Raw genomic sequence first — 60,000 nt, forward strand, 5'->3', positions numbered from 1 at the left:
GTCTTTCTTTAATACTTCATTCAGTTTCCGGGGTTTTTCTTGTTTACTCAAATGTATTTCAGAAAGAAAACGCAATTGTACATTTTATAAAGGCGGCAAAAAATAGCCTATATAAATATAGCCTATATAAAAAGCTTGGTCAGAATGATTTGATGGGGAAAGTTGACATGCTAAACTTTAAAAAAAAAAAAAAAAAAAAAAAAACATTTAGCACCGTGTTTTTTTTAAACTGTTTAAAGTTATTTAAAACAGCCTTTAGCACCATCAAAACTTGTAAAATGTAAAAATTATTTACATTAAAAAAAGTATTTCTTTTAGAATTACGAAGCATTCCATTTTTTATGATGTCATATTAAATGGAATGTTTGTACTTTTAAATGTTAATTTGTTACACAGCAGGGCTGTTTAAAATCAGCTAGTGGAGTGAAAAGGCAATTAACAACTTTCTCAAGATGCATAAAATCTTGTTTATATAAAAAAGTCTTATTGTGTCATATGGGATCCATGTTGCACTGTAGTGTATTATGTGAGCTGTGATATACGGTGTGTTTAACAGATCCGGCTGTTGCTCTTTGAGATGACATACTTCCTTATATCCCCATATACAGAATCAATCTATGGAATGTAAGGAAGTGTGTGGTCTCAGAGAGACTTCATCATCACCATCTCCTTATAACTGCAACACTGACTTAAATTATGTGTACGGATTGCAGGGAACATTATCATCCATCTTAATGAGTTAATGCACTTATTTGTTCTATAAAAAAAAAAAAAAACATTTTACATTTATAAACTATAAAAAGTAACATTTTGTAAATATATTGTATCATATAATTCTTAATTGTATGTATGTATGTATGTGTGTATATATATATATATATATATATATATATATATGAAGAACAAAAAATTATATAAAGGGGTTAATGAGTTCTATAACCATTATTTGTTCTATAATGTTTTTTTAAGCGATTTTTCTTAAAAAATAAAAATTTTTCGATATATTTTATGCAATTTTAATTGTAAAAGAAATTATATGAAATATGAAGAAATACAAATGATAAAAATAGTTAATTAGTTAAATTAGTTAACTAAAATTTATGATTTAAAATGTGTAAAATATAAAAATATATTATTCAATTATTATAAAATATGTATATTTTCTTACATATAAAGAAGTAAAACAGTTAAACTTTAGACATTGTTATATAAAAAATTATTTAAAATTTATTGATATATCATCTTAGTTTATTCTATAGAGCTTAAAACCATTTTTAAACAAAAAAAGTTGGACAACGGTGCAACATATGCAACAAAGATAAAGACATTTTACAAGAATTCTGAGCATTTTTAAAAGGGTCTCTGGTTTACAAAGCTTGACATCTGTTTTAAAGTATAAATGAAGCTTTACAAAACAAATAATCATATAAATGTGGTTTGATCAGTATGTAAAGGTTGTGTGAAAGTCAAGCACAGGTCACTGTGGAGCACATGGTGATTTATCAAGCTGAGCTCCTCCATGATGACATGAACACTGAAGCGTCTGAGTGACACAACAGCTGCTGCCATCACGAATGTTTACTCTTATAAATAACTGGACAGGTGGAGGAGAGCTAATTCTGGACGGACACACCAGAGTCAGGACATACCGGCACATCCATGGACTCGGTGTCATTGTCCAGAAGGAAGATCATGGACAGAAGTCTTCTGCTTCCTGAATCATAGATGAGATGATTCGAACTGCAAAACAAAACTATGATCTGTGATTAATCAGATGCTGAAGTGTGAATGACACTGATGAAAACCGATGCTTCTCACCTCTATAAATCTGAAGCTCAAAACCATCTGTCCTCAGAAACACGTCTTAGTTGCTGGTAAAACGGAACCAAGTCAGGTGTTTGAGAGAGGTTTGGTCCCTTTCAACCAGCTACTGCGCCGTGACTTCAGCCAGCAACACAAACACCTCATTCTCAGGAAGAATCAACAGTATGAGAGAAAAAAAACAAGTGGATTCGGATCCAAGTCAGAAATTTGTACACATCACATTACTGATATGTTACCTGCACCACAAAAAAATAAAAAAAATAAAATAAAAAAAAAACACTGTTGTTGTGCATTATCCTTCATATTCAATATCAATGATAAAATATGTGCAATGGTCTGTTATTCTGTGACGTCTCTCTCTGGAAAAGCTCAGTTCTGCTCTCTACAGGAAAGAAATGGTAAATGCTTAAACAGTTAAACAGCCAAATTTAGCTTTATGTCATTATATGTTTTCTAACATTGTTGTTTTTCATCTCAGTACTGTTTTCCAGTTTGCAGCATTGTAATAAATACACATTTATTGATTAAAAACTATAGGGAAATAAAAGATAGGATTTGTCTTTATTTTTCTCTTTATATATTATTTCTGTATGTGTGTGAATTTTAGTTGTCAAATAACTAACATTTATTTAAAATGCATTATTTCATTTCCATTTAAAATACAGTGTTTTTAAACACTTTTTTTTTACTATTACTATGTATATATATTGAATATTTTATAGATTTTTCTCCATGGTTAGAGAGTCGGACTCCCAATCGAAGGGTTGTGAGTTCGAGTCTCGGGCCGGCAGGAATTGTGGGTGGGGGAGTGCATGTAGTTAAAGTTCTCTCTCCACCCTCAATACCATTGACTTAGGTGCCCTTGAGCAAGGCATCGAACCCCCAACTGCTCCCCGGGGCGCCGCAGCATAAAATGGCTGCCCACTTCTCCGGGTGTGTGTTCACAGTGTGTGTGTGTGTTCACTGCTCTGTGTGTGTGCACTTCGGATGGGTTAAATGCAGAGCACGAATTCTGAGTATGGGTCACCATACTTGGCTGAATGTCACGTCACTTTCACTTTCACTTTCACTTTCTTGTTTTATCATTCTTTTATTTTTTTTGTTTAAATTGTATGTATGATTGTTAGTTATGTCTGTTGTTTTTTTGAATGATTATTAATTAACTTATATTTAAAGTAATTTATAGCAAATTACAATTGTGTAACTGGCCTAAAATGACAAGCTATTTTGGAGACTTTTTTCTTTACAAATGGAAAACAGAAAAGAAGGTAAAGCAGAATTATATGCTGAAATTCTAGGTGAACTCACACAAATGCGAGTGATACAATGAAACAATATACCAGCATTCCTAGAGCTAATGAAAATAGTGCACTGTAATTAAATGCTGTATAGAAATAGAATATTTATTCTTCCATTACAAATGTCTCAATGCAGCTGCTTTTAAAAGTTTAAAAACATCTTTATTATGAAACCAAAGGCCACTTCTTCAGATCAACAATTTGTGTACAAATATCAGAAAGCTAAAGAAACCCACAAAAATACAGTACATAAATAATCATATTACACCATACGGCAGGCCAAATATCACTGGATTCAGTGCTGTGCATCTAATGCATTCATTCATTCCCTGATTGCACTGAACTCTTGCTGTGTATTTCAGACTGACTGTGTCAGTTCTGTAACAGAGTGAAAACAGACGAAAGAAAACCAAAATTTGCTGAAAGTTTACTAACCCTGAGTCGTTCAAAGGTGTATGTGAGTTTGCTTTTCTTCTTAGGCCAACCAAGATGTAGATGAGTTTGTTTCTTCATCAGGTTTGGTGATATGTAGTGTTTGGTTGCTTTCAGAATGAGAGTCCAAACAGCTGATAAAAACATCACAATAATCCACAAGGGATGATGAAGAAACAAACTCATCTACATCTGGGATGGCCTGAGGACGAGTAACTCTTCAGCAAATGTTTATTTTAGGTGAACTATTCTTTCAATATCCAATATGCATCAAAGTGACTTGTGTACAAAATGTTCAAATGTTTGTTTTGAATGTGATCTGTTCATTATAAAGAGAACATGAGCATGTGGTCCTCACTTTCTTCCTCATGAACTGCGGGGTGGGGAAGCAAAACAGGATCTTTCCCACTGAATGTGTGAGAAAACGAAACCTTCACACGTTTTCATGATTAGTTTTCCTAAGAGAAAATGTCACAGTAGGCATCACACTTTAATCTAAATAAAACTGAAGGAAATATTTTAAAGTCCAGCAAAACACACACACACACACACACACATAATTGTGAATCTCATGAAAACACATCTGGGTTATTTTCACACCAAAAATAAAAGAACAACAGATGCATAAAGAAAATTAGGCTTATTTTAGGACCATTACATCTTTTTTGCACTGTGACATTATTTTCAAGGCAATCGGGTGATTTACGCCATAATGCAATGAAAAAAAAATTATTTTACTGTAATAGAGTAAAGAAAACAAAGGGATAGTACTTCCACAATTTAGCATTACAGAAATGAAAATCGTATAGTTGCGCAATAATGCCGCAATGCAAAAATATGTAAAAATCACCCTCATATTCTTCATGCAAAACATTCCCTTATTTAATAATCGTTTTGGGGTAAGCATAATGCTAGCACTTCTGAACAGTTTTCGTGAGACTCACTCATACGTGTCCCTCTAATGCCCTGGAAAAACCTCAAGTGTGCTGGGGACGGACGAGACCACGATCAGTGCAGCATTTTGCAGTGGCACCAGGAAATTCAGATACAGTAAATGAGGGAAGGAGGAGCAGCACTTCCCAGAGACAAGGCAACATCACTGTCATTGTGCATAAGTGAACATACAGTAGCAGCCAGATGTCTTCAGTGTCATCAAATCCCTCGTGAAACAGAGTAACACACAACTAGAGCTGCTGCATCGACCTGGAACAGGGCCATGTGTCGGTGTTATTGCAGTTCTTTCATTCAGCAATTTAATGAGAATCCATAACAGCAGAGAGGTGAATCTCACAAAACACGTCAGGAACATAATTCACCTCAAATTAAAAAAAAATATTAAAAAAAAATTCAGAGGTTATAAGTTGCAAAAAGAAAATGAAGTCTGGTTTTAGGATAATTTTTTTGCATTGTGATTATAATACAATTATATCATTATTATAATACAAAAAAAAATTATTATTATTTATTGTGCTCCCTTTAAATTTATGCTGATATAAATAAAAATATATATTTATTTTATAGTAATACAGTAACCACAAAAAGAACATAAAATAAATATATATATATATTTGCTGAGATTATCTGTTCCTTGTTTCTATTTTTGTTTTGAAAAATGTAACGAAAATTAAAAACAACATCAAAAATAAGTTTTATATATATATATGTGTGTGTATTTACAATGCAAAAAAATCTTAATAGTCCTAAGAAATATACTTTAATTTTTTTTTTTTTTAATTTTGTGGTGAAATATAGCCTGGACATTTTTTGCGAGACTCAGCCAGTGGTGCATAAATGTGCTCTTTCAGTTCAAGATAATGACCATAACTTGCAAACCTGTGATTCTTGGATTGAAATCATCTGCTGTAAACAGTTGGACAACATACAATCAAGTGAAATAAACCCCCCCCTCAAAAAAAACAGCACACCGGCCCTGTTGCGACTCACTGTTACCGTATGGATTCCTCTGATGATGATGAAAATAATAATAAGGCAACTCGAGATAGACATCATAGAGAGCTTTCACTACATTTCTCCTTCCTCATCCTCTTCCTCTTTCTCCGGCAGCTGCATCTTAGGCCAGCCTTCGGCGGAGTGGCCGTGCTTCTTTTGGTGGCGTTTGTAATTGTCCCAGTGGCCCGTGGTGTAGCCGCACTCCTGGCACTTGAAGGGCTTCTCGCCGGTGTGCCGCAGCATGTGGCGCTTCAGGTTCATGCTCTGGTTGCAGCTGTAGCTGCACACGCTGCACTGGAAGGGCTTGGCGCCCGAGTGGATGCGCTCATGCCGCTTGAGATTGGCCAGGTTGCCGCAAGCGTAGTCGCACACGCGGCATTTGTAGGGCTTCTCGCCCGTGTGCACGCGGTGGTGCCGCTTGAGGTTGTCGAAGTGGGCGGAAGCGTAATTGCACTGTGGGCACTTGTAGGGCTTCTCGCCGCTGTGAGTCTTCATGTGGCGGGCGAGATGGTTGGGGTACTGTGTGACGAACGGACATGATGTGCACGAGAACAGCTTGTCACCTTTCTCCGGGCTGCTCGGGGAGCTTTTGGACAACATGTCTAGTGTGCATTTGCTGCAGATCTGTGCCGTGGCGCCCTCCTCGTCCTCCAGCACCGCGCCGCACACACGGCACGTGAAGGGAAATAGCAGCTCGGGCAGAGGGTCCGACTCTTTGGCCAAACCCTCAGCGTGCAGCAGGGTGGGAGGATGGCGGTCAGTTCGTAGGGTATCGTAGCTTTGGAGGAAGTCAGGGTCGCTACTGATGTGCAGAGTCAGGTCAGACACCACAGACTCTGAAAGACAAAGGAACAAAAACAAGCTTCCTCTTTACAGCGAATCCAGTTTTAGGAAGCCAAAAGTTTCTACTTCCCTTTACTTCATGCTTCACTTCCTCTTTTAGTTTGCATCAAGTGCTTAAAGTGCAAAGTATGATATGCAAGAATAATATAAATGGTAATATGCAACAGCAAGAAAAAATTGCTTCTTTGCTTAGATTCTCAGAATCTGTATTCCTGTTAAGTGCTAATTATTAAAATAATCAAAGTCAAATAAAAGAGCTCACCTGTGAAAGAGTTGGCATTATCAATTTTACTTCTGTAATATGACACATTTGTGACTGAAACAGAATATTCAATGAGAAAACACAATTAGGTCTGTACTTTTTTATACTTCAGGGATTGACTGAATCATGAAAAAAATTTAATGCTTTTTTCATTATCTATTCTGTTTTGATTTTATTTCTATGACAAGTATTTTTGCCATGTATGCTTTTTCTATGATAGGACAGTAAAAGCAGTGAAAGGAAGTGACAGGAGAGTTGAGAAGGGAACATAATGAGCAAAGGACCACAAGCTGGTACTAAAATTCAAATTTGGGGGAAAATTTAGAAAAATGTAGACTGTTCTGATAAATTTGTGATTGCAATTTTCACTTCCGAAATATTCAATCTGTTTAAAAATATGACATATAATATCCGACAGGCAATTTTCAGTCCATTTTATGTAACTTTACAATTTCGCTTCCACATATTCAGTGGTTCAAATTCGCAAACTGCACATCTGGGATCTGAAGGAATAGCAGTAGAGTACCGATGCATGATCTGCATCTGCTGTTAGTCGCTCACCAGCAGGTGGCGCAAGCAGGTGTTGATGAAGACCAGAGCAACAGGTAGAGCAAGCCATTCATTCACAAAAACTGATTTGCAGAAATGGAGCAAGCGGTAAGTAGAACTTATGATTATCAGGGCCAGTATGTAGATGCAGAAAAGCTGATTAAGACTCAAAAGCTGTGTTTACGTTTAATTCAGCATCTTTTCGCTGTTACTACTTTCCCTGTTACTCGTAAGAAGCTCTCTTTTCCAAAGGAGATTGTAATACTATTTTACCCGACGCTGATATACATAACTAACACTACATCTAAGACATATACTGTTTTCGGTTGCTTAAGTTTCCTCAACTTCATGGCTTGTGTGACACTGAGTTGTAATACTGGGGTTTCCCTCTTACGACACTTAACTCACCTCAATGAGTGACACGAAAAAGACCTCAGATCTCAGTACACATCTATACTGATGATGCAAACTATACAGGCAAGCAGATGAGGTCAGAAGACCGCAACGCTATGCATTTTCTTTATAATCGCTTTTCTAGCGCTGTAACGTTAGTTTTTGGTTCGATATTTGCAGGACATTTGCATCCACTAAAAAAAATTATTTGGCCAAAATGTTGTGATTATATTAGGGCTGTCCTCGACTAGGGATTTTTCTGGTCGACTAGTAGTCGTTCATTTGAAGCATTAGTCGACTAATCGATCATTATAATGAGTCTTTAATTGCAATATAGCCTAATAAGCGCTCAAGTACATGCATAAAGCTTGCCACAGCGCACCGGCAGAAGTAATGATTATGAATGTGTCAGTGAAAAACAGTAAGACTGCATACTAGTGCTTTCTTTGTTTTCAGCTTCAGAGATGAAGTCGGCAACACTGACTCGTCATCTCTGCAGTAGTGATGCGCTTGTATGCATGTTTCATACGGATTACATTATCTGAGAATTTTTTTTTGAAAGTAGACATTTCACTCTCTATAAATATATTTTTAATGTCTGTAAGGCAAAGATATACACAGAGTTTCACGCTCAAGTTCACAGACTGAGACAGTAGAAAACAGATCCTGTTTGCTTTCATTATTTAACAAAAGCACGGTATTGTGCTCACACAAATACACACACAAATAAACAGTCTTTACAGATTCTAAAGATGAATTACATTTATCTGTATGACCAAACATTACGGAGTATTTTAAGAGCGAGTACACCAGCGCCTCCATCTGTCCTGCAGTGAGCGCTACTGTTCAGACACTTGAACAGTGCACATTTCTCTAGCTTAACATTAGATTGAGCAGCCATGTAAAGTTGCCAATACTTACATATTTCAGATTATAAGCCATTTTTGAGGTCGATGAATGATAGTCGAGCATTTGGATGTCCTGCCCGATGGACTGTATTACCACAGACCAGCCGTTAATGATCTGTCCGTCATGGACTGCATGACTTTTTTTTTTTTTTTCTGTGACTAAGCGACTAATAAAATTTTGGTCGACCAAGCTTCTTCCAGTTGACTAATGATTAGTCGTCTATTAGGGGGCAACCCTAAATTATACATATATATATATATATATAAAACTCTTCTAGGCTTGATTTGATAACTGCACTTAAGGCATACCATGATTTTGTTTTTTTATTTCGATTCATCATGAAACTCTAATGTGCACAAATAAATCATCCACAATAACAGCAGGAACGTGCATCAAGAAACACTATAAAGTGGATTAAACAATTACCTTCCGTTAAGGCTGTCGATTCGTCCTCCTTGTGGCTCGTCATGTGTTTATTTAAGGAGTGGCTGTTGTTGGCTCTGAAGTCACACTGGCTGCAGTTAAGGTCTTTCTCTTGCGTGTGCATGCGCTGGTGCCTCCTCAGGTTACCCAGAGAGTTGCACGCGAATGTGCAGAACTCGCATTTGTATGGCTTCTCGCCGGTGTGCGTGCGCACGTGCCGCTGCAGGTTCACCAGCTGGGCAGAGGCGTACGTGCACTGCTGGCAGCGGTACGGCTTCTCGCCGTTGTGCGTTTTCATGTGCCGCTTCAAGTGGTTGGAGTAACGTGAGCTGAAGCTGCACAGTTTGCAGGAGTACGTTTTACAAGAGCTTCCGTCAGATGTGGATCTGCCTCGGTTTGCCTTCCCTTGAGCGGTGTCTGTGGGGTGGGCCTCCTCTAGTGGACGGTCCTGCCGGTCTGCGTCTCCACCCTCGGCGCCGCACTGGAGGCAGTAGAGGCCGGCGAGGTCCAGCGCGCCGCTCAGGGGGTCGCCCAGCAGTTGGCCGCACTGCCTGCAGGAGAGGTACGGGGCAAACGTGGTGTCGGGACCCATCTCCTCCCGCTCGCTCTCCGTGTCTCGTGGGTCCTCGAAGTCGCTCTCCATGCTGAGACGGTTGTAGCTGGAGCAGTCCTCATCGCTGAAACCATACACCGGCATTCCCATGTCAGCCGTGACCGAGTCTACCGGGAGATCATAACATACTCTGTTATGCAGTACTTTTTGGTTGTTGCTGTAATTTAGGAATTTTGTTTAAATAGGTATTTGAGGTGAAAAATTTAATTGGTGTAGTAAAATTGTTTGGTTTGTTATAATGGAAGAGAAATGCTGTAAATGCTTAACGTTAGCTTTGTCAACTTGCAGTACACTTATACAGATGACCTGACATGACTAAAAGCAACAAAACCTAATTTTTAATTTAATGTGGTTTTCATTTATCACAAAATCACTGTAAAGCAATGTCTTAAGCTGGTTTCTGGGTCTATGGCAACAGCAATAGAAAGGTTTAATAAATAAAAAACAACAACAATAATAGTTATTATTATTATTTGAAAAAATAGTACATAATATTATATAACAACAACAATACTTACTGGTATTAGTATTATTATTATTACAATATAATATCATACATTACTTTTACTATCGTTATTATTAATATTAATAATTAATTATTATTTGTATTGGCATTGCTAATAATAATAATAAAATAAAATAATAATAATGTTATAACTAGCTATTGCTATTATTATTATCACTAGTGATAAAATATTATAATATATTTATTATATTAATATTATTTATAATAATAGCTTTTATTACTGTCATTATTATTGTAATTATTATTTATATAAAACAAGGCAAAAGTGTTTTTTTATTATATATTTTTTTGTTTTTTTTATTATTATTTTTATTATATAATTATTTTTATTATTTTCATAAGGAAAGTGTTTTAGTATTAGCTATTCTACAGATTATTTTAGTATTATAATAATAATATTAAGAATAATGATGATTATTATTACGACTATAAAACAAGGTTTCACAAAGTTTAATTAGTAAAAGTGTTTTTTAATAACAGTTATTCTACAACAGCTTTCATCCAATTTTTAAAGCCTATTAACATTATCTATCCATTTAATAACTAGCATAAATATTATTTTTACATTTAGACTCGGCAAATGCTTGGCTGAAGTATGGAACAGTATAGCAAAATAATTGTAAGCTGACTTAAAGTAATTCATATATCACTGACCCGAGTCCCTCTCAAAACCCACGATCCTGTAGTCATTTTCTCCAAAACCCAGTTCCTGTCCGAGGAGGAAGTCACTCTCCAGGACCAGGTTTTCCTGATTGCCGACTGCCGCCCCATCTTCAGCTCCCACTGCAAACAAACAACACAACACCACAGTCTATAATAACAACATTTAAAATCATAGTAACAATAGAAAATAATTTATTGGATTAGAAAACAAGTGGCTCATTCTCATCCTAAACTCATGCATGTTGAGTAAATATTGTGTAAAATGTTAATCATACTGTAAATTAAATAGCAGCAATATATCAGCCTCCTTGTTCTACTGACATCACCATAGGTGACTGAAAACTATCTCTTAAGATTTTAATGAATTGTATAGATATTACACATTCCAGAAGAAGCCTTAGCTGAAGCTTATCTGTAAATGATTCTCAGTCATATCCAGTAAATAGGTATGAGAGACTTATACAGTGATGAGACTGATGGTTATCAGCACTACAGCTCTGGAATGAGGAAAGAAAATATGACTGGAATGAATGAAGGAGGAAGGAACAGTGGCGAGATGCCAGATAAAGGGAGGGAGTCGAGTCAGAGATGGGCCCCGCGGCAGGAACAGGGGTCTGTCCTGAGGAAACGCAGTGAGGAAAGAATGACGACAGAAGAGGGGAAAGCCGATGTGTGTTCATTCATTGAGCTGATTCTTAAAGACAAGTAACTCAACATTAAACAAGGGCTTTGGAAACAATCATTCACTCAAACGATTTCCTTTAGATCTTATATAAAAGCTCTAGAGCAGGGCTGTCAAACTCAGTTTCTGGAGGGCCGGAGCCTTGCAGAGTTTAGATTGAACACACCCGATCCAACTAATCAAGTCCTTAGTTATTTGAGAACTTCATGGTACAGTATGTGTGTTGGAGCAGGGTTCAAATAAAACTCTGGCCCTCCAGGAACTGAGTTTGACAGCCCGATCTAGAGGAACTAAAAAGTGCTGTTTTCAAACTAAAGGAATGGTTAGACTTGTGTTTGTTCAACAAAAACCACATGATCTGCAACCTTAATTTTGACAGAAATGGACACAGACATTATTTCAACAATAAAGCACCGCAAAAAGGAAGTTAATGGGGTGAAAACACAGTGGGAAAAAAAAAAAATACAGAAACCAAGGACATGTGACTTAAAGGGATACTCCATCCCAAAATGAAAACGTTGTCATTAATCACTTACCCTCGTGTCGTTCCAAACCCATAAAAGCTTTGTTCGTCTTCAGAACACAATTTAAGATATTTTGAGACTGGATGTGCCGTTTCTACGTGTATTTAGCTTTGATTTGAAATAAAACAGCGCATCCTTGTGGTGCGGAGGACACTGAAGAGCATACACAGCATACAGTGATATGGAGAGACACAGAGGAGACTGTTGACAAAATAATTGTTGAATAAAGTCGTTATTTTTGTTTTCTTTGCTTACAAAAAGTGTTCCCGTCGCTTCATATAACCCAGATTGCACGTCTGATGGCAGATGGAGTATTCTGACGATGACTTTCATACCTTTTATGGACCTTGAGACTGTTATTTATTTGGCAGTCTATGGGACAGTCACAAGCCTCCCGGTTTTCATCCAAAATATCTTAAATTGTGTTCCGAAGACGAACAAAGCTTTTAAGGGTTTGGAACGACATGGGCTGATTACCGTATTTTCCGGACTATAAGTCACACTTTTTTTTCATAGTTTGGCTGGTCCTGCGACTTATAGTCAGGTGCGACTTATTTATCAAAATTAATTTGACATGAACCAAGAGTAATGAACCAAGAGAAAACATTAACCTCTACAGCCGCGAGAGGGCGCTCTATGCTGCTCAGTGCTCCTGTGGCATACCCCTGAATACATTAACTGAAAACAACTGAAAACTGTTAACTGAAATATTAACTTAAAGACAACTGAGAAAGACTGAATGCAAACAAAATGCCCCCCCCCAAAAGAAAATCCTATTCTGCAGATTACAAACTGTAAAATATGGTAAAATATGCAGCCGATCTGATAGGTGACAGGAGCACTGAGCAGCGTAGAGCGCCCTCTCGTGGCTGTAGACGGTAATGTTTTCTCTTGGTTCTTGGTTCTAAATAAATGCGACTTATATATGGTTTTTTCCTTGTCATGACGTATTTTTGGACTGATGCGACTTATAGTCCGAAAAATACGGTAATGACAAAATTTCCTTTTTGGGGTGGAGTATCCTTTTAACAACAAAATATATCCACTATAAAAGAGAGAAAGAGAGATACACACACACACACACAGACAATTATTTGCTATACATTTTTTTTATAAATTATTTATTATTAATAATAATTATTATTTTGACATAAGTAGTTAAAGACATCTAATGTACAGAGGTACCACACTTTGTTTTTATTCATATTAAAAAATAGTATTTATTATTGTTATTAGTAGTAGTAGAAGTAGTAGTAATAGTAATGCTTTCAACTATTTAAAATTGGATTAATGACTAATGTCATAACTGGCCATGTAAATAATGTAGTCTCAAATATGTATAAATCTATATATATTTGTGTGTGTGTGTGTATGTGTGTATATATATATATATATATATATATATATATATATATATATATGTATATATACACATACACACACACACACATACATATACAGACATAATATTTTATTAGCAAATATAGTATATATTTTTTAAAAAGTAGCTATTATTGATATTATAATTTTGACTATTCATAACTGAAATAAAGATTAGTCATAATCAGTCATGTGAATAGTCTCAAAATGAAATATACTGATATTACATCAGACATGTATTGATATTTGTCCATTTTCCTAACACTTATTTCAGTGAAATTATGAAATACTTGAAGTGCAGGAGTTTCATTGCAACACAAAATCAGAAGACACCGTCAAACCCAGTAAAACTACAGAGAGAGAACTCAGGAGATCTGCAACACCTACATCTGACAGGCTCCGGAGGGTCAGCTTTCCTAAATATTAAATATGCTGCTGATTTTCAACAGTAGAACATAAGATCATGCTGCAGGAGATCAAGAGAGGAACTAAAACAGCCAGAAATGTCTGAACGAGCTCATTTAATAACTAGAGACAGACTGAATGTGGGGATCAACATGCACTTTATACACTCTTATTAATAACAATCAACAGAAGCAAACACAATCACACTGATCTCAACAATACAACATGAAAATCAGGAGTTCATCTAAATATATATATGAGAAGATAAAGTCAAACTGTGCACTGAACTGAACTGAACTGAACTGAATTGGGGTGAGACAGAAATCCAGACTTACATTTGACAGGCTGTGGGTTCGACTGTTTTCTTCTAGGCATTTTCTCTGAATGTGTCTGTTTATAATCAGCAGTTCCCTGTTGAGCTGATCTTCATCGCCATCATCTTCCTCTTCCTCATTTTCCTCTTCCTCTCCCGAACAAAGAGTTCCTCAGATCACTCATAAACCCCGAGTTAAACACGTTTAATACCGTGTATCTCCAGAAAACATATCCAAACCACTGAAACTCCCGTTATTATTTCAGTTAGCGTGAGCTAATATTAAACTACATACGTAATTCATGGACAAAACTGCAGAAACGCTGTCAAATACGATTATATTAAGTTTACATTGGCGTCTCGAGTCTGTTATTCATCCAAAGCAATGAAAAAATTAAGATATTTTGGATATAATTTGTGTTTTCAGTCGAAGGCTAACTAGCATGACTAGCTAGCCCAAAAAGAGAAGACAAATAAAAGTCCAGTGTTTATAAGCTCTGGACAACCAGCAGCGGGAATATCAGCGTCTCTCCACGAGGAATTATTTTTCCAGGTGGATTTTTATCCCGGTAAAGTGTCTCCATGTGTTGAAGAAGTTTGCTGCTGGAGTTGTTGTGATGGGAATGTGCAGCACAGGAAGTGATTGAAAGAGTTCAGCGTGAAACAGTGAAACCGTGACCCCTACTGGACAGTCAGAGTACTGCAGCGCACTAACCTATCTATCTATCTATCTATCTATCTATCTATCTATCTATCTATCTATCTATCTATCTATCTATCTATCTATCTATCTATCTATCTATCTATCTGTCTATCTATCTATCTATCTGTCTGTCTGTCTGTCTGTCTGTCTGTCTGTCTGTCTATCTATCTATCTATCTATCTATCTATCTATCTTTCTATCTATCTATCCGTCTGTCTGTCTGTCTGTCTGTCTGTCTGTCTGTCTGTATCTATCTATCTATCTATCTATCTATCTATCTATCTATCTTTCTATCTATCTATCTATCTATCTATCTATCTATCTATCTATCTATCTATCTGTCTGTCTGTCTATCTATCTATCTATCTATCTATCTATCTATCTATCTATCTATCTATCTATCCGTCCGTCTATCTGTCTGTCTGTCTGTCTATCTATCTATCTATCTATCTATCTATCTGAATAAACACTTCTTAAACACTTAAAATGTCAAAAAAAAGACTTTATGGATTATGTACATTTATCTAATTTTTTTCTTTAAGTTATAATATAATATAACATTTCTGCCTCTCTAAAAGAATTAACAGGCAAAGTTCATGGTTTTCCATTTTCTATTTATTGAAAATTGGGATAAACAAAATGAAAACATTATTTTTAATTATTCTATCATTTCTTAAACACTTAAAAGTTTAAAAATGTCCTCATGGATTATATTATATATTGTAGGTTAGTCATATGTACTGTATATGTCCATATATATATATATATATATATATATACAAAGATACATTTTTTATATAATTTCCTTAACACTTTAATAAAAAAAATCTCCTCATGGATTATATATTTTAATCATACAATGATATATATAATATAAAATTATTCCTCTGGCTCTCAATAAATGAGGGAATAAATAAATAAATAAATAGACAAAGCTCATGGTTTTTTATTTTCCATTTATTGGAAAGCAGAATTGAGAACAAAAATATTAACAAACTTCCCTTCTAAGTTTTGCAATGAAATTTAGTTTATAAACTACATTCTTTATCTATTGCCCAAAACTACAGCTATGTGTAGCTGATTTACTATATACTGTATATAACATAATCAAAACTTCTCAATTAGAGTATTTTATCTGAACTATGCACATTACAGTACCAGGGTAGACATATGCTTTTACTAACTCTTTAATTTACAAGCTCAAAATAGAAACTTTAACTAGTCTGGCTTAGAAATGCACACACAAATCCATTTCTTATGAACACGGACACTCCTGCACTGGATCTGCTGTAAACCTCACCGCTGAACACTCAATCGACTCTACAAGGGTGTGAAACATTTAATAACAGTGTTAATACTTAATAAAAACATAAAAGAAGCCAATGATCTACTGTTCACTGCGGTTAGAAGTTAATAATGCATATTATAAGGCCACGTCTGTGGCTGATGATGAATTTATTGTCATGATTTACACGTATTAATGAGAAATGCCACATTTGTAATTATTACAATTATTAGCCCTCTTTCAATGCAACACATTCTCTCTCTCTCTCTCTCTCTCTCTCTCTCACACACACACACACACACACACACACACACCATCATCAAACATCCGGCTGCCGGTGTTTTCACAATCATATCCTTAGCACCGATAGCTCCTCCAGTTAATAATACAGTTGATGTATTAGTCAAAGAAGTACAGTATGTTCATTGTCCAGGGCATTGTTGTTTATTGGAGTATACTGTACTACTGAATACCCGTATACTACCTTACAATTCCCGATGTGGCTGAGAGCTTTACGTTACTATTGCCTTTAACGCTTGAATATCAGAAGATGAGCTGATATCTGCTGACAGGTCTGACAGACCAGGATCCGCGGTGATGCTGTGGTTAAACCTTGATGATGCTGATAGAGGATGATGTCCTTTGGAACTACACAAGAGTAAAAATAGTCAGAGTTAAGAATGAAAGAAGAGAACAACAATAAGGTTCCATTTGTTAAGATTAGTCAACTGCACTAGTTAACATGAACTAACAATAAAAAATCTTTTTAAAGCAAGTTTTGGTAACACTATTTTAAGGTTCCATGTATTAACATTAGTAACAGTAGTTAACATGCACTAACTAACTAAGAATGATTAATGTTTAAATTTACTAATATATAATATCAAAATCAAAATTTGTATTTGTTAATATTCTTTAAAATAAAAAGTGCTATATGTTAATATTATTTAAGGTACCTGAGCTTACGAGAATGAGCTAACAACAAACCATAATATTTGTTTTATTGCAACACTATGTAAAGTTTGGCGCTCTAGCGGTTAATAAACAGAACTGCACGCATCCCACGGAAGAACATTCTAACCGGAGCTACTTCTCCAAGTTTATGTCTATGGCGATTCACGCAGGTATGTGTTACTCCGCGGCGGTGACGAGCCAAACAGGCTACAATAGTCCAAAAATAATCACTTAGTATAAATGTACCATAGTGATTTGGGATAAGACAAAACGGCGGTTTGGTAGATGAATTTATGATGTACTCGCTCATTATATACATTTAGCAAATTTTGAACAGAGTAAAAGTTGCTCTAACTTTATTTACATTCATTAATGTTAACAAAGATTAATAAATACTGTAACAAATAATAGTAAACGTTAGTTAATGCATTAACTAATGGGACACAATTGTAAAAGATACTATACAGTATATTTAGAATACGGAACCTACTGCATTTTTAAAATCACGTGGTATACAATAATTTATACCACAATACAATATGCAATATGCAGACATAAAATACAGTCTGTTTCTACACCAACAAAGTTGCCATATATTCACAGAAAATCAAATATTTTAGATTGTGTATAATGGAGAATGAGAATGTATATTGTGGAAGTTATAGACTTCATTATTTGACCCTACACTTCCAAAGTGACAAATCAACCAAAAGTAATATGATTTTTTTTTTCTTTCAACATCTCTGACTTATTTGATCAGACTACTAAGAGTGGAAACATTTACATAAATCTGAATTAAAATGCAACACAATTTTATTTGATATATATTCACTAAATGCATAAAAAGCATGTTCACATGCTGATTAAAAGCATATGTGATCAGTGGTGAAGGTCTCACCTTGCTGCCCAGCAGGCCTCCGTGATGATAGTCCGGGGTGCTCTGGCCGGACAGCGGCTTGCTCTTCTCTTTACTGTGGCTGTTGGAGTCGTTGTCTTTGATGATATCGTACTGCTTACAGAAGAGCACGATCACAGCTGCAGCGAGACAGAGATCAGCTTGATTACGGGACGCAGATCAGATACGTTTCATTAAAACAACACACTATCTTACATCTAGACATCTCAACTGAGTTTGAAAGGAGAAAGTTTTATTAAGGTCATTGTAAAATCAGCAAGGTAGGCCTAGTATTCTGCAAAGTGAGGAAAATATTTCAACAATGCCAAAATGTAACATTTGAATGCAGATCCGAGAAGTTTACAGCTCTGATAAATGGAAACCTTGCCTACTGTATCTTTTGTAAGATATCTAAATTATCAGCATGATCAAAAATATGCTGAAAAACCTGTCCCTTACATGCCTTCTGTCATCATATTGATAGCTTATCCTTTTTTTAGCACGTATACTTGTAAAAACATCCTCCTTCAGATCATGGTTTACATGGCTTTTTGCAGTGTAAGGTTTACCTGATGATCCTTACATATTTTATCATACACACACATAGCTCCTTATTCTCTGATGTGCGACTCCTGTAACTCATACTCAAAAAACTTCAATGCAAACTTTTTATATATACTGTATATTTTGTCTAAAGTTTCTAAAAAAAAAAAATTCTGACTATTATTTTATATGTCAGGCTTTACAGGAGGAAGGACAAGTCAAAATTGTTTCCTTTGGTAATCAATATCATGAATATCATTGCAGCCACATTATTTCTTGTTCGTCATAATTATGTGTAACTACATCCAACGCAACATGCTTTACCTGCCCACATTAGTAGTACAGTCATAATGATCAGTATCTCTCCAGTCTGCAGGTGTCTGGAAATGTCTAAACCCTCAACCGCAGGGTCATCTGATCAGGTGAACAAGACAACACGCGTTAGAGGATTGAAGAGAATTAATAATGATGTTTCTTATTAAAAACTCACTAAACAGATCATGTCTGTTAGCTTTGAGCTGCACAAAACTTCTTGTTTAATAGGAAATAAATCAAAACACTAATCACTGATGTACTTTACACGCTATCAGAACTTCATCTTACTTTTAGGCCATATAAATATCAGCAGCTGAACCAAATTTTTGCTGAATTTGGGTTTGCTGAGCCACCAAAGTTTTGGATTTCATGAGTTTTCGGTGGTCAGATCATTTAATTGACTTCTTAAACTATGGAAGCCTGTTTCTGCCACAGAAAAAAAAAATAATAATAATTGTGACAATTATTATTATTATTATTATTATTATTATTATCATTGCAATTCTGAGTTTATATCTCAGAATTCAGACTTTTCTCTTGCGGTTCTGTACAAAAACAAGTCAGAATTATTAGATAAAAAGTTGCAATTACCTTTGCTGTTTGTTATTCTGTGGCAGAAGCAAACAAACAAACAAACAAAAAACAACTGTTAAATGTAAAATCAGAATTCGGAGAAAAAAGTCAGAATTGCAAGGTAGAAAAATTCAGAATTGTGACAAACTTGGAACTGTGAGAATTAGAATTGTGAGGAATTAAGTCTGAATTTTGATATATAAATACAGAATTGCAAGAATAAAAAGTCAGAATTGAGAGACAAAAAGTCGCAATTACCTTCTTTATTCCGTGACAGAAATGGGCTTCCATGTTAAAGTGGTATTTCACAATAAAAATGTCAAATGTACTTTATTAAATGAATGATACTGGACTAATGCTGTACATGATCCAATAAAAATAAAAATAAATAAATAAATAAATAAATAAAACAGACACGTTTACCCTGATCCATCATGGAGGATTGAAAACGTTCAGACTTTTTAAGCGTCCTGAAGTGAATCTTTTTGCTGGCCAGACTCTCTCCATAGAGTCCCACAGACTGGACCTGGATAATATAATCCATGTTTTCATCCAGATCCCAAAGTATACAAGCTTGACTGGTCGTGTTCACCTCACGAATGAAACGCTGCATCAACCCGTCCTGACGCTAAAACACACACACATTCATGCACATGAAGATTCATCAGAGGGTAAATTTATTGCAGATATTAAATGTCAGACTTCTTCTATTATAATAACGTCCCAGGGCTGCATCTCATTGTAATAACTTTGACCTGCTGTGAGATGGCAAAGCCAATTACGGTCTCTCCCTCCGGAATATTCCAGGACACGGTGGCCGAATCCGGCCGCAGGTGAGTAACAGAGATATTGACAGGAGCAGCAGGGCGGTCTGTGAAGCACAAATCACCAGCGTGAAACATTTATTAGCACAACCCCCAATGCACTCAAACATATACAACTGAAATAAAGATTGAACTATACAATAAAAAACTCCATAAACGTCACGTTTGAAAAGATTAAACCATGTTACTGTTGCATGCAGAAGGACAATGTTTGTGAGGTATTTTTAGATGCTTTAATTCTTTTTCTGTCTTCATTTCCCCAAGACATCCAAGGGCCAACCTGACATCCTCTCAAAGAACAACTACAATAATGCAGTTCATAAATATGCAACACTTCTGTATTTAGCTGATTCATTCTGCTGGGATATTATGCAAATTAAGTCTAATTTTATTTCTTTTCTTTAATAGGATCAGCATGACTCAGTTGGTCAAAATTAGTGGTAAACTCTTCTGTGCCAAATTTCTGACTTTATGCGCCAGTGTGAAAAATCAGTTTGACAGAAAAGGGCTTTTGGTTTTTAACCAACACCCAACAACATATTCTTAATATAAAAGTAATTCTTTAAACCAGGGGTGTTAAACTCAATTCCTGGAGGGTCGGAGCACTGCATAGTTTTGTTCCAACCCTACTTCAACACATATACCATGTAGCTTTCAAATAAGCCTGAAAGACTTGATTAGTTGGATCAGGTGTGTTTAATTAGGGTTGAATCTAAACTCTGCAGTGCTCCGGCCCTCCAGGACTTGAGTTTGACACCCCTGCTTTAAACGGTCTAGAGAGGATAAAGAGAAATGCATTAAGGCACTTTTAACCATGCTTTTTTATGAATCTGTTCAGAAGGAATTTAAAGACATTATAAACACTACAGTTTGGCCTTCTGCTACAATATAATTGTAAATCTGCTTTCAAATCATCTGTATTGTTAAACACTATAGAAATACATTTGACATGAACTAACAATTATACAACATAGCTGAAAATCATATCAATATAAAAATCACACGCAGTATATACACATACTGTGTATATATACATATATATATATATATATATATATATATATATATATATATATATATATATATACACACACACACACACACACACACACACACACACACACACACACACACACACACACACACACACACAGGACATGCTTGGAACTGGATCCCTGTTAACCAACTGCTTTTATGCACATTCAGCACTGACATCTTTATTTTTTAAAAGTATGCTTTCTAAACCAAAGCTCATATTGGCATATCTTACTTCAAGAGGTAGATAAAATACAATACAGCTACTAAGATGACTGACCTATGCACAAAACAATCTACACCAACCTTCTCTTTGCTAATACTGCATGCATAGCAAAATGATTTGCTGATAAAGTGCTGATAACCAACAGAAAGGTTAACATCTTGTGAATATGCACATTAGCACATTTTTCTTTGAAATAATGTTGTTTTTTTTATTAAAAAGAAGTGCATATTGAAAACGTGCAAATATAGTCTTAGATTAAAAATAAAAAACAGTTATGTACAGTAAGTATGGTTCAAAATGTCAGCAGTACCCTAAACCCAATTTATGTGTCCATTTCAAAGCTAAACACCCCCTTGTAAATAATTTAGTCTGAAAGGAGAGCACAAATGCTGGCCTGGCAGGACAATTGAGCCAGTGTTTTAGGATCAAACACATTCACAGAGCTCAGCAGGAAAGCAAACATTGCGTCAGAAGGATGAGTAACGGCACACATCCTTTATTCCTGGTATTTGCCAACAAAAGAGAAATTCAGCTCTCTGTAACAAGCCAAGGTCAATGCTAAATGAACATACAGTACATTGTGTATGGTTTCTGATAAAATTGGCTTATTAAGAATAAGTGCACTGAGAGAGATTCCAGTCTTTCAATAAACTGTAGAGTTCGATGTAATTACAGGTTTGACAGTAGTTTAAATTACTTTAAGTGCATTGAAGGGTGTGCAAAAAATGCATAAATCTTCCATACATGACAGTAATGAATTAGTTTTAAGTAACATAGTAGTTTGAGACCATATTTCCGTTTTGCATAAATAATACATCATTTTTACCCATTGCACTAGCACTTAAATGTCATGATTTGACATGCTCCAGCTCAAGTCATACCCTCAGCACTATCTATTGGGCCATTAAATCAAAGACAAGACTAACGGAGTAAAAGCAATTTCCTTAATGTGTTCCTCCGCTGGATGGCTCCCGGGGAGCTTGTCGAAACACAACACTGAAAGCATTATATAACACAGCCTTCTCTTATGCTTGACTGTAGTCATGGTGACCAACAAGTATAAAAAGATACACGCTGCATTTGATCTTTTTTCTAAGTCAAACTGTATGACATAGAAAAACATAAGTTGACTTACTCGCCCCTGCAGAGCAGATGTGGCATCCGAACAGAGACAGAACGAGGCTCATAAAAGTGACTAGGTGAATCATATCTTCCTGAGGAGTTAATCCAGATGTGCGACGCCGATTTCCACGGAAAAGTATTACATGATTATCAAGAACGCATTTGTATGCAACACGTATACATTGTGATCACGAAGATGATAAACAATCTAAGCCAGCGTCATCCTCAGCATCCTCGCAGTCTGATGTCCAATGCGCCTCAATCTGTTTCCATCCGAATCCGCAAAGAGCGAGAAGACGCTTCCTTTCTCGGTGATCTTTAATGATTTGAGAGCTACAGAAAGCACACCGTCCTCTCATCAATACTACAAAGGAACGTCAGCCTCGCCACCAGTTACATCCGCGCGACTAATGTAACGCGTAAACGCGTAACTTCCATAGAGCATCCGAAACGCCGCAGATTTCACAGATTCGACTTTTCCGGATCAATAGCTCGCGAGCAAAACGTTTTTAGTACACGAATTATGCCTCTTTTCACTCGTAGTGATGTAGTAAACGAGCTACAAGCGAGTTTGCCTGAAAACAAGCTTTCCTCCGCTCTGTACAGAATACGTTGATCTCAATTGCGCTGGCGTCTGAGAGACAAGTCTGAACGGACCGTCTGCAAAGTGCGACATTGATAAAAAGGTTGCTAATAAAATACTCAATAACTTCACAGTAACACACTGTAGTGTCACCAAATTCAGTTCACACATCACTGCTCTCCTGCTGGTTATACTACAACTTTCATTTTGAAAGTAATTGCTTTTGCAATTTTTTTATGATTTTTTTATTTTTTTTATTATGAAAAATAGTTAATAACTTCACAATATAATAGTTAATAACTTTACTGTAACACACGTACTTCCACCAAATTCAGTTCACACATCACTGCTCTCCTGCTGGTTATACTACAACTTTGATTTTAAAAGGAATTGCTTTGACAGATTTTTTTATGATTTTTTTTATTATGAACAATAGTTAATAACTTTACTGTAACACACTGTACTTTCACCAAATTCTATTCACACATCACTGCTCTCCTGCTGGTTAAACTACAGCACTCGTTTTGAAAGTAATTGCTTTGGCACATTTTTATGATTTTTATAATGAAAAATTGTTAATAACTTCGTTATTGAACATAATAGTTAATAACTTTACTGTAACACACTGTACTTTCACCAAATTCTGTTCACACATCACTGCTCTCCTGCTGGTTATACTACAACTTTCATTTCGAAAGTAATTGCTTTGACATAATTTTATGATTTTTTATTATGAAAAATAGTTAAGAACTTTACTGTAACACACTGTAATTACTTAAAATAGTTTTAACAGATTAAATCACGACTGCATTTCTACCACACTTCACCAGCCAACCAGAGAAGCAACTTTCATCTCTACGTGCAATGATGCAGGTAGAGATTAACTGAAACTGCTCCTGGGTACTACTACAGTTACAGTTACGTCTATTTTAAATACACAGGTGCATCTCAATAGATTAGAATGTCATGGAAAAGTTCATTTATTTCAGTAATTCAACTCAAATTGTGAAACTTGTGAATTAAATAAATTCAGTGCACACAGACTGAAGTAGTTTAAGTCTTTGGTTCTTTTAATTGTGATGATTTGGCTAACATTTAACAATAACCCACCAATTCTCTATCTCAACAAATTAAAATATGGTGACATGCCAATCAGCTAATCAACTCAAAAAACCTGCAAAGGTTTCCTGAGCCTTCAAAATGGTCTCTTAGTTTGGTTCACTAGGCTACACAATCATGGGGAAGACTGCTGATCTGACAGTTGTCCAGAAGACAATCATTGACACCCTTCACAAGTAGGGTAAGCCACAAACATTCAGTGCCAAAGAAGCTGGCTGTTCACAGAGTGCTGTATCCAAGCATGTTAACAGAAAGTTGAGTGGAAGGAAAAAGTGTGTGGAAGAAAAAGGATGCACAACCAACCGAGAGAACCGCAGCCTTATGAGGATTGTCAAGCAAAATCAATTCAAGAATTTGAGTAAACTTCACAAGGAATGGACTGAGGCTGGGGTCAAGGCATCAATGGCCACCACACACAGACGTGTCAAGGAATTTGGCTACAGTTGTCGTATTCCTCTTGTTAAGCCACTCCTGAACCACAGACAATGTCAGAGGCATCTTACCTGGGCTAAGGAGAAGAAGAACTGGACTGTTGCCCAGTGGTCCAAAGTTCTCTTTTCAGATGAGAGCAAGTTTTGTATTTCATTTGGAAACCAAGGTCCTAGAGTCTGGAGGAAGGGTGGAGAAGCTCATAGCCCAAGGTGCTTGAAGTCCAGTGTTAAGTTTCCACAGTCTGTGATGATTTGGGGTGCAGTGTCATCTGCTGGTGTTGGTCCATTGTTTTTTGAAAACCAAAGCCACTGCACCCGTTTACCAAGAAATGTTGGAGCACTTCATGCTTCCTTCTGCTGACCAGCTTTTTGAAGATGCTGATTTCATTTTCCAGCAGGATTTGGCACCTGCACGGCCACACTGACAAAAGCACCAAAAGTTTGTTAAATGACCATGGGTGTTGGTGTGCTTGACTGGAAAACTCACCAGACCTGAACCCCAGAGAGAATCTATGGGGAATTGTCAAGAGGAAAATGAGAAACAAGAGACCAAAAAAATGCAGATGAGCTGAAGTCCACTGTCAAAGAAACCTGGGCTTCCACACCACCTCAGCAGCGCCACAAACTGATCACCTCCATGCCACGCCAAATTGAGGCAGTAATTAAAGCAAAATGAGCCCCTACCAAGTATTGAGTACATGTATAGTAAATGAACATACTTTCCAGAAGGCCAACAATTCACTCAAAATGTTTTTATTTTAATTTTTTATTATTGGTCTTATGAAGTATTCTAATTTGTTGAGATAGTGAATTGGTGGGTTTTTGTTAAATGTGAGCCAAAATCATCACAATTAAAAGAACCAAAGACTTTCAGTCTGTATGCATTGAATTTATTTAATTACACGAGTTCCACAATTTGAGTTGAATTACTGAAATAAATGAACTTTTCCACGACATTCTTATTTATTGAGATGCACCTGAACATAAAAATTAAGTGTTTGCTCAGAATCTACATTACATTAATAAAAAGATTTAGATAGACCTATTTCATCATGTAACAGCATTCCAATTATAATGTTTTTTTTTTTTTTTTTTTTTTTTTTTTTTTTTTTGTTTGTAAATGTTTGTATGTTTCTGTATATTTATTTATAAATATTTTTTCATATTTTATTTGAGTTAATTTGATTACAATAAACAAATAAAAAATACATAATAGAATAACTTAATGAATGAATGAATAAAATTATTTTAATTAAAAAAAAACCTTGGTTATGTGTATATCATCTTGACAGACAAAAACATGAATAAAAATATTTGGTAAAAATGAAAACAGTGTCTTAAAAAGCAACCATGGACTCAAAAAATAAATTTCAAATTTTGATTACTTAATTTTGCCTTTAATTATTCCCAAGAATGTTTACAATGCACACACAAGAATTTTGTCTTGGTGACAGGTGCTTCCAGTGTTGCAAAAATAGAGACATAGGCAATGAAAAATGGAATATCACACACAAAAGTACAAAATGTAAGCAATAAATTAAATTTAATACAATAAAAAATGTACTTCAAACATAACAGGATAACACACACACACACACACACACACACACACACACACACACACACACTCACACACACACACTAACACACACATATATATAGAGAGAGAGATGTACAGTTCTGTGCAAATGGATGTCTAGAGTGTGCTGTTATTGTAGTACTTATACAGTTCCATGTAAATAAATACAAGAAGGTCATACAACACAATTATTTTATGATGTTGGCACAACTTAATTTAATCATGATAAATCAGTTTACTTAATCTGTTTGAGTTTACACCACATGTATTTTTGTTGTTTTACATTTTATTATAGAAGCAAATACAACGATTTACACTTCCAATCATTATCTGCTCTGGACTGCAAAGGAAGAGAAATTTAGAAATGTAGAAAACAGAGAAGAAAATTATTTTTGTGTAAAAGCTACAGTCACAATGCCGCTAAATATACAAAGATGTATGTTTCAAAAGTTTTTTAATCCAACACACAGGCAATCCAAACTAGGTGATTAGTGGCACCACAGCTAAATGAAATGACAAAAGATCAGTAACCATGGCAATTAACACAGGCAGGGAAAGGTGCAGACACAAAACAAAGTCCAAACTTAATGACACTGTGAGAGTATCTATGTTAGGTGGGTAACACATAATTTGTGTTAAGAATTCTTATTTTCATTATGTGCTATTACTGTACATCCTACCAGTTAACTGAAAAGTAAACTGCACTAGGTAACTAAGTTGAGATACATGTTTGTATTGTGTGGAACCAAAGTCTATAAATTATGTAATTTTATTACATCATGAAGTTATGTAGTTACAAAGTTATTACCTATTTTTCCATAATGAACAATCATAAAAAAACTGCAAAAGCAGTTATATTTACAATATATGAAAGTTGTAGTATAACCAGCAAGAGAGCAGTGATGTGTGAACTGAATTTAATGAATGTAAAGTGTGTTACAGTAAAGTTATTAACTATTTTTCATAATAAAAAAAATCATAAAAAATGTGCCAAAGCAATTATTTTCAATATGAGTGTTGTAGTATAACCAGCAGGGGAGCAGTGATGTGTGAACTGAATTTGGTGAAAGTATGGTGTTACACTAACGTTATTAACGTTTTCATAATTAAAAAAAAAAAAAAACATAAAAATTGTGCAAAAGCAACTATTTTTAAAATCAACGTTGTAGTATAACCAGCAGGAGAGCAGTGATGTGTGAACTGAATTTGGTGAAACTACAGTGTGTTACTGTGAAGTTATTGAGTATTTTATTAGCAACCTTTTTCGCGTTTCGCACTTTGCAGACGGTCCCTTTCGGAGTTGTCTCTCAGACGCCAGCGCATTGAGATCAACGTATTCTGTACGAGCGGAGGAGGGGAAAGCAAACTTGTTTTCAGGCAAACTCGCTTGTAGCTCGTTTACTACATCACTACGAGTGATAAGAGGCATAAATCGTGTACTATTTTAGTACACGATTTATGCCTCTTATCACTCGTAGTGATGTAGTTTTGCTCGCGAGTTATTGATCCGGAAAAGTCGAATCTGTGAATATCTTGCTAATTTTACCGAACTGGCGTAGTTCGCATAACTCCGCTCGCCTTCCTCACTTTAAGACGCTTTAAGAATACCAATCAATCCGCGGCGCTGCATCTCGGGCACATGCACCACAGGTGGCCAGTTAGCTACTGATTAATTCTCAGCAGTCATTCATTCACCTTATATAGCCGCATGATTCATGAACCTGCACCGGCATGAATGCGGAACAGCCGCCACCTCTCCAAAAACACCCTCACCAGCTCTGCTGGACGCGATTTATGGCGCCATTCAACCTTGCACACCGATAGTCCCCTGCAAACATCATGAGAGACGCAGGAATAGAACAGCACAGAACTGTGGGAAGAATGGAATAAAATAAATAACACATCAGAACACATATCCATAAACAGTATACAGTAGTCTAATAGATCATTCAAAATACTTTAGAGTTTCACATTAAATAAGATGTGTGACAGAATAAAATGGAATTTTTTACTTAAAAAAAGGAATACTAGCATGATAATATTATATTAAGAATACATGTTATTTCAGATAGCATAGAATGCACTCAAAATAATCTAAGAATATGTTGAATAATTAATAACAAAACAGACATGGCTGATTCACTCTGCTGGGAAATTATGCAAATGAATTTCAATTTTAATTATTCTCTTTAAAGGCATAAGTGTGACTCATTTGGTCAAATTAGTAACAATCCGATGTAACAAACTACTTTTCAATATAATATTTTAATATTTTAATATAAAAATAATTATTAAAGAAAATCTATAGAGAGAATCGTCTACTGGGATATTAATATTACATTAAGAATACACAAAAATTTCTTATAAAATGGAATACAACCAAAAACATTCTAAGAATTAATCTAAGAATAATATGAATAAAATAATTAGATAAAAAAGCTTTTTGAAATTAGAGAAACAGTAAATAATGCTAATATACACAGCACTGAATATATCATAGTAGAATGAAACAGAATAGAACAGAACAGAATACGTATTTGACTACTGATCATACAGAATACTGGTATAACAATCAAACAGAATAGAGTAGAATAGAATAGAACACTGATTTGACTACTGATCATACAGAATACTGATATAACATAATAGAATAGAATAAAATAGAATAGAATAGAACACTTATTTGACTACTGATCATACTATAAAAGAAAACTTATATAACATAACAGAATAGAGTAAAATAGAACACTGATTTGACTACTGATCATACAGAATACTGATATAACAATAGAATAGAATAGAACACTGATTTGACTACTGATCATACAGAATACTGATATAACAGAATAGGATAGAATAGAATAGAATAGAACACTGATATGACTACTGATCATACAGAATACTGATATAACATAATAGAATAGACTAAAATAGAATAGAATAGAACACTGATTTGACTAATGATCATACTATAAAGAATAATTATATTAGATTAGAGAATAGAGTAGAATAGAATACTGTATACTGTATACTGCTTTGACTACTGTTCATACCATAATTGAATAGTGATATAGCATAACAGAATAGAATGCTACTGATTATACCACAATAGAATATTGATATAACAGAATACAACAGATTAGAATAGAACAGAATAATTATAATAGAATACTGATATGACAAAATAGAATAGAATGGAACAGAATACTGCTTTTACTACTGTTCATACCATAATAGAATATAATACTGTTTTGATTCCAGATTATACCATAGGACATAGGAATAGAATAGAATAGAATAGAATACTGTTTTGACTACATATTATACCATAGGATAGAACATAATAGATTAGGATACTGCTTTGACTACTGATCATAATAGAATACTGATATACCATAATAAAATAAAATATGGCTTTGACAAATGATCATAACCGAATACTGACATACCATAATAGAATAGAATACTGCTTTACAATTATAGAACAGAATAGAATAGAGTAGAAAATAATATAATACTGCTTTGACTACTGATCGTACCATAATACAATAGAATACTGTGTTGACTACAGATTATACCATAGAATAGAATAGAAAAGAATAGAATACTGCTTTGACTAGTCATCATAATAGAATACTGCTATACCATAATAGAATAGAGTAGAACACTGCTTTAACTACTGATCCATATGTCCTGGCAAATATAGTTATAATATAAACAAAACATTCTACTGTGTGTCAATATCTCATTTTTATTTTTTTATTTTACAGCTGACGGGTCAAAGTTCATTTGGTGAACTTTGTTATGCTCACTTTGTGCTCAGTGAGGGCTTTCTCTCTGTCAAGCGATCTCAGTGCATTTTATTTTCATGCATGTTTACCGTGCATTGCACTAATCAGAGTAAGTGCTGAAACACTGGAGTCTGATGAACATGGATGAATTGAAGGTGAGTGAAAACTGAACACAGTTAACTGGCTGTGCTTTCATTTCAAATGTCCTGTAGCTGGTAACAGACCAACAAATCTTCTTCCTCTGCAAGCTAAAATGTAATTACAGGAGCTCTCGAGTGATGCTGTTAATCTTAAGTGCTCGGTCTTTTGTCTAACGTAGCAGTCGTGTCACGAGCTCTCTCTACCCGTCACGGAAAAATGCAACCCCATCAGCAGAGATATTGATAGAGTGAATGGCAAACAGATGGTGCAAATACTGAGAAAATGCGACGCCGAGATTTTTGAGAAGAAAAATCATGATCCATTTCATCAGGTTTGGCATATTAGTTTCAGACAATATATGTGAGAAATAATTGTACTTTAGGTATTTATTATACTGATGGTATATGTGTTTATGTAATTGTTATTAATTTTGATTATGATAATAGTATTTTTTTCTAAAGTGATGCTGACTGTGGTTTTTATTGCAAAGAGGGTGGAAATAATGCTGAGGGTCAGTAATATCAACTAAAAATACTTTTTAATTAACAACTCAGAAATATAAGTTTAAGTTTAGGCCTATTTTAATTTAAATAAAAAAGTTTTATATATATATATATATATATATATATCTATATATATATATATATATATATATATATATATATATATATATATATATATATATATATATGTATATATATATAATTGATCAGTTATTTCACTAATATCATTATTTATTTTTCAGTAATTTATTTTTTTCTTTTAATTAATTTTTATAAATGTTCTTAAAAAATGTAAAAATGTTAAAAACATCATATTGATTTGTTTCTGCAGGACCCAGAGGAGAGTTTAATTGTATTAAGTGGCTGTGGAACATCAGGCCGTATTGCATTTCTTTTGGTGGTATTGAGTTTAAGAAAGATTTAATAATTAATAAATTTAAACAAACAAACAAACAAACAAATAAATAAATAGCAGATTAAATATTTTTTTTTAATTAAATTACAAACTACTGTATATTTACAATATATTTATCTGTTTTTCCCACTGTGTTCTTCATGACTGTCAAATTTCTTTAAACTTGTCATATTGTATTTCATACTTCAGACATCCTTTAATGAGATGGTGAAAGCCCAAAAACAGAAACAGATCTGTTCGTACATCATAGCTGGAGGTGACAGGTGAATAAACAGTCTGTCTGTTTGATGCATAAGATGAGTCTCCAGTGTGACACTGCAGTTTTTCAGACTATTTCAGTTTTTAAAGGGCCATGCTGACATCACAGGAGGCTCCAGAGGACGACCCGGCGCTGGGAGCTCGCATGCTGGACAAGGTGAATGCAAGAACAAAGAGTTCGCCATCCTAAGCAGAGACAACAGGCTATTCTTTGACATTTTCAGAAGAACATGTGAGTGGCCCCTGTGCTCAACACCACAGGTTGCTGCTTATCAAGTCAATATTGCTCACCCCACGTCTCACTCATTTCCACCTATTTTTATCATTTGAAAATCAAGTCTAATCAATTAGAAAAAATAAGTGAGTTAAAGAACTTTTAGAAATGTAGATATTTGAATAAGGATATTAATAATGAAGGTTTTTTTTTTTTGTTTGTTTTTTTTAACAAAAACACTATCTAACATTCATAGAGCTTGACTTATTGAAACATATCTTTTTCTCAATTTCCTGTTTTCTTTTTCCACTAACAGATTTGTGCAGGAAAGAAGCATGTCCTGTTCGTTGGAATATCCTGTGGCATGTCGGTATGAATGATACTATTGTCTTTTTTCTCAAATCACATTATTCAGTCAATAGTAAAGTACATAAATCGTGACAATACAAATTTAAATAACCTATCTTCTCATTTGTAGATTCATTTAGTGAATTATAACTACAAATCCAATAGTTCTGTTAAGTCCAAGAACAGTCCCGGTTTTTCAGATTTAAAATTTCACATTTTACATTCAAAAAATTTCACATTTCACCTAAAAAAAGGACCAGCAAAGCCTCCAAAAGCAAAAACATACATAAAATAATGTTAAAAAAGAATATTAACAATTTGAATTAATGCAGTGTAGTCACAGTCTGTGAAAATGAAAATATTAATGTTAAAACCAGTTTAAACCTACAAACATAATAATAATGAATTAAATTTTGATCACTGAAAATAGCCTCAAAAGCTGTCACTGAGGTGGTACCCTTGCTAATATGTACATTTAAGGTACTAAAAGGCACTTTTTGGCGGTAAATAAGGTACAAAAGTGTACCTTTTAAAGGGTACTACAGTGACAGCTTTTAAACTTTTTTTTTTTTTTCTTTGAGTGTATGGTAGAAAATGTCTGCAGTTTTTATTTGATTTCTTTCAGATGTACAGTATGCAGGTAACATTAATGTCAGCTTTTATCAAAGCCGTCTGTGGGTCAGCTGTGAATGCACTTTATGATGTTCTTCTGTGTCAAAGGCACCATTTGTTGCTGGGCAACTGGATTTTTGTCTGAAGCACTTAGACGTCTTTACTCCAGTGCTTCTGGGATTCAATCCTGTACATATGGCAAGGTAGACCTACTGAGTGCATACAATGCCTTTCGGCATATTACAGGCGCTCATACTTTGCATATCATATTTTAAGTGTATCAACAGTAACAACAGTAGATGGTGACATTCTTGCCTTCCTGACAGGAGTGAACCAATGCAGGACTGTTCATTTCACTTTAAAGACGTTGCAGAGAGGATGATTGCAGAGCAGAGACATAAGAAAGCATTCGTCCTAAATCCTGTATTGGGGGTATGATACATTGCATAGACATAAACACATCTGTGCACATGCAACACACTACCAACCACTCTGAACACCTTAGCAACCACACTTGTAACCACTGGCAAGTAGCTAGGACACTTTATCATAGTATCAAAGACGTATAAATGAGTTTTCTTAGTAATGTTTAAGGAGTATCCACTCATCATAAGCAGTAATGATGCTGTTGTTGCACTTCTGGTCTCTCCTCATAGGCTGAGGCCATCAGCGGATCGTCCCGGATGAAAGGAGGAAGTGCAACTAAAATCATTCTGGGAATCTATTCTTCTGGCCGGACATGAAGCTGCATTTAGAGGGAAAGAGAGTGACACCTGAGTAAGTTTAAATTACAGTTTATATATACTATAATAATATATAATATATAATATAATATATATATATTAATATATAATATATAATATATAATATATAATATAAATATATAATATACAGATATCTTTTAAATTATATGTGTATATCAGTCTGTGCAATCTAAATATATATACAAATTTCTGTAGTATATTTTAATTGAATACTAAACCTACCTGAAAAGCTGAAAGCACTCTTTGCTTTATTTTGTATCATTGTCCTGTTGTTTGTAATTTCCATCGTTGTTCTTATTTTAAAAAAAAAAAAAAGTTGTAAATAATAATAAATTGTGATATCCTTATTATAAAAATAACATTGCAAACATCCCACAAATTATGGAAATTAAAAAAAATAATAAAATAATAAAAATAACTGGTAGCTGATTTTCCACAAATTTATGAAAAAATTACCACCACAAAATTAGTATAATAAAAATAAAATAAAAATAATATATATATATATATATATATATATATATATATATATATATATATATCTATATATATATATATATATATAATATATATATATATATATATATATATATATATATATATATTCATTAAAAATAATGGATTTAAAATAATTTCATGAATCCCTGATGGGACTGTTGGGATATGCAGTATAAAATATGGAATAATTTTTCACAGTTCTCTTAAGAGTAATCTACTATGATTAAATGTGTCATTCAGATGCATTTCTGCCTGGATCACAGCGAGTGAGATGGTTTATGAAACCACTTACTCACACAGTGATGAGCTTGCAGCACTTATTCATCAAGCAGGAGAGAGGTACTGCATTTCACTACTTTAGTGTCTCTTAACACATAAACCTGAGTTTTCCCACATGAACAGGCTGAACTTCTGGTGTATGTGGTAAAAAAAAATGCAGAAATTGTCTTTGTAGTCAAGGTTTTGTCATAATCAAAGGCACACTTATAATAAATGTTTTTGTAAATCTTTCAACAGCCTTCAGATGAAAGCACATGTTGTACTATATTGGATGGCAAACTCTGGGCATTATAGGACTGACTGATGCCAGCGATGCGTCCCAACTTTTGGAGCAGGTGCTGTAGCCGTGGCAAATATTTTACCATTCGATATGTTCCTTTAAATGTGTTAATTTGACAGTTTGTTAACAGGTAAATAACAGTGCAAGGATAAATTAATGGGAAATGTTTAAACCCAGAACCAACTTTTAATTGTCGTTTTTTTATCAGATTTTGATGACATCAGAGGTTTTATCAACAATGGTTTCAGCGAAATGAAAAACAAAGAGGGGAGATCTATCATTTTCTGGTGAGATCTCGAAGTTATTGATTTTAGCAACTAAATTTAACAACAAAAAATTAAGATCTTATCATCATTTACTCATTCTCATACTATTCTAATGAATTAAATGTTTTTTCATCTAAAACTATCCCTTTAAAGGTAGCAAATGCAGAAAGAAACAATTGGAATAATCTAAGGCCTTTGATATTCACCTGAATATTTCTTATTACAACATTTTATTAATAAATTTTAATAAAAAAAACCACTATTTCTCGGGGCCCAGAATTCGGAATTGGTCACAAAGATTTTGTGGACAGCTATCTTACCGAGTCTGAGTCAAAATGACGTGATGCTGTTTCTGTTTACAGTGAATGGTGAGCAAACACAAATTGGTTGCATATAACAGGACGGTCAGTTTCCTTGAATATATTTACAAAATATTTGAATGTCTCTCCTAAGATGACCTGCATGAGGTGACGGCACTGGCTGATCAAGTGAGGCGAAGGACATCTAATTTGCATGCAATTGCTCATGACCTTGAGAAATTCACCATTCCTGTGAGTTTGTAATTGAGTAACAAGGTTTTTTGCCTCTAGCAAAAACTCTCACTTCTTAATAAAATTCCCTTACAGTACACGTCTTATAAGTGCATAATGGGTGCTTATGTAATCAGTAATTTATTGCATGGACTTTGCAGTTTTAAAAGAGAGGGCAATATCTTATATATTATTTTAAATAATATTTAAATTCAATATATAATATATATATTGCTTCAGGAAACAGTATGCAACATGTTTTGGAACCGTTTTTCTGCACATCACATGGTCTTTTTCTTCAGAGGAGGGTGAACTCAGTTGTAATGGTAAGCCATTTGTCACATGAACCCCCACAAGTACCATTTTACCTGAAGTATTATACTGTAACATCTATATATACACATGCTGTAAGAAGAATAAAGTAAACACTTTTTTTTAACAGAGACAGCGCTGGGAGCTTTCAACTAAATGGTTGTCTTAATGCAAATCAAGCACAGGAGCTCATGTACTGAAGGGAAAAGGTCTACATGAATTACATGATAGACCTCAGAGTAACTAACAGCAAGCTATACAGAAGAGCCATCAACCTTTTACAGGTATCAGTAACAAATTCTCTAAGTCATACTGTTAGAATCAAATTAAAACCCCAAGTTAGATTAGACATGATAAATGCAACCTGTTTTTGATCTCTTGTAGAAACTATACAGTGGAGATCAAAATTAGAGAACAATCTATAAACACTTGATTATTTTCTGAAATATTGTCCAATCTTCATCTGTCAAAATTCGAAGGAATATTAGCTGTGGGTATACCACTGTTCTACTAAACAGGTTTGACCAAAATAACCAAGGCATTTCAACCAAAAGCCTTTATTTTGTGGAAAACACAGTGATTGAAATTAGAGCACAGTAACCAATTATAGCAGATTACAACTACAATTTTACAATTATTCGGGTTTAAAATCGGGACTGAATTTCATAAATTCAGTGTTTTCAGCTTCAAGGAACTGATTGGGAGATGTTTGCAGGGAAGGAAAGCATATTATGCTGAAGGGAGGTTCTGATAAACATTTGCATTTCACCTGCCCATGTAGCTGTATAAGAGGCCCGACTCCTGCTGCAGAAAACCAAACCATAAATCAATGGAAAGATTATTTAGTGAGCTTTCAGATGATGTATAAATCTCAATTTCAAAAAATTGACCCTTATGACTGGTTTTGTGGTCCAGGGTCAAAAATATTACATCTGTCTATTTTTAATTTTCAGTTTTGAAAACTAATTTGAGCTTTAGTTTTAAAAACTAATTGTGTTTAAAAAAAAACCCTGTGTGTGGTCAGTTTTAAAAACTAATTGTGTTTGAAGAGCTCTACTGAGAGCCATCTACAGTACAGATGACCTGAGTGAAAGACATGACATCAGCAGATGTGTGGAAACACACAGATGTGGCTAACAGACGAGATCAAGTAAGAACTCGTTTATTTATCTTCACCATCTGTTAAGCAGACAGCAGTATTAAAGATTGACAAACACTTATTTTTAAAAGAATACTTTACCCTCACAAAGACTAGAATAGTAGGCGACATGTGACAAACTAATAATTTAAAAGGAACTATTTAACCCCAAAAAAAAAATTTGCTGAAAGTTTTTATCACCATCAGGCCATCCAAGATGTAGATGAGTTTGTTTTATTCATTAGATTTGGAGAAATGTAGCATTGCATCACTTGCTCACCAATGGATGCTCTGCAGTGAATGGGGGCCGTCAGAATGAGAGTCCAAACAGCTGATAAAAACATCACAATAATCCACAAGTAATCCACACAACTCCAGTCCATCAGTTAATGTCTTGTGAAATGAAAAGCTTTGTGTTTGTAAGAAACAAATACATCACTGGATGAGAAAAACAAATCAGTTGGACGGAAGGTGGTTTAAATGGTTTAAATGTTAAATGGTTTAAAGTTAAAATGATAATTAATGATGGATTTGTTTCATTTTATCTGAAGGATTTTATTTTATGGATTATTACAGACTTTTATTTTAGGTGGTTTTTATATGATGTTTGAGTGTAGGTTTTGTTATTTCGTATTGTTGAATTTGTTTCTTACAAACATGCAGCATGCTAAGCAGTAATGTAATGCAAAAATTTATCCAAATCTGTTAAAGAAAACAAACTCAGCTACATCTTGGATGGCCTGAGGGGGAGTCAACTGTAAACAAATTTAAATTTTTGGGTGAACGTTTCCTTGACCAATTATACACTTTTTCAAAACCAGGTTTAACTGTTATTCCTGAGAATGTTCTGCACTGGCAGGTGGTTCCGACTGCACTGGTGATGATCCAATGCGGCTGCACTCTTGCTGAAGCACGGCATCACTTGGATTGTCATCCTGTGATTCGAGATGCAGTGAGTGCCTGCTTCAGTTCTTCTAAGACCAAAAGCACAATGGACTAAACAACAAAAAATAATGCATTCCTCACAATGAAGGGGCATTTTTTTATGATAATGTGTTTAAGGGTGTGTTGCTTGGCGCTTATCAGCGAGCTCCAAATTGTTATACTCTGTACGCATGAGGTGGCCTTTTGTTTTCATTGAAATAAACCCAACTGGATGACATCAGGGGAATTCTGATCATTTTTTTCACAAAAATACTTCCTTGATAACTGTTCCTAGTAGGAACCTGTCTGGCTGCAGTGAGCCTGGTTGTAAGTGCCGCTAGTCGAAGCCATTGTGCCATCATTCTGCTGGAGTGCATAAGGCATGAGCGAGGACATGACTGGTAAACATGGGGAATTCTATTGCACCTGTAAACGCTGCTGCCCGTGTTGCCCACCAAAGAATGAAGAGCAGTCCCTCAGCCGCAAAAGAGTCAAGTCGATCTACAACTATTCCCCACGCACAATATTGGATCTAGATCTGAAGGAAAGGAGATATTCCTGGAGGTGATAGGCGAGAAGAGTCCCCATCTGAGCACTGGTTGGATGTGAGGAGACGCACAGCTAAGGCTAATGGATCTAAGGGCTTTGTGGAGGGAAAAAGGATATGTGCCTAAAGACTTCATCAAACCGCTGGATAGCGTAGAGGCCGAGCCGTAAGTCCTTGAGTTTACTTTGATAGTCAAGTTTGAGCTTGGGCAAAATGCATATAGAGCATATATATATATATAGCAATCTCACTCTTAGTTGTTTTGAATCTCTGCCCTGCTATGAAACTGTGTCATCCTGTGTTTTCCAGTTTCACAAGTTCTGGTGAAGTTGCTACAGTGCTGTCACTACCCAGTTTGTGTTTTTCTGAAGAAATGACTCTTGGAAATGATTATAGAGTTGGGGTGTGGACATTTTTGACAGGAAGCTAAGATATAACAGTGTGAATCTTGTATAAGATATTCAATTCTTTACAAATCTTAAATTCAAACACTTTTAACACTCAAATTACAACAAAACATATATATATGTTGTGTGTGTGTGTGTGTGTGTGTGTGTGTGTGTGTGTGTGTGTGTTGTCGTGGTGTTTCATATTTCACCCAAAAAAAAAAAAAAATTATATATATATATATATATTTATATATAATATATTTAGGGGGCAGCTGTATAGGCCTATAATGGTTAGAGATATTGGACTTTGTAACCAGAAGTTGCCGGTTCGAGTCTCGATATGCTAAATATATATATAGATTTGTATGTAGGGGCAGCTGTGGGAGTGAATGAACAGCCCGCTCTCTTCAGAAGGTTCACGGTTCGAATACGCTGTGCCATGGCTGAAGGTGGGAGGGCAGGCTGAATGAACAAGCACCTGAACCCCCAGACTTGCTGAGCTGGGCGCTGGATATAGCTGGCCCACTGCTCAGGGTGTGTGTTCACGGTGTGTACACTTCTCACTGCTGTGTGTGTGCACTTGGATGGGTTATAATGCAGAGCAGAGTCCACCAATTTCTAGTATGGGTTTACCATACTTGACAAATGTCACGACTTTCATATATATATATATTTTTTTTAATTTGTTGGGGTGAAATATGACCCAATCTTTTTTCTGTGAGATAAGCCCATTAAATTGTTACTTTACTGTCTATAATAAAATTAGCATAAATATTAAAATGGGCGTACGTATCACAATATACTTTGCAAATGTACAAATGTGATAAATAACATAACAAATGTGTTAATAAATAAAAAGAATATAAAGAAAAAAACTTCTTATTAAATGATTATTTTTAATATTATTATATTAAATCTAGTACATGAATGGTTTGCCCCCGATATTCACTTGTTAATTTGTTTACTTTATTGTCCATTTGAAAGTGAAAGTGAAAAAGTGAAAGTCGTGACATTTGTCAAGTATGGTAACCCATACTCGAAATTGCTGCTCTGCATTTAACCCATCCAAGTGCACACACACAGGAGTGAGAAGTGAACACACCGTGAACACACACGGAGCAGTGGGCAGCTATATCCAGCGCCCGGGGAGCAACTGGGGGTTCAGTGGCCTTGCTCAAGGGCACTTCAGCTATGGGTATTGAGGGTAGAAGAGAGCGCTGTTCATTATCCATTCATTCCCACCTACAACTCCTGCTAGCACCGAGACTCGAACCTGCAACCTTCTGGTTACAAGTCCAAATATCTAACCATTAGGCCACAGCTGCCTTTAAATATGTGATTCAATGTTGTACCATCACATACTGTATTGGACTCTAATAAAAATCCACTTAATAAAAACTAGTATCAATTGATTTTCAGATGGTTTTTGAGAGTGTTAAAACACGTATAGAGGCCAGGAGATGTCTGCTGAGACCAGAGAACAAAGATTGGGTGCATTTCTCGTCTGGAAGTGTAATGAGAATAATCAATATTATTTATCAGGGTATGACAAGTGTGATTCACACACCACATAATATCTCGAGCCTCTACGCTTTTATTTAACTGTATTGTTTTTGCACTTCAACCCAATAAAAAAAGAGATCTAGTAACAATACACCAACACCCTAATCTTAACTTGGATCGAGTAGCTAAATAATATATTCTACAAATGATTTCTTTTAAAGTGTGGAACGGCCTTCATGCACGGCATTACAGGGTCAAGCAGGGAGAAAACGACAAGCAGTTTTTCCTTGTTCATCACACACCCTTCCAGACCTTGTGTGAGCTGATAGAGTTTTACTCTAAATACGAGAGCGGACTCTGTGCGAAGCTTCATGAACCCTGTGTGAAGGTCAGCAAAGAATTACAACCTACAGATTAATGAAAGTACTGCAGCATCCTATAACGAAGTTTTCCAGCACAATTCCAATCTGTCCATTACTCTTCCAGCTGGACCAGCCAGCTCCTCTGACTCTGTCATTCGAAAACCAAATGGGAGGTAGACATGAAGCTCACTTACCCAAAATAAAGAAACTGGGCAGCGGGGAGTTTGCGGAGGTTTGGCAGGGGCTCTGGACCAACACCACAGAGGTGGCCATCAAAGATGTTTCAAAGGTAAAATCGGTTAAATATGTGGTTTTCTGCTGGTTTTACTTCATGTCTGCTGGGTTTTACTAGGAGTGGCGACCTAAACGCAAACAAAATGCCCTAAAAAATTAAGAAGTGACATTGCCATAAACATATTTCGCTCTCGTAAATATTTCACTGTATTTTATTATTTGCATTAAGTATCCTTTATCACTGCTAATCATGATCCAAAACAAACCTGTGATTTACTTTTAAAATTACGATCCGTTGATATTGTCTGTCCCACTTTACTTGCAGATGTCAACTATTCAAATATCAAAACAGAGATTAATATCATGAAAGAGCTGCATCACCAGCGTTTGCTGAAGCTCCTACGCTGTGTGTACTAATAGTGAACCCATGTGTTTTAGTCACAGAGCTCATGAAAAACGGCAGTTTAAAGAAATTTCTCATCAGTAAGTGAAGTCATATTAACTTGTTTGCAACTAAAAACTCTATAGATATCACTACCCTTCATTTTAATGTTTACTGACACATTAAATGCTTTTTAAGAAATAATTTTATATTTTTCTTCAATCAGCCCACAAAGAGAAGCAAGACCTGGAGTTTTCAATCATGATGGATTTTTGCTGTCCAGGTAACGTGATTTTCTTTGAGAGTATTGTTGATCAAAAATCATATACGGCCAGTTTTCCTTAAAAACAATTAATCAAGAAAATCAGTGGCAGGAACTGCAGGGCAGGATGGTGAAAAGTGGTCTACGTTCATTACAAAAAATAAGAGCGGCTAGAAAAGTGTTTCTGGAAACTTCAAAGCAGTGCTATTTAAAAAAAATAAAATTCTTTAGAATAACGTACACTGATGAATCATTATAACCAATATGTCAATGCATTCTCTCTAAGTAAGGAAATTCATACATTGATTTCTCTGAAAAGGCTCCATTCACTGTTGTTAGTTTAAGCGGCCTGACACTGCAACACTGACATTAACGTTAGGGAGACAGGTGGCATGTTCATTATTTTTGCAATTCCATTTGGTGCTGCGGTCAGCGAGATCAGCTGCTTGTCAGATTGATGCTTCCTCATTTCCTCGCTCCTCCAGTCCCGTGACCCGAAATCGATCATCATGAAGGACATATCAATTCTCCAAATGCACTCAAGGAGTTAAGGAATGAGGAAGCCCCTATTTGGGGGTTAACAACACTTCCAGATGCATAAAAACATTCATTTATCTCAGTCAGTGCTCTTGCATTGTTAAACACTGATTTAGAGAGATCACACCGTGCAACTGATTCTAAACCAAGGCCTGAAAATTTATGGGGAATCTTTTATTATTAGAACAGACCCCAATGGTTATTTTTTTAAATGAAATTAAATAAATAAAGGATTTAAATGGATTCCTGTAAAGTTATCTATATTGAACTGTTTGAAAATAATATATAGCTACACACCAGTTGGATGAGATGGATGATTAATAGGCCTATTTAAAACGCAAAAGAAAAAAAAAAATGCTTCTAATCTCATCAGATTTCAATTATCAAAATTGAGTAGTTTTGCATCACATTACAGTTGGCCATTGAACATTTTTATTGTTAAAACATTTGTCAGATGTTTCGTTTTTAGTACCTTACATCTTACCTCGTACTCTTTGACCATTAAAAAACTGAAAGCTATCTCAATCATTTTGACATTGTCGAGTGCCTAGACCACTGAGGCAAAAAAAACATTTTCTCATTATTACTTATTTTTTTTTTTTAGATTACAGAAGGAATGATTTACATTGAGAATAAAATAGTTAACCGCGATCTGAGAGCCGAGAAACAACATTCTGCTTACTCCGACATGCAACAGCGCAAAATAGCCGATTTTGGGCTCGCTGAAATAAATCTGGCTGGCAACCACAGAATTTCATCAGGTGAGTAAATCTGATACATTCGTTCAAGCATGCAAACAAACACAAACACATATAGTGGATAACAGTTCTGATCTATCTGCAGATATAAAGGTCCCTGTGAAATGGATGGCCCCTGAGATATTTGAGTGACAAGGCTTACACAAGCAAGAGCGACGTCTGGTCTTTCGGCAATCCTTTTTAACTGAAATCGTGACGTATGGGAGATGACCACACCCCTGGTAACCACATTTCACAACCCTAAACATAATACATGTGGTTGTAGCATCACATCTCACCCAACCACATCTTTCTTCCACAATCACAGGTATGGAAAAAATGTCATGCGTTCGGTGTCCCATTCGAGAGGAGAGCGGAGGAGAGACCAGCCGGCTGCCCCGAAGCACTCTACGACATTAATGCTGCAGTGCTGGAGGTCAAACCTCTGAGGAGAGGACCAACATTTACAGAGCTACAGGAGAAGCTGATGGCTCTCATACATGAGCCTGATTCTGAAATGGAGTAGATACTGTAGAAATGAGAGGGCTGAGATACTTTTGAGCTTAGATTATATGTAACCAACACATACAATCACTTATAGTTTACAGAGGTAATGTCTACTGGAATTAATGCAATATGGGTGATTCTCATGAAAATGTAAAAAAATACCAAAATATTACAGTAATGTGTCGTTTTAAAAATCAAAACAGCTTAAAGATTCTAAATACATATGTATCATATAAAATTATGTAATGCAATAATGAGAACTTGGAGCTAAATGCTTAATTGTTATTGAAAAAGAAACATAAAATGGGCTTTCTTAATGCAAAATGTTGACAGGATTCATGAGATTCATTCATATGTGAACTGTGGCATAAATCTCTCAAACACATGATTTAGAATGACTAGTACTAGTATTGCTGAATCAGTATTACTAAAGGTGATTAAAAGCATTTTTAATATTCCCTGGTAAGCAGGAGGATATTCCATTGTTTGACTGATATTTTTGTCATCAAAGCTGCTAAACTAAAAAATTATGTCATGTTAACTTTCAACATTTGGTGATTGCAGAGCCATTATAAATAAATGTTCGATTTTTAAAAAAACCTTTGATGTGAATTCTAAAACTATTGTAGGAGCGTGTAGTTTTTTTTGTGACTGATAAAGAACATAGTAATGGTAATATGTAAACCAGTACGTTTTAAGGCAGGGTTTCCTTCTTCCTTCTGAGAACATTTCAGAAAATTTTACATTACTAAAATGTTTTTTAACACCTCTAAATACTTAACTTGGAAAAAAAAAAACAAGCTCAAATTCTTTACAGTAAATATCATTATGAAGTACACAACTGGTCAAAAGTTTTGAAATTATTTTGATTTTTTAATATATTTGAATGAAGTCTTAATGCAGTAAAAATTGTATTATTGTGACTAATTTTTACAATTAAAAAAAAAAACAATTTTTTTTTTTGTTTTATTATATTCTAAAATGTGACTTTATTCCTGTGATGCAAAGCTGAATTTTCAGCATCAATTACTCCAGTCTTCAGTATCACATGATCCTCCAGAACTCATTCTAATATGCTTGAAAATGCAGCCTTTCCCCATCACCGGAATCTAAATCCCGCCACAATTTGAAAATATATTAAAACAGAGAAAACATGTTTTACATTGTAAAAAAAAAAAAGTTATTTGATCAAATACAAACAAAAAAAAATGCAGTCTTGGTGAGCACATAAGAAACTATTCGAAAACATTTAAAGAAATTTTAACATTATTCCAAGCTTTGTTTTTTTTTTGTGCATAGTAAACTGTAAGACATGACACTTGAATAGATGGTTCTTACAACCTTCCTCTGGCCTGGCTCGGACTTCAAAAGCACGACACACGAAGGGGGCATTACAATGGGGTAAAAAACGTGATAAACTTTAATAAATTTTATTCAACTAGCAAAATGAGGATTCATGGTTTTTTCTACTTATGCTTTAAAAGTCCATGCTTTGTGTGATCATCTATTGCAACCTGCTGAACTACATTTACATACCACTTGACTAAGACTGTACTAGATTAATGACTGATGTAAGTCAACCTCAATCCTGCTCACCCTGCTAAAGATACTCCCAATGCAATGGCAATGATATTTGAATGACGCAAGATCTATTCAGGCTGTCTGGACTCAAACTCTGCTGCAATTATTTGTGCTTAAGTGTGTGTTCCCGACTATATCACTGAAAACCTGAAGGACAAATAACGAAAAACACATATAACAAAGAACACCACAATGGTGCTTACCTGTGCAAAACTCGCCTGTAAATTATCTGCAAAAATCTGAAAGTCTGATTTGTGGAACTTGTGGAAACATGCTGTACACAAATACATGTTACAATTTTAGTCCACACAAAGCACGTGTATCCTGTTTCACGGTTTAAAAAAACAAAACAGACAAACACCCATGGCTGAGCAGCAACACAAAGAGAAACTTGATGAGCAAGCTCAGTGCAACAATTGGTTGACATTGATTATAGTCAAGATACCTGAAACAACAAACTCCTAATGCTAATATGAGTCGCCGACCTGTTATGAAAATATCATGTGACATTCTCGGTAGTTGAGCATTTATCTACTGTAAATGTTTACAGTACAATAGCAACATAACAACAAAACCGGATCAAGGATGCGTTTTAAACACCACACCCTGGTGGTATGCTTTTAATACCACACTTTTGCAAATTCAGAATGAAATAAAAAACATAGTTAAGTCATATTGGAAACATACAGTCAATGGCAAAAAGTTGCTGCTAAACTGTCTGAACACATACTCAAAAGCATTTTGGGTAAAACCTCTATCTTACATCATATTTGCAGTTGTTGTACTTTGAAATATAATGTGGGCCATTTGCACATAAACTAGAAGTTTTATGCAATGCTAAACCAATGTTACGGTTTGGGCAAACAATGCATAATAGTATAAATACTTGCAAACATTCAAAACCCTGAGAAATTTCTATGTATTGGGTAAAATGTTACATGATTCAATGACTACAGATTTAAATGTGTATAGTGAATCCATGCATGGCGGTTTTAAACAGACTCAATAAAATAATAATCCTTTGACTATCACAAAAAATATACAGAATTGTTACAATATAGAGTTTTGAAATCGTCTTTAAAATTTCTATTTAGCTCTTTAGATCTTTTTACAAGAGTGAGATGCATCATCTCACATCATTTAAGTCCCATCTAAAGTAACATTAGTAAATAAAGTGCTTTTATATGAGGGGAATATCAAATTGTCCGTTCTCCACGTCATTTGTCCTTTCTTTGTTTTACTGTGGTAGCACTGTTGGCTATATTATAGAGACATCGAGTTGCACCTTCACCTGGCAGTCCAGCCATTGCACCTGCCTCTTTGTTGGTTTCCAATGGTCTCTTGTACGCTGGTTTGTTAGCAATCACAACCATGCTACTCTGAAGATCTCTTTCAGTTTAGATTTCAGTCTGATTCATGCAGTTCTTACCATGGATAGTGGTTGAAGAACTCCACTGATTCGTTACCTGTTTTAGTGGCTCTCATCAGCTTAGCAGTTTCATCATATTTCTTTCTCAAAATCTTCCTCAACAGAGCTACATTTTTTCCGCGTTTTGTTTTCTGTGACCTCCACCTCGATATTTACCTTTACTTGCCTGTGTCTGATGTCCCTTCTTTGTTGGCATCATCACTCTGCAGATCCATCCTGGTTCCCACCAGCGGAAATTCTAGCTTCTCATTGGTCATTCGTCATTTGAAGTTTCATCTGATTTTTTCACCTTCAGTAGGTTTATCAGCTTTATTTGAGCTCAGAATCACACCTCCATGCTCTGCAGACTTGTCTTCTGTACTCTCTTTCCCAGTCTCAGATTCTGCTTCCTTGTCCGCTTGATTCCAATTTTCTTCCTGTAGTTTCTGTCATCTCATCTCTCTTTTTCTGCCTCCACAGCCCTTATCACTTTATTTTTCTACATTTTTCCGCGCATCTCCCTCAGGACTGTCCTTTTTTTTTTCACAGTCCTCTTCTGTAATTCCTTCATTTTCAGCCCCTCTTCTTCCCAGCAACCTCAGCTTCCTCTTCAGCGCTCAGGTCTTAACATTTTACCACCATTTTTTGCATCCCTCACCTTCTTCATTCTCCACCCCTTCTTCACATCACCACCAATCTATTTTTTGTCATTTGCTTCCTCTTCATTTTGGATCTCTTGTCTCAGGAGTCTACAGACACATCTTTGATGTTTCTGCATTTTGTTGTCTTCATCTACTGTATTGACAACACAGTCTGGCTCTTGATCACCGCCATCTCAAATGTATGGCCTCTAGTATTGTCATTTGCTTCCTCTACCACTTCACGAACCACTTCTAAGTTCTTCTCTTCTTTATTAACTGCACAAGTCACTCTGGTGGTGTGTTGTTCTTGCCATCTTTGGTGGTTGGGGCTGGATCCTTTTTGTCATTTGCAAAATTCTTTCCCGCAAAATCAAATTCCATCATAACTGGAGCCAAACTCGAAAGCCTGAAGCTCGCTGGACTGCTCTGGATGCCATTTTCTTTTTCATGCATGCATCACACATGGGCAGTAATTCATCGGTCTACTCTTGCGCGGATCGCTGTATTCTGTACCCGATGCGGTGTAATTTTTCAATCACTTCTCGAAGAAATGGACTTATTGCGCACTACGACCTCAAGAAGAACGCTTGCGTCGCTGCTCAGTCCTGGACTGTTGAGTCTCTCTCGATAGAGTATTTTCCCGGAGGTCTCGGACCCCTGCCAGCCCCGGCTTTGGAACTTTTTGCAGTTTCTCGGGTTAATGCTTGATTGAATCCGGTTTGTGCACTTCACTGGCTCACTTATCATCTTATCGAGGAGCATCTCATTGTCATCTAAATCCCACCTCGCTCTGCCATGGCATCTGCGTAATGTAACATGAACTGCTTTTCTAGCTTTTTTAATAAGCTCAGCACCCAAACGGGATCTGGGTCTTGTGAAACTCTTTTAGTAAACGGAGCTCTCTGAACAGATGGTGGAGTTTCTGAGCTCGTATTTTCTCTTTTGAGATCTTATAGTATTACTCTCTATCCCTAGAGCTCTTGTAAAGTTGTTTGTATGTTTGATTCCGATTCATTCTTCTCACTGCTTTCAACATCATCATCTTTCAATACATCATTTTCTTGGTCATCATCCAGTTGTGAATTTACTGGACTCTGGACTCGTTCTGCAAGGTCTGGAGTAACTGGATCTGAGGACTTCCGGTTGACGGATCTAAACATTCACATGCTTGAGCTGTAGACTTTACCCTCATATCTTCTTCTTTATCTTGCAGTGAGCCCCTTGTTCCGAAGCCAATTGGTGGTGTGTGTCTTGCATGTGGTTACTCTGTTTTTCTAATACGACATTCATGCTACCTTTAACAGAGCCGGTGGAGCCGCTGCTAACATCAACCCAGATGAAGACTGTGGGTTTACATTCATCTTCAGCAGAGGGATGTTTTTTTCCTTTCACTATGATTCTGGTTGTTCTGTTCATCCTCAGAGGGCTTTTGGAGCCAGAGCCGCACTTTTTAGGATCATCATGGCTTTATTACAGTTTATGCTGCTTTTCCATTTTAGAGTCTGAGTCAATCTTCAATCGTGAAATTCCATAAAGCAGTCCAACAGCCCTTGAGCAGACTGGCAAACCTATACCATATACAGGGGGAGACCTCAGGTAAAGCCCCTACTGGATCTGTCTAGTTTTTTTTTTCAGACAGTAAAACCTTCTGCGAAGCTACAGAAGACGCAGGTAATGGCACTGCTTTTACAAACTATCTTGTTTGGTTTTTTTTTTTTTTTTTTTTTTTTTTTTTTTGTTAATGTTCATGGATGGGATCCGTTAGGCCACTTCCAGTTGTGCTCTTTACGTCCACAACTGCTCCTCAGCTGAATAGCTAGTTATCCTCTGCCTGATCATCATGGGGTTTCTGTCTGCACTTTTATGCTTTTGATGCCCCACAGAGAAAGGCTTGGTCTCTTTCAAGAGTGTCCTCACCACCTTGAGCCAGGAGGTCATCTTCAGTAGGTTCGAGCATCCATTTCATAAACATGGCCATCTACAGTAGAAGGAGATGTTCCTCGGCCAGTCACCCACAACTCTGTAGATGGCGTGTTCGGTAAGCATGATGGCATAAGTGTTCATGACTACATTGTTGCACTCGGTGAGGAGAGGCTGACTTTGTTGTATTTGTTTCTGCTGCTTTTTTGGCTTTATTTTTCTGCCTTGTCGACATTTTGCTGGAGGCAACTGGACTTTGGATCCTCTGCTGACTGGTCTTGCACTGCCGACAAAATCTCTTTCAACCAGTCTGCTTTCCCTTTTCGGAGGGTGCCGGAGAAGTAAACACTGTTGCCTTGAGGAACCGGGATGCTTGAGTGATGCTATATTCTTGTGTTTGGCATCTCCTGTGGTAGACTTTTACAATTTTGGGAAATATCAGACATCCTGCTGAACTTGGACTGGATCACATCATTTTTACGAATCTTCATAATGTCACGATCTCACCGGAGAATTTAACCGTGCACCACCATCCATTTGTCTCCATTATATTTTATATTCAGCCCCATTTATTTCTCCAAACACTCTGGGAAGAACACTTAGATCTTTGCATTTTAGATCCTATCACTCTCTTTGAGTACTGTGCCTGTTTTTGGACTTCACTTCTGAATGTTCAAGAGGCTTTGAAGAGTTTAAACAGTCATTTTCTGGGGTAGCAGTTTTCCCAGAGGTTCTTTCAGTTTGGTCATGTTGTGAAGATTTTTCATTCATTTCTTCATGGTTGATGTTGCTGACAATTTTACAGTCTCTCTCTTTCATAGCTGTATTTTTAGTGCTTCCCTGTGAAACACTCCGAGGGGTGACCTGACTTTTTTGAAGTGGAGGGCACTCACTGATATTGTTTTCATTTAACTTAGCCTCCTGACTTGTTTTGTCTTAAGTTTCTGCTTTACGACATGATACTTTCAGCGTAGACAGACCGAGAGGGCTTGACCAGGAGGTCTTACAGTTCTTGTGATGCCGGGACTTTTTAAGATTTGTCTGAAACTGCAGAGTTCATAAGACATTTCTGTCCTTGGCCCTGGTCCCTCTGGATCCACTCCATTTACATTCTCTAACATTATATCCAGCTTCCTCTGTTCCTCTGTGACAACTGCCATTGGTTGATCGTTCATCAAAGGTGCGTCACCCTTGTGCTCTTTCTACTAGTCGCAGAGAAATGGATGCCACTGTTGATGTGAGGACTTAGAGGTTCATCTAACTGGGATTGCTGAGAAGACTTAATGTTATTTATAAGAGATTTAGTTGACAGTTTTTGATTTTCCTGACTGACAAACCTCAGATTCACCTTTGGCATCCTCTTTTAGCATCTCAGTCTTTGTATCTCTCAAGATTACCACTTGAGGAGCTGTGACAATGACATTTACTGGATGCTTTGGGATTTTTCAAGGGATACATTAGAGCTGCCTGACATCAAAGCGGTGCTCTGGTCTGGAGTTTTCTTAATTTCATTGTTGTGTGGGTTGATCCACAGGAGATGGGGAGACCTCGCCCGCCCCTAGGTAATGGAGAGGTCACAGATAAGACATTCTGTGTCACGTCTTTCCTGCCATTCTTTACTTCCCTGAGATGCAAGGCTCTTTTTCATTGGATTTTTGGTACGGATCTTTCAGAGCGAGGGGTTAGATTTTTCTGAGGTCTGAGACATTGCACTGATGGCTCTATTTGACTTGGATTTTGGAGTTGCACATTCATTGGAGTGTTGTATCGTTTGGTTCCTGAGGTAACTGTGTGGTTTCTGGAACAGTTGCAAGTTTGAATTGTGAGACCTACAAGATCCTTTAGGCGATGTTTGTTTGAACAGACAGAGCGAGGTAGGAGCTGCTTCCTCAGATTGAGGGCAGCTGCATGTAGAATTCTTTAGGGATGCATGTGGGTTTTTTTTTACAGATATTTTGGAGCAGTTTGGTTGATGGGCTGCATAATCTTTCAGCTACGTGGCTACCTCAGTTTCGGCTCACGCTAGACATCAGGGCGACTGATATTTTGAGTAAGCTTTGTCAGCATAAGTCGCGGCTTAGAGATTTGACAGACTTAGTTGTTTTTTTGCTCTCTGATGCATCTGACGGATGTTCAAGAAGATTGAAGTTTGATTCATTGAACATGACACTGGCTGGGTGACTTCTTGAAACTCTGTGTCTTGTCTAATGATTATCTGTTGTAGTGCCATGACTCTGGTAGCAGCACTTTCTGATATATCTCACAGAACTAAATGGTTTGATGGCACTTCCACTACAAATCATTTGGACTACAAGATCTAGGCGTTTTAGCTTTCTCTGAAATGTGCAGATTTTGATGTGTGGGATTTCCTTGAGGCAGCTGATAAATCTGAATGGGCTGACATTGGGGCTGACTTAGCTCTTTCTTGGATTTTTTCTTCAGCTTTATCCATTTCTGTCAGGACCAAGGCTGGGTGTGGGCTCTCTCTCTGAAACAATGCAGTCCTGACCTGCATCTGACTTTGCTGGCGTGGCACTTTTGGTTCTTTCTCCCAACGCTTTCTGCTTCATTATGTGTCAGATTTTGATGATTTTCCCAACAGAATCCATTACATGGTAGAGCATGTAGAGCTTTTTTGATATTTTTAGAGTAGGAATAGGCATTTGACTTTTTGGGGACAGTGCAGACTCAGCGAGGATTCCCGTTTGACTTCCCTTGCCGATGGTGAGCATTAACTGGGTTCACAGGTTTTCAAGAAGGCAGTTTAACGTGGATGCAGTGCAGCAGATTTGTTTGGCTATCGACAAAATTGAATCAGCTTGCTCCTGGGTAACTCCCCTCTGGATTCAAATTCAATCTTTAGGCCTCACCACAAGGAATGAACATGACACCAGGCTCACAAGATCGTGTCGGACAGACCTGAGGGCACTTTTAAAGATCTTTTTGCGCGTCATCGTCACATACTCACAGAGCATCGATGTGCCTTGGATCCAGGGCTGTTTGACTTGGACTCTAGATGTACAAGATGCTTAGGCTATGTTCTGGGAATTGCATACAAGCCTCTCCCCAGGCCCGTGTGCATAACAGATGCAACGAACTTGGGGTTTATGGCCTCCACAGTGACAAGAATGGGGAATGGGATCTGGAGGGATGGCTTTTGAAATTTGGAGATGTCTCATAATAATCCCATCTGACTCTGCTGGCACTGCAAAAGGGGTCTTTAGGACTTTTAAGCTTAAGTGAGTGAACAGCAATGCTTGCTTCTTACTGGAGGTCTGGGGGACAAATAGATTAGTGTGAAGATGGTAGTTAGCCACAAACAATGAATCCATTTGGGTTGATCCTCACTCTCAGATGTACTTTGAGGAGCCAGTGTGATGCTCTTGAGAACTTGGAGGCAGTCATCATAAATCTCATCCTGGATCTCTTCCAATAGACTCAAAGCACTTTGGAGATTTGCTGACCGCAGAAACGGGACCCTTCCGACCAAATGACCTCCAATGGGGGTAGGGAGATTTTAGTTCCATATAAAAAACATTTTTTATTAACGGATTTTCCCACCCCAAACGCCTTCTTCCTTTTTGACGGACCCAACAGATGATACTTCATTTCGTTTAGAAACGATTATTGCACATTTTACTCTATGTCCCCTTCCTCCATTGTTTTTCTGAAAGCACGAGGCCTTTTCCACCACAGCTGGGGTACCCCCAGGAAAAATTGTGTGCGATATCCACCGGGATTTTTATGTCCAACTTTTGAAAAATTTGGGGAACTGGGTTTATTTGCAGGCCCCCGATCTTTGTGCATGGGGTTTTTCCAAGGTCGTACTTTGGCACTGATTAACATTTCTGACAAAGTTTTTCCTCGAATGTTCTGTGCAGCTTTGTTGCAAAGGCTTCATCCTCAGATGCAAATGGATTTGGGGTCTGAATACTCACCCTTAGCTTGAAATAACTGCATTTTTACAGAGCGAGTCGTTCTTTTGTGATGACTTCTTGTTCGGGGGCCACTGAAGGTCTCATCGTGAAAGCCAAAAGCAACCTTCATCTCCACTGAAAGGCCCCGTCTTTGTTACAACACCCCTTTCAATTTCATCTTCCTACAAATTTTTTTAAATAGGGCATTTGGGATGAAACCCGACGCCTGGTGTTATGCAAAATCCTTTTGATAGGATTTTTTCTGAAGAAAGAGAGAATTTGTAGATCTTTTCTGGATTTGATCGGGGGGGAAACTTTTTTTTGTCTCCAGGCCAAAGTTAACTGTTAAACAAAATTTAAATATAAAAAAAGATATCATAGTTTCATTAAGGATAAAAATATTTTAAAAATGCAAACAAAAAATTTTTGAAGAGCTTTGATTCCCCAACCCCCTAGAATACATTAAGCCCTTTTTGGTTGGGGTAAATGGTTTTTTTTTTCATTCTATTTTTAGAGACACGGGGGGTTGGGTAAGGTTAGTTAATCACATAATAAATCACCTAAAACAAATAATGAAAACGAGTTAGTTTGAACTTGGCACAAAAAAAATATTTACCATTCTTTTTTTTCATGGCCTTTCCGCGTCCGGAGTGAGCCCTTGTGCCCTTCCCGGGAAGCTTTTCTTGGGGGCTTCTTAAATTTAGTGAGCAGGGGCCCCGGCTCCGACCCCCAGACCACACACTAGGGAAATGGACGACTTGAAAAATTGTCAAACTATGGAGGGCAGGAATAAACAGAAGAAAAAGAATAAAAATGTCAAATAACCTCAGAGAAAATACTTATTATCACTGTGACATAGCTACTTTTAACCCAAAATCGAGAAATTACCCATAAAGACTATTGGGTTTCACAGACAGACCATTTTAGCTTACAACCCCCAAATTCCAAAAAACCCAAAAAATAATGGGTTTGCTGCAAAGACAAAGCGAAAATTCATTATGGGGATTTTTGGTAAATTGGGCCCCTTTTTCCATTGTGATACTGGATAAAAATGCCCCAATTTCCCAAATTATCCTAAAAAGGAAATCAATCATTTAAAAACAAAATACAGATTTTCATGGTTTTTTAAGAAAAAGTTCAAACCCGCAATTTGAATTCAGGGGTCATTTACTCTCCTCTTTCCCATTTTATTCAAATGATTAATGGGCCGAAAGAGAAATTTTTTAGAAATTTTTTCTAAAGCATTTCTGGGGCATCAAAGCCAAAAGAAAAAAAAAATACATAAAATTGTATTATTTGCTGAAAATCTTTGAAAACTTTGAAAAACTGGAATCTGAGGGTTTTAAAAAAAAAAATATTTGGAAAAATTTCTTTAAAGTTTTTTAAAATTGTTCTTAATGCCTATTCTAATCAAAAAATTAAATTTTGATATATTTATGGGAGGAAATTTTCAAAAACTTCAGGAACAGATCTTTTCTTAATATCCTAATGATTTTTGCAAAAGAAAAAACGTAATTTTGACCCATACAAATTTTTTAGGGCTACAATATACCCCAGGATTAAAACTGGTTTTTTGCCCCGGTCCAAATTAAAATATATTTATGGTGCTTTTTGGGGCCCTACTGAATAAATGCTTTTTTTTTATGGGGGGAACCCTCCCTTTAAAAGCAAATTGATTTTAAAAGCACTGTACACAAATATTTTCCCCGGGCCTTTAGTTCGTCCCGACCCACCTGCCCCCTAAAATACTTGACCTGGCTAATTAAAGAATGGCTGAAAAAAGGAAATCCTCCCTGACCTTACGTCCCTCCAGAGTGTAGAGTTTCTTGACTGACATGCATGAGTCGGGAAATCTCGTCCAGGAAAACGCGAAAAACTCCGGGAGCAGTTCGCTGCTCAGAATGATGGATCGCCTAACAGGGGGTCTGGTTTTTTACAAGAACTATCCTTGGGGTGCCGAGGTGGCGCTGATGTCCCGAGGGGGGCTCCTCTGGTCGGGAGGCTTGCAGCGAGTGTTATGTGGGTAGCTGTGATGGTGCCAGACGGCGGCCTTTCCCTGCAGCCTTCCATGTTGTTGGTGTCACATAGCGGTGGTCAGAGCACAGGTAACACCTCCATCCTCTACGCTCCAATGTTTAATGTTTTACTGTGGGCCCCCGGGGGTCTTGATGTACGCACACCAAAAAGGCAGAGGAACCTTTTGGAAAGGTCATCCAATAAGGCATCAAAGCATCTGAAGCTGCGCTATGGGATGGCCATTTGACACCTTTGAAAAACGGAGCGTCACCACTCTGTAGAAGGTCATTCTCTTGGATGGATGGCCACAGCACGTGGAGCAAAGGACGATGGTGGAGGATAAGGAAAACGTATTGCGGATCCTTTGAAATGGGTCTTGGCATCAAAGGAGCCTGGGAGTGCGTCCTCTGCATCTCTCCTCCACGTCAATTCAGTCTGTGGCGGAAAGCTTGGAAATGGTGAATGGGGATTGTAGATAGGATTGGAAATGGCAACTCACAATCAACACAGAGCCCAAATTCAAACTCAGGAAACAATCTTCACAAAAATCTTCATAAAAAATGAATTTTATCAAGAAATAAGATCAAATGGAGACTCTGGTAATGCGTAGTTAAATTGTGCCAGGTCTGTATTGTGATCAGATATCAGATATATAATCAAAACCAGACCAGACAAGACCAATCATCATATTTATTGTCTGCTACATTCTGAAAAAGTGAATGAATGAACTAAATTGAGATATCCAGCTCTGTGTTAAGAAAGATCTACCCTGAAAATATTTTCTTCTAGAAACCGTTACACCAAATTAAGCTCAACATGCGGGTTACTCAAGCTAAGACATGTCTTCGAACTCAGAGATATAGTGGCTAAAATATCACTTTTGATTGTTTAAATTAGATTAGTCAGAGGTGGAAAAAAATAGATTTAAAACTTAGGTTATGAGTCTATAAAGTTCATCCTTATTACTGCTGATTGGAATTTCCTACAGTGAACAATGGCATTGAAATGGTACTCCAAAGTACTCAAAGAACACCATGGTTTACCAAAAACACAGATACTGCAATGAAAATTGCAATCATACATATGCAGACTTTTTTTAGTCAAACTTTTTAGTCAGTCTTGTATTATAATACACAACATGTCATTTAAAAATGTAAGCAATTAAGAAAATGTGGCCCGAGTCCAAGTGTTTAATCTCATGCCTCTTTGGGATGAAACAGTGTTACTGACTAGTTTAAATTGCATTTAGTTCTTTAGTCCTTACTCGGCACTCCTTAATCCAACATTTAAAGAAGTTTTGCATAAAATCATTTTATGTGTATTAAACTGAGTCCAAAGTTAGTCTTTGGTCTTGTAATAAAGTTAGATTCTTATAGCCTTAGATTTCAAAAATGCACAAAACCATTTCATGATTCAGTCAGGCCAGATTGAAATAAAATGGATACATTGTTTCACACATGCAATGTTCTAATTTTTTAACTGTAGAAATTCTTAGATAAATCTGATCCATTATCTACAACAAGAGCCATGACATACTGCATCAAGCATGTTTTCACTGAACAAGTTTATGAAAATAAACAATATACTTACTTTTACAGAATACATTATCACATCTGATTGCAAAAATAAAAAAAAACTGTAAAAAAATGTGAAACAAACAAACCAACAAAAATTCTTGACTATACAGAGCAAACTGATCCAGGTAGCATCCAAGCACATGAGTGGCTACAGGGATGCAACTTCACGAAGCCCTCCCACAAACTGTCTGGCCAATAATTCAGGGCCTTTGGCGGCTAGGATAGGAACTACGAAAATCTTCTTTAATCATCTGAGTCTTTTTTCTGAACTCTAGGGGATCATAAGGACTAAATGACAGTGACACCAGGATTGCACAAAGCAGAAATGCACAGACTGCTAACGAGGACGTCTGCCCTTCAGACCCTCTGATATGACAAGACAATATATTGTCTATATTCTACAAACATGTCATTAAAAAACAATGATGGCCCACAAACGACCAGGCACTAAAAATACACTTGCTGTCAAATTTCACGGTCTATTTCTCCTACCGCCGCTTGCCTATCTGTGACTGCACACAACGTGCATATATACTATATCTAACTTTATTTGCATTCATGCAGTACACTCATATAAAGTGAAATCTACTATAAAGCAAATCTCAACTGCTTGATCAGTAATATCATGGGCGAATTTTAAACTATATTAACTGCAGGAAGGTTGGACATATAGTGTCATCCAACTTTATTTTTTTTTGCACAGATACAGTAATTCTCATTTTAAGTAAAATAGATCTTATATAATGATATATATGACAACATGTATACTATTATGTTTTCCATATTCTTTCTAATAGTCTTATTATTTATTTTATTATTATTATTATCATTTGGGGGTGGAATATAGGCTTAACCCTGTGTCCATGGCATTCTTTATGAAATCCACCCAGATATCACACACACGTCAGGCACTATAACTTAAAATATTGCAATATAGCATTAGTTATCTGTAATTACAACATTAGAAGACTTTAACTATTCTAGAAAAATATGTATAATAATAATATTTTGTGAACCTACTTTCTTCTAGCCTGAAAATGCATCCTCTCACAATTCTATCTGCATGGTGCTTCATTCATTTTGATTTATATGCTGTGTCTAATGGCGACCTGAGATTGAGAAAGTGAATGTAAATCGGGCCTAAAGTGAATGGTTGCTTATTCTCTCTGAATCCTGCAATGGCCATACATGTAACCGTAAGAGTACTGTTAAATTAAAATAAATGAACATTTCATGGATTTTTTTTTTTATTTGTACACTGAGAAAATTGGTGTAGAAACAATTTTCACTGAGTAATTGTTAGTACATTTTATTGTGATAACACTGACTGTAGTACCTTGTACCGCGTAAAGCACAGGCTTACTGTAATCTCAGGAAAAGACAGCACATCCTCTGTACTCTTAACTGACCCACTATTAACCACTAGCTGAGGCAACATTAATACGGATGTTTTATAAGTTCTTGTTTGAATTCCGATTCTTTAATGGCACTTATGTCACAAACCCTATTTACATTAGGAGCTAATTAATTACTCAAAACACCTCTGAGAGGTGTAATATATTTGACATACCAATATATGTATATGTTCCTTGTGGGGAAGTCGTGGCCTAATGGTTAGAGAGTCAGACTCCCAATCGAAGGGTTGTGAGTTCGAGTCTCGGGCCGGCAGGAATTGTGGGTGGGTGGGGAGTGCAATGTACAGTTCTCTCTCTCCACCTTCATACCAGGACTTAGGTGCACCTTGAGCAAGGCATCGAACCCCCAACTGCTCCACCGGGCGCCGCAGCATAAAATGGCTGCCCATTGCTCCGGGTGTGTGTTCACAGTGTGTGTGTGTGTTCACTGCTCTGTGGGTGTGCACTTCGGATGGGTTTTACAATGCAGAGCACGAATTCTGAGTATGGGTCACCATACTTGGCTGAATGTCACGTCACTTTCACTCACTTTCACTTTCAATTATAAATCTCTAAAGACTGAATTAACAGTTGAAAGTGCTACACATGATTTCCCACAATTAGTAACTGAGAACTTGGCAGACCATTGGAAGAAACCTGCAATACAACACTCTCAGATTACTGAGACTGAGGGGAAGAGAATGAGACTCATGGGATATGTGTGAGAAGAGGGAGGAGACTAGGCCTAAAATACAAATATATATCTGTTCAGTATGGAAGCCTGGGTTTTATCTCAGAATTACAAGATATTTCACAATTTTAAGTTAGATAAAGTCACAATTCGAAGAAAAGAGTCTGAATTGCGAGATAAACTCCGAACTGCGTGATATAAAGTTGCAATTAAGAAAAAAAGTCTGAATAGTGAGATCAAAATAAGAATTGCGATATAAAGTCAAATTCTACACAAAAAAAAGTCCAGAATTGCGAGAAACTCAGAAATAAAATTGCTATTCTAAGAAATTCTTCGAAAAAAGTATGAATTGAGAGTTGCTTGTAATTCTGAAAAAAAAAAAAAAAATTATGATATAAACTCAGAACTGACCCTTCGTAGTGAGTTTGATTGACAGGTGATCTGACAAATCATAACGCTGAAATCTGCCAGGATTTTGTCTGCCAAACAAACCAGACAGTGGAGTAGATTAACGTTGATGGACGTGAACTTGAAAAATGGTGTATTGACGTCTTTCTGCTGTTGAGCCCGTACTATAAATAGTAGTAAATATGAAGAGATGATTGGTCCACATGCCGCTTGAACTGAGGCGCTACAGTGATCTGTCACAACATATTAAAGGGGCAAAAAACAGTATTTATTGTTTGAATTTCTTAAAAAATGACAAAATTTGAAAGCTGAAACTTTGTTTCATACCAAAAGTAACCTGCTCGTTGTCAGTTTCTGATCGCTCTGCCGCGTATTTTTTACTGCGTGAGAACATGATGTGTGGAGTGAGAGCGCCATGGCTTGACGGGCGTAGCAACAGTAACTAAGGGGGCAGGTTTTTGTGAAGGTTGAACTGCGATATTAAAAAAAGTCAGAACTGCGAGATATAAAAGTTGCAATTCTAAAAACGATATAAACTCACACTTCTAAGAAGAAAGTCTGAATTGTGAGATAAAAAAAAAAAATAAAATAAATAATTGCTACTTTATCCCATGCAGAAACAAGCTTCCATTATTGAGCATCATTTTAAAAATAAAGGTAACACTTTACAATAAGTTCATTAGTTAACATTATTTAACCACTTTAGTTAACATGAACTAAGCATAAACAATACTTCTACAGTATTGATCGTAGTTAATGTTTAAGTTTAACATTAACTAATACATTATTAAAATCAGAAGTTGTATTTGTTTGCATTAGTTAATGCACTGTGAACTAACATGAACAAACAATGAATAACTCTATTTTCATTAACATTAACAAAGATTGATAAACACTGTAACAAATGTATTGTTCATTGTTAGTTCATACTGGTTAATATACATTAATGTTAACAATTGACACATTATAAAAAATAATACCCAAAATAATAATAATAATAAGCAAATGATAAATTATTTCCATAATGCTAATGACAGGCCTAATAACCCAGATCATTAGCTAACGCTTACTTAACAGCACTCATATTAGCCAGAGCTACTAGATATTAGTTACTTTTGAACACAAAAAACCCAAGTCCTTGAAAATGTTCTGTCTGTCTTTCCAGTAAGGCATGAAAAGTCTGAAATAGTAATTGTAAAAATGACTACATTAATAAGAAATGCTTTAAAAAGGCTAGAGACAAAAACAGTTTCAGTCACAGGATTTGTAACCTCTGCTAGGTTTGACATTCAAAGCAATTCATCAGTTCATCTACAAGAACTCAACATCATTGTAGAAAGCAATAACTATTTCATAAAGTAAATAGCTGCACTGACAGCTCTCACACAAATAGATACTTCAGTCTGTAATCTATATTCAGATTCTCCCATTTTAGCGTACATCTCTTACATCACCAATGCGTAGACAGCATATTCCACTAAAAACCATCTTGATGCTCTGTCCTAATTCCACACACCGGCTTACCCTGCAGGTGCAGA

At 36.1% G+C, this 60,000-nt stretch overlaps 2 protein-coding genes and 2 pseudogenes across 3 annotated transcripts; 2 read left to right on the forward strand and 2 right to left on the reverse strand.

Annotated features, from left to right (window-relative positions):
* Positions 1–5,340: 5,340 nt before the first annotated feature.
* Positions 5,341–14,621, reverse strand: LOC109070776 (zinc finger protein 513-like). 2 transcript variants are annotated; one of them, XM_042755580.1, is made up of 4 exons: positions 14,012–14,621; positions 10,677–10,805; positions 8,887–9,606; positions 5,341–6,340 (listed from the first exon to the last, which is right to left on the reverse strand). In XM_042755580.1, the coding sequence occupies exons 1-4, from the start codon at positions 14,049–14,051 to the stop codon at positions 5,577–5,579; spliced, it is 1,653 nt and encodes a 550-aa protein (XP_042611514.1). In that variant the 5' UTR covers positions 14,052–14,621; the 3' UTR covers positions 5,341–5,576. The 2 variants fall into 2 exon arrangements, with proteins under 2 accessions (XP_042611514.1, XP_042611515.1); XM_042755581.1 differs by having other exon boundaries at positions 8,887–9,603; positions 14,012–14,620.
* Positions 14,622–15,628: 1,007 nt separating this feature from the next.
* On the reverse strand, positions 15,629–22,898 carry LOC109070777 (fibronectin type III domain-containing protein 4-like). The gene is made up of 6 exons (XM_019087286.2): positions 22,478–22,898; positions 20,013–20,128; positions 19,681–19,885; positions 18,694–18,783; positions 17,830–17,966; positions 15,629–16,625 (listed from the first exon to the last, which is right to left on the reverse strand). Exons 1-6 carry the CDS (start codon positions 22,548–22,550, stop codon positions 16,584–16,586), a joined length of 663 nt encoding a protein of 220 aa, XP_018942831.1. The 5' UTR covers positions 22,551–22,898; the 3' UTR covers positions 15,629–16,583.
* Positions 22,899–29,946: 7,048 nt separating this feature from the next.
* LOC109107426 lies at positions 29,947–37,540 on the forward strand (annotated as a pseudogene).
* Positions 37,541–37,831: 291 nt separating this feature from the next.
* Positions 37,832–43,372, forward strand: LOC122144572 (annotated as a pseudogene).
* Positions 43,373–60,000: the final 16,628 nt, after the last annotated feature.

The sequence above is a fragment of the Cyprinus carpio genome, unplaced genomic scaffold, assembly GCF_018340385.1.
Source record: "Cyprinus carpio isolate SPL01 unplaced genomic scaffold, ASM1834038v1 S000006726, whole genome shotgun sequence".
NCBI classification, from domain to species: Eukaryota; Metazoa; Chordata; class Actinopteri; order Cypriniformes; family Cyprinidae; genus Cyprinus; species Cyprinus carpio.

What these genes read in the sequence shown, in the direction of transcription:
- LOC109070776 (XM_042755580.1), bottom strand. Translation starts at nt 14,051, where the DNA reads ATGCCTAGAAGAAAACAGTCGAACCCACAGCCTGTCAAAT. An exon ending in GAACCCACAGCCTGTCAAAT is followed by an intron (nt 10,806 to 14,011) that starts GTAAGTCTGGAT and finishes GTTTGTTTGCAG; the next exon opens with TGGGAGCTGAAGATGGGGCG. An exon ending in GGGTTTTGAGAGGGACTCGG is followed by an intron (nt 9,607 to 10,676) that starts GTCAGTGATATA and finishes ATGATCTCCCGG; the next exon opens with TAGACTCGGTCACGGCTGAC.
- LOC109070777 (XM_019087286.2), bottom strand. Translation starts at nt 22,550, where the DNA reads ATGATTCACCTAGTCACTTTTATGAGCCTCGTTCTGTCTCTGTTCGGA. An exon ending in ATCCTCCATGATGGATCAGG is followed by an intron (nt 18,784 to 19,680) that starts GTAAACGTGTCT and finishes TCACCTGATCAG; the next exon opens with ATGACCCTGCGGTTGAGGGT. An exon ending in GAGGCCTGCTGGGCAGCAAG is followed by an intron (nt 16,626 to 17,829) that starts GTGAGACCTTCA and finishes ACTCTTGTGTAG; the next exon opens with TTCCAAAGGACATCATCCTC.